The sequence below is a fragment of the Morus notabilis genome, unplaced genomic scaffold (genome assembly GCF_000414095.1).
Source record: "Morus notabilis unplaced genomic scaffold, ASM41409v2 Scaffold96, whole genome shotgun sequence".
NCBI lineage: Eukaryota > Viridiplantae > Streptophyta > Magnoliopsida > Rosales > Moraceae > Morus > Morus notabilis.
The window spans coordinates 412,761-473,760 of record NW_010367009.1 but is presented as its reverse complement, the minus strand read 5'-3'; the positions used below and the strand labels follow the sequence as shown (position 1 = coordinate 473,760).

The window sequence follows — 61,000 nt, the reverse complement described above, 5'->3', positions numbered from 1 at the left end:
TGAGCTTAAAGGTCATCTGTTTGGAGTTGGATGCATTGCATTCTCACCTTATGGTTAGCTTAAGCCTTGAATCAATCATCAATATTTAATATTCAGCCTTATTATTCTGCTTCCATAGTCTCTTTCGGATTTCTTCATTTTTGCTGTTTATAATCATATTAGGAAGACATTTGGTGTCTGTTGGAGGATACATCCATCTGTGGGAGTGGCGGATTGGTATGCTGGTTACAAAGCTTAAAGCAAGTGCATCTTGTTCTGCTATTTCATCAATTAGCTTCTCATTAGATGCGAAATTCGTTATAACTGCTGGGAAGAAACACTTAATGTTCTGGACTTTTAGATCATCCCCAAAGACTCGTATAAGTAAAGGGAATGTATCAATGACAATGCATGGAAAGGCTGTCAATCTTGGTCTTCAGAAGGGAAGGTCATTTATATCTGTAACATCCTCCCTAAGAACTGATAAAACTACTATGTGTGGCCAGGCTGGTGAATTTTTCCCCTTATACGCATTAACTGATGCAGGTTGAGGCTAATTTCCCATCAATGTAAGCTATAGTGCATTTAAGATTGTAAAGTTTGACCTCACAAGTCCCATTCCGTTGTTTACAGGTGTTTTGTGCCTTATACATTCTGGTTTGTCAGTAAGGAAGTCTGTGGATTTAAAGGTTCGTTTTATGTTCCCCATATGGTTCTTGGTGGATTTCAAAAGATCCAATTAGTATTTAAGGAAACTGGAATATTTTTGGAGGCCCATATAGCTACCCGAACAGTGAGTGTAGTCGAGTACTGGTCCAATTTATGTAATAATTGCCTTATAGTTTCCTTACTCCAATTCCAATTATATGTTTTGTAGCATTCCTGGTTTTTCTTTGACTTTTTAGTACAATCCAATGCCATGTTTGGGTCCTTAAACATACTCATGGTCTTTAGTATTATAATGGCTTAGTTTGGTATTGCTGCGGATTTTAAAAAAATTACTTTTAGCTGTGCTGAAAGAAGAAGCAGCTGTTATAAGAAGCAGCGGAGTGAAGCTAGTTGATGCTTGTCACAATTTGATCCGCAGCGGAGTGAAGCTGCGGATTTTAAAAAAATTACAGAGTCATTAAAAGAATTAAGTCGTGTTCATTAAACTTGTCACAATTTGATCTCGTACTTCAACCATTTCTTATGATAGTGAAGCTTCGTCTTCTTCTACATTGTCCTCTAAAGTTGAAAATCTGTTTCCACATCTTTATTAGGGAAAAAAATGTCATTATTCCCAATCCCACCACCTTTTTTATCCTTTGAATATGACAAAAAAATGTCATTATTCCCAATCCCACCACCTTTTTTATCCTTTGAATATGACAGACTTCCAGCATATTCAAGGGTCTCAATGGTGAAGAGTCGCACTATTCTACTACTACAAGCACAAACAATTAGCTTCTTGCTTGCTTTCTTCTATGCATATAATACATCAAGGTTTGAAACATTATAATACTAAAGACCATGAGTATGTTTAAGGACCCAAACATGGCATTGGATTGTACTAAAAAGTCAAAGAAAAACCAGGAATGCTACAAAACATATAATTGGAATTGGAGTAAGGAAACTATAAGGCAATTATTACATAAATTGGACCAGTACTCGACTACACTCACTGTTCGGGTAGCTATATGGGCCTCCAAAAATATTCCAGTTTCCTTAAATACTAATTGGATCTTTTGAAATCCACCAAGAACCATATGGGGAACATAAAACGAACCTTTAAATCCATAGACTTCCTTACTGACAAACCAGAATGTATAAGGCACAAAACACCTGTAAACAACGGAATGGGACTTGTGAGGTCAAACTTTACAATCTTAAATGCACTATAGCTTACATTGATGGGAAATTAGCCTCAACCTGCATCAGTTAATGCGTATAAGGGGAAAAATTCACCAGCCTGGCCACACATAGTAGTTTTATCAGTTCTTAGGGAGGATGTTACAGATATAAATGACCTTCCCTTCTGAAGACCAAGATTGACAGCCTTTCCATGCATTGTCATTGATACATTCCCTTTACTTATACGAGTCTTTGGGGATGATCTAAAAGTCCAGAACATTAAGTGTTTCTTCCCAGCAGTTATAACGAATTTCGCATCTAATGAGAAGCTAACTGATGAAATAGCAGAACAAGATGCACTTGCTTTAAGCTTTGTAACCAGCATACCAATCCGCCACTCCCACAGATGGATGTATCCTCCAACAGACACCAAATGTCTTCCTAATATGATTATAAACAGCAAAAATGAAGAAATCCGAAAGAGACTATGGAAGCAGAATAATAAGGCTGAATATTAAATATTGATGATTGATTCAAGGCTTAAGCTAACCATAAGGTGAGAATGCAATGCATCCAACTCCAAACAGATGACCTTTAAGCTCAGACACCAAGGCTAGTGTCTCAACGTCCCACACTAACACTGCAGGTTTGAGTTCCTGACTGCAAAAAATTATTAGAAGCACATAAAAAACTTGTAAATACACACACACACATGTATGTTTGCCTTTATCTATACAATCTATACAATTATAAAAATGGAGAAGAAAAATCTAATGACAACAAATTCGTGCAGGAAATAGTTATTTAAAATTATGGTTGAGGATATTCTTATTTCCATCAAATTCAAGCTCCTGCGTTATGGCCTTGTACATATTTTAAACTATAAAGAAACGCTAACATTGACACAAGAGAAATACAAATGGTTTATCAGAAGAAATTGATTTTCTACCTCTCTAGCTGCTATGAGGGAGACGGGGACGCAGCTCAACGATTTCGGCATTCGATGAGAAACCATGAGGTGCGATTGGGCGCCGGAATCCACATCGTAAACCACCAGGACGCACCCGGCGACATAGGCACATCTCGATGACGAAACGCTCGAAGCCAATCCATTGGAATTCGTCGTCGAAAGACATACCAGCAGGAAAATGCAAAGAGATCAAGAGAACCAGCAATTAGAAAAACAAGTCAAAAATTAACTAAAAATTCATTCCGTTTCTGTTCTTGTTTTCGAATTTTCTCGGGAACCAAACGGAGGTTAGGGTTTTAATTTTGGGGGAAGAGGAGGCATTACCTTGGAAGAATTGTCTGGTTTCTTGACCTTGCGAATCGTCCTTTTCATCCTGACAAATCAAAGAGTAGAGAATGGAGAGATACGAGTGGAGGAGAGTAGAGAGATCTGAAATGAAAATGGGTGGTAAATTTGAGATTTCAGTGAGGGTAAAATTGGAAATAAAAAATTTCATTAAACACTAAACTCATTCCCGCATAAGCTGAAATCAGAATCAGCGTAAGGCTGATTCTGCTTTTAGCTTTAAATTGGGTGAAAATTATTTAAAAATCTGTTTTACCAAACATATTTTTAGATTTTAAATCTCTCAATAAGTGCTTTTTTTCTCTTAAAAGCAATACCAAACTCACCCTAAGTGCAACACAAAATTAACACTTGATGTGAACTTAGAAATTACATGAAAATGAGTTTTTTATACATTGGATTAGATTTAGATAGAAGTAACTTAAATTCATAACATGTTAAAATATAATAACATCGATTAAAATTAAATAAATAATAATATAAAATTTTACTAAGAGGGTGTTTTGTTTCTCTAAGAGGTTGTTTGGTATATACATTTAAACTTAAACCATAATTTCCTGTAAGGTTTTTTCTTCACAAAGAATTTGAGTTAAAAAAATTCTCGTCAATAATTCTCTCACAAATAATTTAAATGAAAACAAAATCATAATTCAAATATACTATCCAATTGGGTCTTTAAGTATCTCTTCTCCTTTCAATACTCCTTTTACTAACAAAACAAATGCAAAAATATTTTATTTGTAAAGTGCTTCTCTAAGACCGTCTTCTTCAGATAACAATGACAATTTATGTTGCAAATAAGTAATAGAAAGGGTCTACCATGCAAAATTAAGGAGACGTGGTGAGGGTTTCGGATAACTACTCTATTTATTAGAAAAATATATCATATGAGTATGCTCTGATATTACTTATTTGGATAGCAAAAACTAGTGTTTGAACTTCGGACAGATCGTCTTTGACCGCTCAAAAAAACTGATTTTGACCTCGACGCCCGACCCGACAAGTCTGAATTTTTTGGGCCGCCTACCCGAGCCTGAGAAGGCATGTGGACGGGCCGCGGGCCTGGTTTTGGATGCTCGAGCCTAGTCGGGCAACTTGAGCCCGCCCGAAAAAAAATATATTTTTTTATTATAATATTGTATATATATATTTTTTTTATATAATATACTATTATTTAGTAATTGTATTTGTATATAAATACTAAAATAGCTTTGAACTCCTTGCATTCTAGTTACAAAATATAGGTCACATTATTATGGTTTAAAAGTAAATGTGTGTACAGATCTCCTTGCATTCATTTTTTTTTTTGAAAACCCATTTTCCATTTTGTGAGGAATGTGCTGAGCTATAAGTAGTGCTGAAACTTTAGATGGGCCGCCCGCGACTGCTCAAAAAATTTAATTTTGAGCCCAACGCTTGAGCCTGCCCGCCCAAGCCTGAGCTTGAGAAGGCCCACGGACGGGCCGCGGGCCTAGTTTTGGCTACCGGAGCCCAGTCGGGCAACCCGAGCCCACCCGAATGGCCCGAAAAATATATATTTTTATTATATTTTTTAATTTTTATAATATTGTATATATATTATATATAATATACTATTATTTAGTAATTGTATTTGTATATAAATAATTATTAAGTTATTTTGTGTTAAAATTATATAAAAACTAAAATCAATATTCAACACACATTATTAAGACAATTTAATAAATTAATTTTGTATACAAATATGTGTGGGGGATGGAGGGTATTTATAGATAAATTTTTGGGTTAAAAAATTGATTTTTTTTCTCCCAAATTCGGATCCAACAGCCATTTTTTTGTCTCGGCAGGTCGGGTTTGGGTGGGTTCGGGCCGAAAATCGGGCAACGGAAAAAAAATCATTGGAGTTAGGCAACTAGGTCGGCGGGTCGGGTTGGGCGCCAATGGTAAAAAATATAGCCATTGGTCGGGCTTCAAACGAGTAAGGCTGGAGTGAAAAAATTCAAAAAACTTCCGGCGATCGGCGTTGACGACAATCTCTCGACGGCAAGCTCCGGCGATTCGTCCATTTTTGGACAGCCTGAGCCTGAGCCTAAAAATGGACATTGGACTGGCCATTTTTTGGGCTTGCCTGCCGAGCTCGAAAAATTCAGGCTTCAGGCAGGCCCGCCGGCCCAAAGTTCCAACACTAGCAAAAACAAAGGACAAAAAGACAAAAAAAATTGAGTGTTTGCATCGATATAAAAATGAACTAAAGAGATTCGCAAGAAGCTCAGATGTAGAAACTTCTAGTGAAATACAAAATAAATAAATAAATAATTCTCTGAATAGTATGTATCAATTTCCCATTGTCACTTCACTTTTTTTACCAAAACGGCCACATTTTCGACTGTTTTGCTCGAAAAAGTGACTTTTTTCAGTCATTCTTTTTTTTGTTTTTCACCAAAAAATTTATTATTTTATTATTTTAGTCCTTTTTTAACCCTTTTTTATTTTTGTACTAAAGTTTTATTCTTTTTCGTTTTCATTATTTATTTTAAAATTTATTTATTTTTTCTTTTTTCCTTTTACTCTCTAACTTTATTTTTTTTATTCGGATTCTTTTACCTAAAACTCATTTATTTCTTCATTTTATTTTTTTTTTACTTTTTTTATTTTTTCTTAAAATCTCATTTTTTTCTTTTTATTTTTCTCCATTTTTGCCCTAAAACTTATTTATTTTTTCATCTTAGTTCTTTTTCGATCATTTTTTTTTATTTTTGTTCTGAAATTTTATTTTACTTTTTGTCTTAGCTCCTGTTGTCCTAATACTTATTTATTTCTTCATTTTGGTCTCTTCTTGACCTTTTTTTTTTTATTATTTTTGCTTTTGGTTCCAGTTCTTCATACGCTAAAACTCATTTATTTCTTCATTTTAATCCTTCTTTGACCCTTTTTTTTGTCTTGAAATTGTATTTCTCCTAAATTTTGTTTTGTTTTTGTGTCTTTTCCCTAGAAATTAATTATTTCTTCATTTTGATCGTTTTACTCTTTTTTTATTTTTGTCTTGAAACTTTAGTTTATTTGTTTTTGTCCCTTTTACACTAAACTTATTTATTTATTAATTTTGATTTATTAAAATTTTTTGGCTTCTTGCCTAAAACTCGATAAAGCCGTGATTAAAACATAACACACAGATTATAGCCCTCGTGCATCACACGTGGAGATTATTGAGAATATTATCCTAGAAGCATGAAATGTAATAGGATATTTATTATTTATTTAATAAAAGAGTTTATTCATTATTTTATGTGTATATATTTATGAATATTTTAGGAATATCAATGAAAATTTCATAATTATTTATATGATCTTAAACATTGTATATAAGTGTTATATACAAGAGGATAATGTTTAAGGATAATAATCAAAAAATGATGTTCGTAATAAATTTAATTAAAGTTCAGAATCTTTAATTAGAACATTACTAATACAAGTCATTCTCATTTAGAATGGAACGGTGCTATCCGCATTGTTAATATGGTGACACAAACACAATATGAATTTTTAATAATTTCCGTTAAGTATAGAAATTCTAATTGAGTCTACCGATGGTCATATATAGAATTATCTTAGCCCTGAGTTCTTAACAAACTCCTATTTATGGATTTGTGTCTTTTGATTTACTCGGTACGGATTCTGAGACCCTGAATCCTATTCCTTGTATTTTAGGGACATGATGAAGTAAGTAGCTGGGAATGTTATTATATGAGATGGAATCCATTCCTTTTTAAGAAAGAAGCAGATACATAATTCTCTTGAGTGTTGATTCGGTACTTGAATTAATAAGAGCGTTCTGGTTCATGAATGTGTTATATAAATCACTATCCATTAAAAAAATTTAACAATATCACCATTATTATCTCATAAAAATAATTGGAATCTTAATGCAAAATTTAAATTCTAACAATAACATACTAAATTTTTAAAATTAAATCGAAACTCAATCTATGTAAGAGTATATATAATTAGGATTGGAATGTGGCCCTACTCCCACCTCGCCTCTAAATCAGGGGCTTAAAAAAAATAAAAACTCTAAAAACATAAAATAGAGAATATAAATGTGTAAATATCCCTTCATTATTTTTTTTTTTTAACGACATCTTTTTAGTTTTACTAATTTGTTGTTATTGAGATAATGTTGAATAGACTAGTTTGTTTATTGATTAAGTTTTTTAATTACAATTTTTGATAAACTTTGTGATGGTTAAATTTGAACAAAAACAGCTAACAAAATTTTCCTTATTATTATTTTTTTTTTTTACAGTTTTACTTATCATTAATCAATTACAATAAATTTATAAATACACACATTATACATACTACTAAAGGAGGTACCCGGGCTACTGTTCTTATAACAGTGTCCGGTCCTTCTTCTCCCTCTTCTTTGGAAAACTTCTGGTTGTGTTCTAAATTTATATTTTTACCGTTTTATCCTTAGTTGCTTATTTTTGTTTTGATTTTTGTTTGGGTATTTTTGTCTTATCTTTCGGAATACAGCCTCACTGAAGCTGATTGTTTGGTTCTCTTTCGTATTATTTTCCTCTCAATCTTCTCTATGTGCTTCTGTATTTTTTTTCTTTGATATTTTCGCTTTCGGTTTTAGTTCTTCTTTTGAGCACGCAAATGATAGCTGTTGGCATCCAATGTCTATATATGTATTCATACAGATAGATCTCATTGTCGTATGGCCAACAACTCACATGGATATTTAATTCGAATAAGAAAAAACACATTATTATATTAGGGCCCGTTCACTTCGCTGATTTGAGTTTGTAATTCGAGTTGAGATGTGATTTTGTGTGAGAGCTTTTTACTGTAGTAAAAAAGTTAGATGTGACTGTTTCTGAGAGATTTTTACTGTAGCAAAACTCGAATCAGCGAAATGAATGAGACCTTAGACATTTGGGATTCATTTTTTCCTAATGAATTTTTTCTTGTTGATCAATCGTATCAATATCATAGTCCCATAAATATTGCACAAACCTTTAAAAAAAACAATAAATTCTATAGGTGTCTTTGCAGGGGACTTAAAAAAAAAAAAAAAATTGCTGGCGCAAAACGACGTAGACCTAATAAGCTAATCCTTTTTCAAATCTCGGACTTAATTAGACTTACAGTTTTGTTTATATAACAAGTGGCTTGACCATGAGTAAAACTGCAAAATAATAATATATATATATATATATATATATACACACACACACTTTAAGCAATCAAGTGAACCGAGACAACAACCTTCTAGATCATATCCCCATCAAACATTCTATTAACGTATATACATTTCATGTCTCATCTGCGTTCCACTAATTTTCTCCATCACGTGGAAGTGTCCGACACGTTCTTGAATTTTGCGGACGTAAATTACTAAGAGCATATTCTTTTATTTAAAAAATTTAAAAAAAAATTGCTCAAGTTTTAATTTTATTCAAGTTCATGTTCTTTTAAGTTTTAACTTTATTCAATTTTACTTAAAATTCTAACTTCAACTCAAGTTATAACTTAAATTCAACTCAAAAACTACACTCAAATTACACTAAAAAAAACAACCTCTAGATGTCAATTTTCCAACCCACTCTGACAATTTTCTTCCAATTTGCCAGTTTTACCCGCAATCTAGAGATGTGAAACTATGGATTTAGAATTATGATTCATAACTATTCTCATTTTACGTATATTTTTTGTGAGAGAAAATATTGTAACGAGTCACGAATTATAATTTGAACTATGACATGAATCTCCCTTCCCAACGCATTAGTAATGATTTAACCCTCAATTATTTGCTTTCCCTCTCTCCCTAAATCTTGCACCACGTACATATGTTTGTGTACATATAACACATAAATAGATATGTATTATATATATATTAGAGACGGAATCAGCAGAAAGATAAATCATATATAATTAAGACGGGGCCGGTGTATACTAAAAAAGTTTTATAAGATTTCATTTAAAAGAGGTGAGAGATTTCACTTATTATATGGTGAAACCGTTAATATATAATTTCAGAACAATAAACTTCAAATTTTATCAAATCACAAATATATAATTAAAAGTTTTGTTTTTAAAAAAAAATCTTGATAGCACAGTTGCTTTTGCTTGGCTGTATGTGACTCTGTCCCACTACATTTATATATTATAATATATACATATATGTATATACACACACCATAATCTTGAGCAAATATATATACATACACCTATATATGTAGTCTATATATATAGTTCTCAAGCGGGTTCTCCTTGAACATAAATCTTTGAAGTGGTATAGTAAAATGGATCAATCTCAAATACCTCACATGGCCATTCTACCAGGTCCAGGTCCAGGGATGGGTCATCTCATCCCACTTCTTGAGTTTGCAAAACGACTCATTTCCCACCACCGTTTTCACGTCACTTGCATCATTCCCACAATTGGCCCACCCTCCGCCACCCTAAAACAAGTCCTCAACGATGACTACACCAACCCAAATGACAGCAAACTCAACGCCGTTTATCTCCCTCCTGTCAACTTCCACGGCCTCACCGCCGTCAAGGTCGAAACCCAGATTTTCCTCGCCATAACACGCTCTCTCTCTCCTCTACGCGAAGTTCTGAAGTCTCTAAAAGCTAATTATTCTGAGAATCTTGTCGGTTTGGTCGTTGACAGTTTTGGAACTGACGCGTTCGACATTGCCGAGGAATTAAATCTTTCCTCGTATATTTTCATTACGTCTTCTGCCATGATTTTGTCGTTTAGCTTGAAATTGCCTCAACTGGATGAGAGGGTCACGGGAGAGTACAGAGCCATGGGTGAACCGGTGCGGCTTCCCAGTTGCGTGCCAGTTCACAGTGGAGATCTGTTGGACCCGGTTCAAGACCGGTCCGACTTGGCCTACAAGTTGATGGTTTACCACACGAACCGGTTTCGCTTGGCTGATGGTATTATTCTCAACAGCTTTATAAAGTTGGAAGAAAAAGGCTATACAAGCTTTGTTGAAAGAAGAAGGTCATGCTAGTAAACCGCTAATCTATCCGGTCGGACCACTCATCAGAACCGGTTCAAGTGGACCGGTTCTTGAAGATCAATCCGAGTGTTTGAAGTGGTTGGATGGCCAACCAAGTGGGTCGGTTTTGTTTGTGTCGTTTGGCAGTGGAGGAACATTATCGTTTCGTCAAATGAATGAGCTAGCTTTGGGCTTAGAAATGAGCGGGCAAAGATTCTTATGGGTCGTGCGAAGCCCAAACGACAAAGTATCAAACGGTTCATTCTTCAGCCTCCGAAACGACAACGATCCCTTTGCGTTTTTGCCAAATGGGTTTCTTGAGACAACCAAAGCGCGTGGCTTAGTGGTGACGTCTTGGGCACCACAGGCCCAAGTTTTGGCCCATATTTCAACTGGTGGGTTCTTAACCCATTGTGGGTGGAACTCGACCCTTGAGAGTGTCGTCCATGGCGTGCCTCTAATCGCTTGGCCACTCTACGCAGAGCAGAAGATGAATGCCGTTTTGCTAACAGAATCCGCCCAAATAGCACTTAGGCCCAACGTCAACGATGAAAATGGGCTGGTGGGCCGTGGGGAAATTGCACAAATTGTCAAGAGTCTAATGGAAGGAGAAGAAGGGAAGAGACTTAGGGAACGTGTGGAAGAGGTTAAGAATGCTGTTCAGAGAGTGGTTGGAGAACATGGTTCATCCACAAAAGCACTCGCTGACTTGGCACTCAAGTTGAAGAAACGAACATGCATATATATATGTAGATTCATATGGAAATTTGTTTAAGCTTTTTCTTTCTTCAAATATTTGACTATGATAATGTATGGTAATAATGGTAGCCCTTTTGTAGTTGGAGCCATCTTTTCTCTATTCCAACCATCTTTTCAATATACAACAAAACAAATTTCCAGAACTTTTCCTTTTTTCAAACCCATGATCAACTACTCGTGTAAATGTCATTTCAAACTGTAATTTTAAATGCATTTTTCAGACTTTTCATTTCAACTAAAAAAAATAAACCACCACTTTTTCAATTAGTTTATGAAACTAAGCCATATAGTTTTCAAAGGGTTTTGATAGTATTTAAAAAAAAAAAAAAAAAGGAGGAAGAAAATCTTGCATATAATTAACGTAACTCTTTTGTAAAATTTTAAGTTATTATGTATTTTTGTTATGTTATAAAAATTATCAATTTTAGTGTCAGAGACTATAGCTGTTAAAAAAAGAATGTTTAAAGACTAATATGTTAAAATTAAAATTGAAGACTCATTATGTCACTATGCACTATGCACTATGCAATTAATATTAATATGTCACTATGCAATTAAGAATGTTATGTTATAAAATTAATATGTCACTATGCAAATTTCAAGGCCTAACTTATCAATTATTCTTCATTATGATTATTAAAAAAAAAAAAAAATCCTTCGTTCGTTATGAATCTACTACTGAAGATGTATTGATTGGACATATTTTGTAATGATTTCCTTCAACCTTTGCATGAAATTAACCGCGTACATGAAATGATATTAATTTCATCAATCAATTTTACCCTTAAAAAAACGAAAACAAAAATATCGTCAATCAATTCATGCCGTTGTTAGAAATGGCTTGAATGTCATCAGCACTCCGATTGCTTCAACGACGATAAGGACGAAGAAAACCATCTGGACACCTGCATTAATTATCCACGCATTTAATTAATTAGACGAGTAAAAAAAAAGTATTGAAGCAAGTATTTACCAAAAAAAAAAAAAGAGTAAAAAAAGAATTAATTAATTAAAAGGCTATTAAAAATATAGAAACACACCTGGGAGGATGAGGGCATCAAGTCGTTTTTCTGCCCAAGAGAACCTGTTGAGACAAACGGCGTCGTTGAGTATTATGGACTAATAAATTTACTGTCATGTAGAATTGGACTGGAAAATGAAAAACAAAATTATCCGCGGTATGTGGATCAGGAACTTTCCCCATCCCATTGACGAAGTTGGAAAATATTTTTTGCGTAGATACTATGGTTTTTTTTTTATTTTACCGATTTAAGTTTTTAATTTCAGTTTTACTATAGTTAAAAACTCTCATAAAAAATCACATTTAAATTTTTCTACTACAGTTAAAAACTCTCACATAAAGTTACATTTAAATTCGAATTAAAAATTCGAATCGGCGAACTGAATGAGGCCTATAAAATTTGAACAAAAATAGCTAACAAAATTTTCCTTATTTTTTTTTTACAGTTTTACTTATTATTAATCAATTACAATAAATTTATAAATACACATTATACATACTACTAAAGGAGACATCTGGGTTACTGTTCTTATAACAGTGCCCAGTCCTTCTTCTCCCTCTTCTTTAAAAAAATTATGGTTATGTCCCAAATTTATATTTTTACCGTTTTATTCTTAGTTACTTATTTTTGTTTTGATTTTTGTTTGGGTATTTTTGTCTTATCTTTCGAAATACAGCTTCACTGAAGCTGATTGTTTGGTTCTCTTTCGTATTATTTTCCTCTCAATCTTCTCTATGTGCTTCTGTATTTTTTTTTCTTTTTTTCGCTTTCGGTTTTAATTCTTCTTTTGACATGTAGGTTAATCCAAGCACGCAAATGATAGCTGTTGGCATCCAATGTCTATATATGTATTCATATAGATAGATCTAATAAGAAAAAACACATTATTATATTAGACATTTGGGATTCATTTTTTCCTAATGAATTTTTTCTTGTTGATCAATCGTATCAATATCATAGTCCCATAAATATTGCACAAACCTTTAAAAAAAAACAATAAATTCTATAGGTGTCTTTGCAGGTGACTTAAAAAAAAAAAAAAAATTGCTGGCGCAAAACGACGTAGACCTAATAAGCTAATCCTTTTTCAAATCTCGGACTTAATTAGACTTACAGTTTTGTTTATATAACAAGTGGCTTGACCATGAGTAAAACTGCAAAATAATAATATATATATATATATATATATATATATACACACACTTTAAGCAATCAAGTGAACCGAGACAAAAACCTTCTAGATCATATCCCCATCAAACATTCTATTAACGTATATACATTTCATGTCTCATCTGGAGACAATACGTTCCACTAATTTTCTCCATCACGTGGAAGTGTCCGACACGTTCTTGAATTTTGCGGACGTAAATTAGATGTCAATTTTCCAACCCACTCTGACAATTTTCTTCCAATTTGTCAGTTTTACCCGCAATCTAAAGATGCAAAATTATAAATTTAAAATTATAATTTAAAATTATTCTCATTTTACGTGTATTTTTTTTAAAAAGAATACTGTAACGAGTCACGAACTATAATTTAAATTATAACATGAATCTCCCTTTTAAACACATTAGTAATGATTTAACCCTCAATTATTTGATTTCCCTCTCTCCCTAAATCTTGTACCAGACATATGTTTGTGTACATATAACACATAAATAGATATGTATTATATATATATATATATATTAGAGACGGAATCAGCAGAAAGATAAATCATATATAATTAAGACGGGGCCGGTGTATACTAAAAAAGTTTTATAAGATTTCATTTGAAAGAGGTGAGAGATTTCACTTATTATATGGTGAAACCGTTAATATATAATTTCAGAACAATAAACTTCAAATTTTATCAAATCACAAATATATAATTAAAAGTTTTGTTTTTAAAAAAAAATCTTGATAGCACAGTTGCTTTTGCTTGGCTGTATGTGACTCTATCCCACTACATTTATATATTATAATATATACATATATGTATATACACACACCATAATCTTGAGCAAATATATATACATACACCTATATATGTAGTCTATATATATAGTTCTCAAGCGGGTTCTCCTTGAACATAAATCTTTGAAGTGGTATAGTAAAATGGATCAATCTCAAATACCTCACATGGCCATTCTACCAGGTCCAGGTCCAGGGATGGGTCATCTCATCTCACTTCTTGAGTTCGCAAAACGACTCATTTCCCACCACCGTTTCCACGTCACTTGCATCATTCCCACAATTGGCCCACCCTCCGCCACCCTAAAACAAGTCCTCAACGACGACTACACCAACCCAAATGACAGCAAACTCAACGTCGTTTATCTCCCTCCGGTCAACTTCCACGGCCTCACCGCCGTCAAGGCCGAAACTCAGATTTTCCTCGCCATAACACGCTCTCTCTCTCCTCTACGCGAAGTTCTGAAGTCTCTAAAAGCTATCGTTGACGGTTTTGGAACTGACGCGTTCGACATTGCCGAGGAATTTCGACATTGCCGAGGAATTAAATCTTTCCTCGTATATTTTCATTACGTCTTCTGCCATGATTTTGTCGTTTAGCTTGGAATTGCCTCAACTGGATGAGAGGGTCACGGGAGAGTACAGAGCCATGGGTGAACCGGTGCGGCTTCACGGTTGCATGCCAGTTCACAGTGGAGATCTGTTGGACCCGGTTCAAGACCGGTCCGACTTGGCCTACAAGTTGATGGTTTACCACACGAACCGGTTTCGCTTGGCTGATGGTATTATTCTCAACAGCTTTATAAAGTTGGAAGAAAAAGGCTATACAAGCTTTGTTGAAAGAAGAAGGTCATGCTAGTAAACCGCTAATCTATCCGGTCGGACCACTCATCAGAACCGGTTCAAGTGGACCGGTTCTTGAAGATCAATCCGAGTGTTTGAAGTGGTTGGATGGCCAACCAAGTGGGTCGGTTTTGTTTGTGTCGTTTGGCAGTGGAGGAACATTATCGTTTCGTCAAATGAATGAGCTAGCTTTGGGCTTAGAAATGAGCGGGCAAAGATTCTTATGGGTCGTGCGAAGCCCAAACGACAAAGTATCAAACGGTTCATTCTTCAGCCTCCGAAACGACAACGATCCCTTTGCGTTTTTGCCAAATGGGTTTCTTGAGACAACCAAAGCGCGTGGCTTAGTGGTGACGTCTTGGGCACCACAGGCCCAAGTTTTGGCCCATATTTCAACTGGTGGGCTCTTAACCCATTGTGGGTGGAACTCGACCCTTGAGAGTGTCGTCCATGGCGTGCCTCTAATCGCTTGGCCACTCTACGCAGAGCAGAAGATGAATGCCGTTTTGCTAACGGAATCCGCCCAAATAGCACTTAGGCCCAACGTCAACGATGAAAATGGGCTGGTGGGCCGTGGGGAAATTGCACAAATTGTCAAGAGTCTAATGGAAGGAGAAGAAGGGAACATTCCTTTAAGATTCTCAACTATCATTTTGCTATATATGAAATTGTGTACAAAATGGTTACAACAAACACCAAAGGCTGAACATTTCTTGATGTGAAATGTGTTTTAATGCACATCCACATCAAGAAAATAAATGTAGGAAACGGAATTACGAGAACTGTAGCTTTACCATAAGAACAACATCCTTCCCAAATGCCCTCAACACACTCAAAACAAATAGAGGGTTGCAAGAGTCAATACTGCATACATTGCTCATACAGTAGACCGGTACTCGAAAGTGAAGCCTTCTGACCTGCATATACTCAAGACCATCAGTCAAGCGCAAAACGGCCCAATTTGGACTCGCGTTCTTCAATGAGTAACTACCTTTCAGAACCCCGTTCCGAGGATAAAGAAAGCCGCAGCTCAATGGCTTGTTATGAGAAAATAGCTGAGGAAACATTCCCCAAGTCGAATACCAGTTCTTTGATATATCCCCCAAGATGTGTCATTCTTAACACATGGACCTTACTGGTGAAACATGGAAAGCGAAAAGAAAGCTCATGAACTGACGAGGCAGTGAGGCAAAGGAAGGAAGCACTATAATTTCATTCTCTAACAGAAGCTTTACACGACATGTTCTAAACAATCCTATATTGGCAATGCCGTCACTCAATTAACACCTACAAAAATTTGAGCACATTGGAGAAGAGTCTTTAGCAGTGATAAAGAATTTCTTTTAATTTTCAGTTACCAAATTACAGCTATGACTCCTGATCACTCAAAGGATGATCCGAGACAGTTCCTTCGGAAGATATTTCCTCTAGACTGGGTTCATTGGGCTGTTCGGTTCTGGAAGGATCTGAATGAGTTTTGCTGGAATCCCCACTTTCAGGATCATCTACTTTATCTTCTGGAATTGAAGTCCGTACCTGAAGAGATGAATCCTGCTTATCTTCCTTTTCTCCAAATAAGTTTTGTGAGTCTGAACAACCCACTCGGTCATCGGGTTTTGGTAATGTGAGCTTGGTGTCAAGGAAGCTTGAGCTTGTTCTGCCAGAAACTGATGGAAGATGTGGACCTGGAGCAACACAAGATGCTACTAACTGAAGCACTTCAGGGGAAGGGGACAAGCCAGTGCTCCCTTTCTTATGCTGTTTTACATGTGCTGATGAGGATGACGGAATCATCATATCTAAATGGAGTGGAGGCAAGTTGAGGTCAGATTCAACTCTTGACGCTGCTGCTTGTGGAAGCAGTGAAAATGGTGGGGCCAAGGGAATAGAGCTTGAAGCATTGTCCCCGTGCAGGAAATCCTGGCTACTTCCAGCAATATCTGGATTAACCCGCATTAACAGATGTTGCTTCCGTTTCCTTTTCTTCTTTAAACTCCGCCTTGGATCCTTTGGCAAAATAGGAGGAGGGCCAGGGATCACAAATGGAGGAATTGTCGGTTTGTCTTCGCCATATAGTAACCGAACTGATTGTGCAATTGCTGATACAGTGGGTGGCAGCTCAGGATCCGGTCGCTTTGCTGGAGCACTTACAGCTTCCCGTAGCCAATGAGGCAGCCTGTCCTTTGAAGAGCTAGTTCCAGCTACATCTTCCCCCTTCCGATGCGAGAACCCTCTCCTAGGGTCAGGCGGGAATGCCGTACTAGTGGATTCACCACTGCCTAAGTTACTGGTGGAATCACGCAAAAGTTTTAGCGATTTATCTAGAAGACTAGGCAATTTTCCGTACTTACTCCCAACCTGTTCATCTGACTTTCCCTTAACATCATGGCTGACAGAGGAATCCAGACCACTCGAACCCAAGCAACTAGTACCATAAGAATTGAGTAGAAAAGGCTTCTCAACAGGTATATTTGAAGAAGTTCCTGGTCTATCCGTAGGCCCAGCAGCAGAATCACCAGAGATATTTGCACGATACTTGTCATGAAACCAAGTTGGAACAGGGGGCAATGGCTCATTTTGCAAACCCAATCTATCTGATGCTTCAAAATGTGGCAGATTTGGTCCAAGATCACCAAAACCCAATTTCATGTCTGTCAAGTGGGTTTGAAACTTTGGTGGCATAACAAATCTACTTCCTTGTAGTGCCCTTGTCATCATTCCATCAGAAATGCCAGGAAATGATGAAGATTTGGTAGACTTCGTTGACTTGGTTGATTTCGGCACCGGATAAACTGAGCCATCTAGGATCTTGAGCTGTTCCTCCTCCCACCTGGCCGACAAGTCATCTGAAGTTTTGTACTTCGAAAACTTTAACCTGGGGTCTCTGAGCATTGCTTCCCAATTACCTCTCCCATGCCTACGAACCCCGATCCACAAGAAATCAAGTTCATCTTCTGACCATCTGTCTGCTTTCGATTTCTTTTGAAATGGGTTGCTTGAACCAGAACCGGTCCTCATCATTATGTTTTCAAGCACCTTCCTATGGTTTTCAGGAAATGATGAAAACATAGTCGGCATATGTCCCAAACCCAAGGTAGGAGGCGCCTCTCTCTCTTGCTGATTATATCTTGGTGCATCTTGCGACAGCAATTTTATATTGGGCAACAATGGCATTGTTGGAAGATCTTGCAAAGAGCCATTTCCAGATTCTTCTCTGCTACCCAAAGACAAGCTAGGTAAGAAGTCCAGATGTGAACTAGGCATACTCTTAGATGAAAGTGGGAATCTTGGTAGCAATTTCTCATCAAATGGTAAGTTCGGCAGGCAAATCTTATCCTGAAAATCAGAAAAAGTAGCAGCACAACATTCTAAACTATCAGAAGCCATTCCTTGGACAGATGTAGGATACTGGGAACAAATAAAGGCTCTCAATCATGCCTATAAATAACACACTATATTATAAAACTCGAATATAGAGCAAGAGATTACCAGGCTAAGAGGGAGACGGCCATCTAGGATGCCACTCTTAAGATGCTGTTGTGAAAAATCTGGCAAAGCGTCTGATAATTTCATTCTGCTGGTAACGGTCTCGACGTTTATGTCTGTCTCAGTCAAAGTGCCAGGCTGAGGAGCCAGACTAAATGGAAACTCTGGTCCAGCTCCTGGTCGACTTTGTCTGCCATTTGATCTTGAGAACTTCTTATGTGATGATTCTATTTGATTAGCATTGGGAGCACAAAGCCCGAGAACTGGTAATAAATTGCTGGTGAATGAGTTACAATAATTTGTTCCTGCGAGCTGGTGGCTTGGAAGGAATATGTCAGGAGAAGGATGGTCAAGAGGGTTAACAGAACAATCAAGATGACCGCTGATTTTGTTTTTTGATAGCCTCCCAAGCCTTAACGGAGATCCACTCATCCTCTTGGGAGCATCATATTGTTTATCCTCTAAGTCAATTATTAAAGACTTCTCTGTGGCTGATTGAACCAGTCCAGATGCTTGCTCGCTGCAATCTTCAGCATTGGTGGAAGGACAATGAGGGGATGGCTCAAGTGGCAATTTTTCAGTAGGACGCGATTCTTCAACTGCATTCCTATGAGCAAGACGCTCTTTTTGCCTGGCGCGGAGCCTAGCACTGCTCAATGGAAACAAGACGCTAAACATCAAATCATATTTTTATTTCCTATTGTATTCAAGTGTTCACCAAAGAGTTTGTGGCACTTTTCTCAATCAAAGGAATCAATACATTTGTTGAATCTGTACTTACAACTTTGCTTTCAGTGCTCTGCCTGCAGGTGTGTATTCCCGCTCGGGCTCGGGTTCTGGCTCACGATCCTCGCCACCACTCTGTTGTAAGAACAAACAATTAAAACCAACACCAACACATAGGAAGAATAATAAATAACTAGAATTACAACTACAAGATTATGAGCATATAATTCAATTAGGACTCTCCCCACACAGTTCACATGTCAAGGGCAAAATTTCTTTAGAACTCATAACTATTCATCATAGTCTCTCTCTCTCTCTCTCTCTCTCTCTCTCTCTCTCTCTCTCTTCAAATGGAAAATTTTTCCAAAAGTCCTTAGCTAATCCTTTTCGACTCTCTTCCAGATTTTTTATTCAAATGTCTTACTCATGAAAAGACTGCAATTCAGAAATACAGTATGCATTTTGCTAAATCAGTAAATTGTTATCTGAAAAATGCCAAAGTTTTTCTTTATTATAATTATTTTAGTATAAGAAACAATAATTTTATCAAAATAAAATGTTACAAGAGGAAACAAAAAGTTCTCATCACTTGCAGCAAAGGGGAAAAAAATAAAAATACGAAAGAGACATAAAACAGACTTTTTCGATCTATTAAAACAAAGAAAAGGGAACATCATTACAGGTAGATATCAATAACGAGAACGCAATCCTTAACTGGCCCAAACGATTCACATTTTTTTATTGTGTTTCTTGAATGTTAAATTCTGCATCTTAGTATTTATGCAGATGGCATCTGGATTGCAAGGACAATGCTTCTCTTGATATGCTCCATAGTTATTATCTCTCTACCCAATGTGGATTTCAGAATTAGCCCCTTTTGTGTGTGTGTGTGTGTTTTCAAAGAGCAATGAACTTCCTAGTTTAATGCAATAATTTTCATGCAGAGAGAGCAAGATTACTGAACAAAGTATGTCCCTAACGCTCCTGATTGCAAATCAGATGGAATAATATATTAGGCTGGAATCCGTCATAAAATAATCCAAAGTATCCAAAACAGCTTCGGGGTTTATAAAAACCTAATTGAAGAAAATTTCCTTCAGTTTTTGAAATATCTAGGCATTTTCTAGTCTTTCATATTTTAAGACCTTCATTAAACATTTTATTTACAAGGATATGAGATATTCTGTCTTTTCTAGCTTTACCATCTTAACATAATTCTTTGCCCAAAATTTATGTACAAGGATATCTAACAAACTCATTGGGTAAAACTCACCCTTGCAAAACCAGCTTGCAAGGGGAGGGGACCCAACGGCTTATAAACCCACTAATCATCTTATAATTATTCCATGTGGGACTTTTGGTATATAACAGGATATGCAAAATTCAATATCCTAGAATGCATGCTCACTAACCAGAAACCTGAAATACTAGAAGACAGCAGCCGCTAACTAACAAGCTTAATTATCCACAATCAAGAATCACTTGCACAGTGGTTTAGTTGTATTTATTTAGTCAACGAGATGTACTGGTAAAGGACCTTCAAAATGACATCTGTAATACGAAGGATCAGATCCAAAAGACGAGTTAAACAAAAGCAAATCATGTCCTTTCAGACAGAAACCAAATATGATTACCTCACTCAATGTTTCACTAGGGTGTGGAGCATATGCTTCCCTATAAGAAACAGCTTTTCGTTGACGCTTCCCACGACCAAGAACTGCTTCCTCTTCACTTTGATATTTCTCCCACCTACAAAATCCAGTGATGTTAGCGGAGAATCGGAGATAATAATGGTGCATAACACATAAACACTCTGCCAATCGAAGAACACAAGAGAAGTTCATACCTCACACGCAATAGTCTGTCCCACTCATTTTCTTCAGTAACAGTGTTGTCCTCCTTTTTATCAGAACTTAGTGCAGACATATCATCAGTCATACCAGGAGGAGATTCAGCTCCTCCTTGTTCTTCAGTTGGTTCGTCATTCCACTCAAGAGACTGATTAAAACATGAATTGGAAAAGTTAGCCCAAGAGATGTGCGAACTTTTCTAAGTTTTAGTTTCTGTTAAGTATATTGCAGACTATTTGTTTCTTTTTGATAATTCTAGCATTCCGCAAAGTAAGTTTAACTGACTACTAGTTCTATTACATTAAGAAATAAAATCATAACATCCTATTCTTCAAGTGGCATTTTGTATATGAGTCGTGAATTTTTTACCTTTACTGAACCAAGCATATCATTCTCCATGTCCCCCTCAGCAATATCAGTTGATCCAGACTGCAGATTCGACCGATCAAGTAACTTCATAATCGCATTTTCATCCCACACAATCTTATTGTTGCCATCCGTACACTTATCCTGATAAACATCCCCCAAACCACCACCCCTCTTCCTATGCTTATGTTCAACATCTACCACTGCCTCATCTTTGGTACTATTTTCACCTGTATCTCTTCCATCAGTGCTAAGAGAATCATTGAAAAGCTCTTCTGTCCCCCATCTTAGAATATCCTCCACTTCCTTTTGGGATCCAGACTTGTTAACGAAAAGCTGATCAAGCATAAGTTTCTTCTTCGCAAGCTGCAAGATGCGTTCTTCAACACTCGCACGAACTACAAGCCGGTACACCAAAAGTCTATTTGACTGTCCAATTCGATGTGCTCGATTCATGGCTTGGATATCAGCATGTGGGTTGAAGTCAGAATCATAGATAATGACTGTGTCAGCAGTTGCCAAATTGATCCCAAGACCACATGAGCGTGTTGATAACAAAAAAACAAATCGACTTTTATCTTGGTTGAACCGGGCAATTGCTGTTTGACGATCAGCAACACCAACAGAACCGTCCACTCTCTCAAATGTTTTAGGCCCAAATTCTATATTTAAGTAATCCTCAAGGATATCAAGCAGTTTTGTCATCTGGGAAAAGATAAGGACTCTGTGACCTTCTTTGTATAAAATCTTAAGCATAGAATGCAACAAAGTCAATTTGGCTGAAGCTTTTATCCGCATTTCATGAAGGAATTCAACTGAACCAGAATCAGGCTCTGTGCCAGGAATGAGATATGGATGATTGCAGACCTTTCTTAATTGCATCACAATGTTGAGCATCGATTGTTGTGCAACCCCTTTCCCTATATTTCGCAAAATCTGATAATTCTTCGTCAACATAGCACGGTAGTATTCAGCTTGGATGGATGAAAGCTCGACAGGAACCATTCTTTCAGTCTTGGGGGGAATGTTTTGCATGGCATCCCTTTTAAGCCTACGAAGCATATGTGGAGAAACAAGTTTTTTCAATTCATCCACTTTTTCGGCTGTTGTAAGATCATTAAACTTCTCCTCAAATGAAGATAGGGAAGGGAATGATGCTGGCTGCAAGAAATTAAGCAAGTTATACATCTCACCAATATTGTTCTGAAGAGGAGTACCAGTCAAAAGCACACGGTGCTGGAAAGAGAATGTATTGAGTAAGCTGAAAAGCTTACTCCCAGAATTCTTCAGACGATGCCCCTCATCAACTACAAGAACTTCCCAAGGAACTCCACGTAGATGCGAGGAATCAGCAAGGACCATCTCATATGTAGTTAAGAGGACATTAAATTTATAAGCAGCCGTTTTCTTATTTGTGTCATTTGGATCACTAGCGTGCCATTCATACTGACGAATAATGGCTCTTGCTTTAGCACAGCCATGATACTCTACAACATTTAAATGTGGAGCCCATAATGAAAACTCAGCAAGCCAATTAGGCATTGTGGATAATGGAACCAAGACCAAACAAGGAAGAGTAGCTTTGAACTCACAATATAATGATGAAATGAAGGCACAAGCAGATACTGTCTTCCCGAGGCCCATCTCATCAGCTAGTATTACATTTTTGGATTTATGCCAGCACCTACGCAACCAATTCAGTGCTTCCAGCTGATGCGGAAATAATGAACCTCCTTTTAGCTCCATAGGCTGCTCCACAAGAGTAGCTATTTCCTTTTGCTGAGAATCAGCCTTCCCCCTTGGCAATTCATCCTTAGAAACATCTTTTTCTAATGTTTGACGCTCAAATTGATTAAACAAATCAACCAAGTGTGGAGATATTTTAACAACAGGCTCATCCAAACTCTCCCAAGTGCATTCATCATAAGGCAGTCCGGTCCATTTCACAAAAGCCTCACCACCACCATTATTGGATGAATGAAGAGCTATGATCTTCTGCGGTTGCTTCCATTTTTCCTCGCAGATGTTTATAATGGATGTTCCATACTTAGCCTTGTAGTTCTCCAGTTTCCTCTTAGCCAGGACTTTCAGCTGGGACTCAGGGACCCAACTATTATGGATGTGAGACTTTCCCACCCATTTAACTAAAAATTCATACAGAACCGTCTCTCCGTCAACATATGCACTTTCAGCAACAGTGGGCTCCTGAATTTTGTTTTCAGCACCATCACCACTTTTTACTTCTTTATCCACAACTTTTTCCTCCTTGCTTTCATTAGAGCCATTTGTTTCATAGATTTGGGGAGCCTCAGTATCATCATGACCTGTCAAGCTACAATTCATAGCCTCGTCTGCCACCAATTTTTCATGTGTTTTTCCTGACTCCTCTGTAGGCACAGCAGATTCATCTTGATCTTTAACAATCACAGTAGTAAATCCTGCATTTTTACAATTTTTCTGCATCAAATCTATTCCATTCCCTTTTTTACCTTCTTTGTTCACACATCTTTTGTATACATGTAGTTTATCTACTCTAAAATCATTTTTTATGCATTCTTCCGCATCAACACTTGTTACATCATTTACTGTACTTTCAGTAAGAATTTCAGCAGCTCCCACATCTAACTCATGATCAGAGGCATAATTCTCCTCAGATGCTTTTTCTGAAATTAGTAATTCATCAGAACGGTCATTGGCATCTGTCACCGATAAGTGATGTGAAGAGTCATTGTTATTGCCCAGAACTCGACATCCCAAAATACGATCAACCTGTGGTTTTGATACGTAAGAAACACAATTTCGGTCAGATCAATAATAATTAACTCAGACAAAAGCACATTTCGAAAGTGTTGATAAAAGCAACATAATCAATTTTCATTGTTAATAGTATACTCACACAAAAGCACATTTCGAAACTGTTGATAAAAGCAACTTAACCAATTTTCATTGCTTATTTTACCTGCAGGGATTCAGCTACAGCACTTTCACATATAGGTGTGTCAACCACCTGCTTCCCTTCTTTATCCATATCGCATGGTGGGTTTTTTGCATCCTCAAGAAGCTTCTGCAAAAAACTAATTAATTTAACTATGTACTAGTGCACACAAAAATAACATTATCCAACATTACCAACAGCAATGATAATACAAGCAATTCGTGGTACAATGAAAACAGTAACAAATAAAAGAAGCACATAAAGACGATGCCAGCAGGATGAGGGTATATAGATTAAAAAAAAGGAACTTTAAGCATTTGATTGAAAAGGTAGTTCAAACATGTAAAGAATGAAAGTGAATTAAATTACGCAAAAAGATAAAGAACAGGCAGATACACACATCCACACACAGAGACGAGACAGGGAAATTGTGAGACATGTAGTTATCAGAAAAATAAGTAAATAAAATCTTGCTTAACACGCAAATCTGAATCAGAGATTAATAAGGTATTTGGGACGGGGTACCCCCCATCACATCTTAGTATGCAAATTGCTTACATTAGTTTGATGTGAACTTTTTAAGCATTCTTTAGTCAGAACAAGAGATTTGGGAAAAATAAATAAATAAATAAATAAAATAAAATAAAATAAGAAGAACACGAAGAAGAAATAATTATCATTCTAACCACCCAGGTATTAGTACGTACAGTTAAAAAAATTCTAGTCTACCATATGCATTTGTTGATGCACCACCTATTATAAGCTATTTGCTTCTCAATTATCCAGACCTTGTAAGATTGAGAGCTAATCCAAACTTACATATAGTTGAAACTGAATGCTATCCTAAGGCACTCAAGGTTCCCCGATATTACAATATATGCAACGGAATTCCAAAACATCTGGAAAAACCATTGCTTAAAGGATTGTATTAATAAGAAGGTGGTGCTAGGTCCCAAAGTATTATTTCCTGTGTTAATAAGCATTTATTCTGGCACCACTTCTATTATGAGTTCTGACTGCCTTAAGTTCAACAGATAAATTTCAATATAGTATAATTACAATGATAGCCACAAATTTAAGGATAATAACAGATAATAAAACTAATAAATACCTCGTCTTTTCCCTCGACGTCAGAATTCTTTATTCCAATGTCTTCCTTTGACAACGATACCGAAACATGAGAATTAAGAGATCTATGCTTCCTTCGCGATTTACTGCTTCCAGGTTTTGCAGTATTTACTCCAGATCCGCGTTGTTTAGAAATACTAACGACACCTTTTCCCTTGTCATTCCTAGACTTCTTTTGACTTTTCTCATCGTTGGCTTTATGTTTTCTTTTTCTTGTCTCCTCAGCTTTTGCACTAATTGCAAGTACAACAGTATTTCCTTCAGAAGCATTGTTACAAGACAAACTGGGCTTCACCTCAAGAGAAGAATACCCTGCAGAAGCTTCATCAGTTGGTTCTGATACTGGAACTTTAGAAGGAGATGAAGCTTCCTTCAGAGGAGAGGTTGAACTCTTATCCCCAGATTCCACTGGGGACTTCTCAGATTTTCTTTCATCTTCAACATTTAATGATGATGAAATACCTGCTAAAGGAGCATCATCAAGTAAATTTCCTGACTTGACACTGGAAGACTTATCTACTTGGGAGGAGACAAGTTTCTTTTCAGGGGATTTTACACCATGACTTAAAATAGACTTTCCTTTGCTCGAGGACCTTTTCTTTGCAATTATAGTATTTCCAAATATTCGGGATATTTTTTCTCTTTCAGGTGACTTGATTCCAGAACCGGATTTTGTGGTAACAATCTTTGTCCTTGCTCGTTTTGAAATTGTATCCAAATTACTTGTGGGCTCTAGCAAAACGCCTTTCTGACAATTTGGACATTGCCACTTTCCCATTGGGATACGCTTCAGATGATACATTTACCAATCCACAAAGTCTCAAAAATTAGTACATCAAACCAGAGGAAAATTCTTTTTTGAATAAATCAGGCAGCAAGAAGTAGGAAAACGGAACATACCTTAAGAGGTGGATTAAGGCACTGAAGATGATAAGTGCGTGGACAGCTATCGCAACACAACAAGTTACCACCAAGGTCACAGACCACACACTCATAAAAATACTGGATCAGAGAATGGACCAACAAAAAAATGAAGTTAGGGAATGCTTAAAAATGCGTAAAAGGAAAGAATTATGAAGCAAAAGCAATCCATAACAAGGGACGTTTCACATTGTATCTCAAAGAAATGATCTCCACCAAAATAGATGTTACAATTAGCAACTACAAATGATATAGAATATATGATATAATGTCTGTATTTAACTCTAACGAGATGGAACTTTGCATTAAGTGCTCAGATTGAAACAAGACTCTGCAAATTCCTGCAATTTCAATGCCAATTGAAGATCCCAACAATAGATGCTGTGAAAACAAACGACAAGTTTTTCCACTCAACAAACCCGTAAGACTTAACAACTGAAATGCTAAATTAGTGAGGGAAACATTGAACACTAAACAGTAACAATACAACGAAAAAAGAAAAAACAACATATGTAAGAATGGAAATTTTAGTCATAAATAGAATGAGAGATCCACGGTTAGAAAAGAGGGACAAAACCAACAACTACCATATAAGTAAAACAACAAATATAACTGACTCAAAAGGAAGAACAAAGTAAAAAACAACTCACCCCGTCATTTCCTTTCTTTTTGGATGAAAATCGCTCATTAATTATCTCAGTCTTCACTTTGCGTTTAGCTGAAGAAGTATTTCTAGCAGATCCAGATGCAGCTGCATTGTCTTCTTTGACATTAGCTACATCAGGTCCATAAGGAAGTTTTCTACGTTTGCGCTTCAAAACCCAGTTCCGGTTAATCATTTTACTGTTAGTGTTAGATGAACTGTTCTCTTTCATCTCTCAGCCTTCAGTCTTGCATAGATCATTAGCAATAACAATAAGCATGTTATGACTCATTAATCGCTAAAAAAGCGAGGCATCCACAGCATTTCTCGTACAGCAACGCCCAACAAAATCATTCCTGCACTTTAAATGCTTACATTAGCAAACCGAAAAACAAATAAAACCAAGAACTGCACCCTTCACTAATGTACTCCTGGCCATGAAACCTTTTTTTTCTGGGTCAGTCATCCTAGCAATTGCAAGTTTTTCACCTTATGACGATATAACAACATCAAAGATCAATAAGAACCCAAATATGTAGCAATTTCCATGGTTAAATACGACCGTAGGTGTAAAAACACGGCAGTAGGAGCTGACATAGTAAAAAGAAGCTCTTCATTTCAATTGACTAATTGAACATTGGTGACAACCGACACCAATAGAAAACAGGTATTTGAACTCAAGAAGACAAAGTTACACCTCTTTGCAAGCTCTATAACTCTACCTTGGTGTGTTAGAAGTAGAAACAGAAAACTAATTCAAACGACACCATAACTAAAACATCAATAGCCACTCTAATGCTAGGCGATAGATTCCTGGTACCAGCATAATGAAACTAAACACAAAAATCATCAAATAGGTATGCAAACATGCACGTGCAATTCACTCCATATAGCATGAGAATGGCACATTCCCATATACCCCAATTCGAACTACATGCAATATATATATATATATATATATATATATATATATCACACACACAAAGAATATCCCAAATATCCAAACTAGAGTAAAACGCCATTGCAAAAACCAATATCTCATAAGCCAAACAACTGTATATACCGAACCCCACATTTTCCAATCTCTACGTCACCAAATGTCAAATGCACTTCACAAGGAAATTGATGAAATTTTACAATCAATCCACAAAGAATGTTAGCATGCAAACACATTTGGCTCAAGCTAACTCAAAACCCCCATTTTATAAGCCACTTATCATCCAAAATACTTCAAAACTAAAAATATCAAACTCCAAAGATGTTAACTTTATCAACACCAATCAAAGCTAAAGACTCAAAATTTCAACAATAAACCAACATCCACATCAAAATGAGCAAAAAACAACAAATGGGTCAGCTCGAAATTTCAACAAAAATCCATAATACACCACAATAAATTTCAACCGAAAAATGACTAAAATAGAAGAGAAATAAAACGCACCCAAATGAATCAAGAAGCTCGCCAATCCGAATAAGGGATCAAATCAAGAACCCAATAGGCAGAGCAGCCTCGGCGACTGAGCAATTGAGAGAGAAACAGAAAGAGAGAGAGGGTTAGGGCATGGAAGCTTGGGGAGCGAGATATAGGAGAGAGTACGAGAAAGGAAGAAAGATAGAGACAGACAAGAGAGAGAAACAAAATAAGTAGAGAGAGAAAGAGAGTTTTTAAAGAGTTTTGTAGAGAGAGAGAGAGAGAAGCATACAAATACGGATTCGCCATAGGACGGGGTTTGCACTCTGACATGGCATGAGAGAGAAAGAGAGGCGAGACTCGAGAGAGAGAGAGAGAGAGTGGGGTACTGTTGTTGGTGTTGTTGGTGTTGTTGGTGATGTCGTTGTTATTGTTTGCTGAAGCTCGATATGCACGTCCACTGGGATCTCGCCACGTGGCATCACCACGTCTCTTGCACTGCCCAAATTTTCCTTCTCTTTCTTTTTTCTTTTTTTTTTCCCTCTTTTTTCTTTTCCTCTGAGTCTCAATTAGCAATGGAAAGCACATTCTTCTCTTTTTCTCTGCTTTTCTCTCTCCATGAATGAAGAAGAAAAAAGTGGAGGAGAGAGATAAAAAGAGAGAGGAGATGTTTCTATTCCCACAACAAACAATGGAGTATTTAGCCATCAATTGCTTTGCCTGCCTGGTTTTGTATGGAGTGCTCTGTTTTTTTTTTTTTTTTTTGTTTATAATTTTTCTCTGTTTCTCAACTTTTCTTCTTTTGCTTTTTCTTTTTCACTTGAGAGCCTTGTTCTATTCATGATTTTCTTTTTTGTTTCTTACTTAGTGCTGCTTGCATGTGTAAATCTTGATGGTAGCTAATGATAATAGTTATGTGATTGATATAAACAATCTATTTACTACCATAACTAACCTTACTTTTTTAGCTAGATCATTTTCACGTTTTTTTTTTTTTTGTTTTGACTTAAAATCTATCTTAGATCACTCTTTTTTTTTTTATTTTGTTCAACTCGATACAAATCTACTAAATATCTTTTTTAAGTACGGTTAGCTAATGATAATAGTTGTGTGATAGATATAAAGAATCTACTATAATTAACTTTGCCTTTTTTAGACATATTTTTCAGGCATTTTTTGTTTGGCTTAAAATCTGTCTTGGATCGCTCTTTTTTTTCGCTCAACTCGATTCAAATCTACTAAAATATATTTTTTCCAGTACGGTTAGCTAATGATAGTAGTTATGTGATAGATATAAATAATTTATTATAATTAATCTTGTCTTCTCTGGACATAAATCTTTTTTCGCGCGTTTTTTATTTTTAACTGAAAATCTGTCTTAAATTGCTCTTTTATTTATTTCGCTCAACTCAATTCAAATTTACTTTAAAGTATGGTTTCACATTTCGATTAAACTCTCTATCTTTAATCGCTCTTTTCTTTTTCAGTTAAACTCCATTTATAATAATTTTGAAGTATCTCTAACTAAATATTTGAAAAAATGAGTCAGTTTACGGAACCCTACTTGGATACTTTTTAGTCCAATTACATTGAGGAGGTAGAAGTGGAATGAGAACGTATGGATCACGTCTTTTGCCCTTTAAATAAACCAAAGGATGAATGAAGAAATCAAGGCTTTGTAGCATTTCTTCTCCTAATAGCAAAGGGTTGTCCTTGCCACGTTTAACAGATAAGGATGCATTTCACCGATTTGAATTTTGAGTTTTAAGTTTTTACAGTTAAAAGCTCTAAAAAAATATCACATCTAACTTTTTCTGTTACAGTAAACAGCTCTCAGAAAAAATCACATATTAGCTCGAATTAAAAACTCAAATCCGCGAAGTGAACGAAGCCTAATTATTTAAGTTTGCAAGCATGTATTTTCAGGTATGCTACAACGATGATGAGTTAGTTATTCAATTGATGATCTTGTTAGTTTTGATGCTATTACCATTGATATCACGTTATTGGTACTTCGTTGATGAAATTAGTTCAATTTAGATGAGCCTAAGTAGAGAAGAGTACCATTTCCTATTGTGTGGTAACTCTTGTGCTTCTAAAAAATAATTTTATATTAAATGACGGGTAATTCAAATGGGGATAATAAATCCGTTACTTTCTAACGTGTATATAGTTACCATAAATGCGATTCATTTATTAATTGTAATTCTAAATTTAAATACGACTTACATATCCGCAAAAAATGAAAATTATATGTTCTCATGCATCATTAATGTAGCTTACAAAGTAAATAGTAAAAAACTCATTCTGAACTCGCTAATATAATTAGGTAACTTTTGTTTATTTGATTTCATGTCTAATTCAAGTAAGTAGGGTAATCAACTGGCTATTTTCATAACAAGTAAACATTTATCATAAACACGAGTAGTAAATCCCCGCTTATTACAATTATTCGAGTTTAGAATTTAAATTTTATTACAGTAAAAAATTTTAAAAAACAGTCACATTTAATTTTTTTATTACAGTAAAAAATTCTCACATAAAATCACGTTTTAATTTTTAAATCAATGAATTAACGTGCATTTATTAACTCAAGCTCGTGATTCAAATTTGACTTGCGTATCTACAAGTAGGCTCCACCAATTTGTGTCAGATGAAGCAGCAGCTCGATGCGGCTTGTCAACATTGCTCTATCTTCCAATAGAACACCATTAATGAGCTTACACAATAATTGGGCCAATTTTGGACTCATTAGTAAGTGTGCACCTTTATTAACTTGTTGTACATTAAGCTAATAGCCTCTTAAAAAGGCTAGGCATACTAGTTATTTTACCAACTTTAATATCCATTGACATGATAAGTGAATTCTCACTTTTCTATTATCAAAATAAAATATTATTTCTCTTCTTTTTTTTTTTTTTTTTAACATTTTCCATTCTTGCATTTTAAAGTTATTGAAAAATTATACATTTGAAAGAGGAAAATAGGTCAAGACTTGAGATGAATTAAAATTAATAGGCCAATAGTTTACATAAGTTAATAAATAGGTCAAATTACTGTTTTCGTCCATAACTTGTCTGGTTATGAACCATAACTTGACAAATTATTGTCTATAATTATCCATAATTTATCTGACTATGAACCATAACTTGATAAATTTATCCATAACTTATCTGATTATAAACCATAACTTAATAAATTATGACCTATTAATTTCTATAACTAAAAATTAATTTGTATATTTTTTAAACTTTTCATATTTACTTATTTTCTACTATTTTCCTTATTTTAATAGAAATGCTAAACGCCTCCGTGCCGCAGCTCTCCAGACACATGAGGTGGGCCCATGTCTCTTTGGGGCCTACATGACCCATCCCAGAGGAGCTGAACAAAAGAAAAACATAAAAAAAAAAAAGTAAATCTTAATTTGTTAAATTAGGATAACAACCCTATGTGTTTAAGGACCTACAAGTAATGTTAATATTTTTTAATTTGTTTATAAAATGTATTCAATTTCATTTTAATTTAAATATGTCTCAATCATATGTGTAATAACACTACTCATCAGTTCCGTTCAAATATTTTAACATATGTTATTTATTTAATTTATTTTTAAAAATATACTATTTACTATAATTATTGTTTATCTATCATAATAATAGACACAATTACACCAAATTCTTTTCAGCAAACCAGACCAAAAAAAAAAAAAAAAAACCTTTATCACATCCATTTGTGGCAGTTCACGTGAATCGAGTTTCAAGTGTCTCCGGATATTGTGTAAAACTCTTCATTACTCGTTTCACATTTCAACAAATTTACATGGCAATGACATGCATATAAGTTAATTATAAGGGTGTAATAGCAATGTAGGAACTAACAATGCAAATACTAATATATCATTTTCATATCAGTTTATAAATTAGCAGTGAAAGTTGTGTTTTACCAAACATACTCATCATAGGTAGTGTTATTTTTTTATAATCTACTAATTTAGCTACTTTTTATCAGCGCCATTTAAACTCCGCACATCTGTCTTATTCTTCGAAAGATATGAAAGATATTTAAGTACTTGTTATGGTTTTGCATAGCATCTGTATAGTATTGACAGCCATAAAACTTATTTCAAATTTTCAATAGAGCATAATACGAGAAAAAAAATTATAATTTTTTTTTGGAATGATATCATAGTTATAAATTTTAATTATTACACAGGGCACAGTTTTAATTTTTTCATGAAATAGAGGAACAAAAATTTTAAAGAAATTTTATGGTTTGGATGGACTCCAATAGTGGCTACAAGGGAAAGAAGGATGGGAAATAATTAGTAGGAAACAATTATAAAAGTATGGTCATTTGGTAAACCACCACCGATTGCAATTTTTCAACAACTTGATTCAAGGGAAACAATGTAGAGGAGCTGTAACATTTTGGAATATCAAAACATAATAAATGCAATTCAATCGATATATTAAAACCGAAGGCCAAGACGTTTGGTTCATAAATTCAGAATTATGATTCATAATCATTTTCAGTTTACGTGTGTTTTTTATGAGATAAAATACTATAGCGAACTACGAATTATGATTCGAATCATGGCACGAATCCACTAACAAAATGCATTGTAAATTTTGCAACAACGTCATCAGATTGATGTCAATTGTCAAAATTTGAATAGAAACGCCTTCGCCTACGCCATACATTATCTGAACTAAATTTTTATAACAAAAAGACTAAACTGCCCTCAAAAAAATGAAAATAAAAAGTAAACACCTTTCATTAAAAAAAAAAAAAAGTTTGAAAAATGCAAAATAAAAATCGTTTGTCCAAACTAATCAAAAGGAACAAACCTACCCATGCTTATAATTTGTCTCTACAGAAAGCATAACAAGAAAGTAAAATCAGAAAGTCTCCCAGGGTGCAACGAGTTTCAACGGCAACAAGATTGTGTGCGATGATTATCAAGTCAATGAGCGGAGGCCATCTGGCATTTGGTGGAGCAAGTATTGCGCTTGCCACCACCCTCAAAACCTAAAGAGATAATAATTTAAAAACTCGAATTAACGAACTAAACGGGTCTTAATTTTTCTATAACGAAACTATAACAAAGATCAAGGAACCTCGAATGAACTTATATCTATTTTTTATTTTTATAATTATGAGTTCGTGATACATCAGTTCTACCCCACGAAAGCGAGAAGAAGACACCCAACCAAGGTAGTACAACAAACAATCTTCTTCTTTTTTTTTTTTTTTCGCTGAAACAAACAATCCAATTTTAGTGAAGTCATGGCAATTTGTTTTTTTTTTTTTTTTTTTTTTTTTTGAAGGTATGGCAATCTCTCTTCTACTTCTGTGTCTTCTGATGTTGCTCGATTGGGGCAGGGGGTACCTACCTGTCATTAGTGTATAGTTGGGGTTGCGCCTTTTTTTTTTCTTGGTCCTTTGTTTCTGTGTAGTTAGGTCGCTTAACTTTGACCTTGATGTAAGGGCTGCCAATTTTCCTTTTTGTTTCACATAGTTTTTTTTTAAAATTTAAATTATTATTTTTTCATGATCAGTTGGGCGAGGTTGTTTGGTTGAGAGATTCGTACCCCGATTCGAATCATGATTCATGGTTCGCTACAATATTTTCTCTCACAAAAAATACACGTAAATCAAAAATGGTTCTAATCTTATGATTCTAATCTATGAACCAAACGTCAAGCTCCAACCAATGACAACTCCCCCACCCCTAACCACATATTTGATTTTTTTTAATAGGTGTTTAGATTTGTGTTAATTCTTGTTCGGGAGAATGAGTGAAATAATATAATTAGTAGAGTAATTAGTAAATTATAGTATATTTTATAAAAATAGTAAAGTATAGTATAATTTGATACTTTAAGTTTTAAACATTATTAAAAACTAAAAAATACCCATAAACTTCATTTTTTATCTAACTCATTCCTCTAAATATTTATTTTTTAAAAAATAGTAAATTATAGCATATTTTTTAAAATATGCATATTATAGTCAAGTCCACCATAGTCGGGATTGGCGATCAGCTCCAATGAATGGCAACCGTTTTTCGGTGACCTGTGACCGCTTTATGGCGGTTGTTTCCGGCGACCGTTTAACATTATATTTACCGGTAAATACCGTATTTACTAGTCTATATCATATTTATCCGAAAAGTCAGCTACCGACTCCGACGACCGTTTAACGCTACATTTACATGTAAGTAGCGTATTTACTAATGAATACCATTTTTACTAATAAATATCATATTCTAGTTAAACTTTAGTTTATGATCGTTAAATTTAGTTAAAATCACATTAAATTAATAAAAAATTTACAGAACAAACAATTTCTGATTCAGATCAGACAGTTATTGAAAGCATTAAACTATTGATAATTTATTTTTTTGGCATCTACTGAAAAAACTACCAATTATTAAGGGTTCGTTTGGTAGATCGATCCAGGATCATGATTTTGAATCTTGGTTCAAAATCAGTATTTATTTACAGTGATTCTGAATCATAATTCAGCATCAGTGTTTGGTTTGGATGATTCTAAATTATGATTCATAATTTAATGTGATGTTTTGACCCAGAATCACTCGTGATTCTAAAATTACTCCCTCTTGATTAAAAGTGATTTAAATCTCTGATTTTGAATCATGATTTGAACCTAAAATTGTGAATCATAATTTTATTTATAGAATTATGATTAAAATCACTCTAATTTAAATCATGATTAAAATTACTATAATTTAAATCATGATTAGAATCAACCTAATTCGGCCCCGATAAAAAAAAAAAAAACATTTTCAAAATTTGAGAGGCTCGATTGATCGTTAAGGGGTACTTATGTAATTAAGGGGAACAGATATTAGAATCTTTGAAAGTGACGTCATCTGGTTCAGTTTTCTCTTATGTCCAAAGTCCACACCAAACTCATGTAGCCCATTATTTTATGAGATTCGCATCACATGTTTGAAGCCATTAATTTACATTTCCAGATGATTTTATCAACCACGTTAGTTTCTGACCCGCATGCATAAAAAAAAAAAGCGAAAAGTGGAAGAACTAAAGATCCCTAAAGAGCCGAACGAGTAAGGGAATGTCTTTTTAAGGATCGGGGTTTTGGATTATTTCTCTTCATTTTGCTTCTTTCCTGGGTAAGGAAAAAAAAAAATCTTTTCCTGGGCTTTCACTTTTTTTTTTCCTTTTTCATTTCTGGGTTTCTTGATCTTTTCTTTGCTGTGACGAGTTTCAACACCATTTCAGACAAAACCCATTTGAGGGATTGTACTGTTATTGATTTTGGAGCATTTGATTTTTCTTTTTTTTTCTCAGTGAAAATAAGATTCTGGTGCTCTTAAAGTTGTTACTGCTACATTTTGTTTCTTGAGCTGTTTGGCTTCATGTAATTTCTGGTTTCTTGTCCGTAATTGGTATTGCAAACTGTACTGTGATTGATCAGGAAGATTTGATCTTTTAATTTATTGGAAGTCATAATTTTGGTGCTCTTGAGCTGGTTTTGCTTCATTTTAATTCTGGTTATAGTTTCGTAATTGGTGCTGCAGTTTTTACCATTTGATCTGGTTTTGTTCGCTAAGGTTTGGTTGAAAACATGTACTTGAACAAGCTTTAATATTTGGAATTGATGAACTTTTGGGTGGAAAAGCTGTTTGGCTAACCTTTAAGAGCTGAGATCTTTTTCGTATTTTCCTTGCCGGTGCATTTTGTTTCTTGATACAATTTCGTCATAAATTCCAAATGAAAATTGTGATGACACATTCTTTTGGCACTTATCAGTTCCAGAGTTGATTTTGCTGCGGATTAATGGTAGGCAGGTTTTGTTGAGAACTTATCAAAAGATTTCTTTTGCTCTTGCAAGATGCCTGCTGTGGTATGAAATGTGTATTTCAGGTTGCATATTACTTTCTGATATGTGTAAGAAATGGAAAATTAATGGTGTTCAGAATAGTCAGTAATTTAAGTTCTGTATGGTTCACACGTTCAAGTTAGTGATTTTGATTCATTGGCAGGAACTGTGTGAGAGAAGAAATGTTTGAATTCAAACTCTTTGTGAGATGAAAATGCTATAGCGGAATCAGAATCATGGGTTTAAGTATAGGAACCAAACGGGGCCTTAGTACAATTGGTGTAGATATAGGATTTTATTAGAAGAGGTTTGGGGGTATCGTGGAGGGAAGTTGTTCGACACAGAAAGTAGCTTTTGATTTCCTCTAGAAGTAGAACCGATTTATGTTCTGTTAATTTTACCTACATCTCTGTGCTGAACAAGTAAGAGCTACATTGTGAAAGTTATTATCTGAAAACTAGTTATTCAAACATACTCTGATTCTTTCTCTTATTTGCAGATTTGTCTTTTAATTTCGTTGTAATAATCTTTAGGTGGGGTAAATGAACTACGTTTTATGGCTTTTGATACAGATAGAAACGTGACGATATGGTTAATTGATTGATGACAGAATAGCAGAGAGGTGAATCAGTGGAACACCAAAGAAAAAGTTGAGCAATTAAGTTTCAAATGGCTACGAGCAGTACAAATGATGAAGACGCTGGTGAAGATGGTAATGTGTGGACTTTAAATCAGAAGATTGATCAGCCCATGGACGAAGAGGCTAGAAGGCTTAGAAATATGTACAAGGAAAAGGTATGATGTATCTGGGCTTTCTAAATATTTTAGGCTATAGATAGTATAAGTTTTATGTTTCTTATCCGAAGAAAATATTGCTTTTATTCATATGATCTGCTTTTTTATTGATGTAGAGGAAAATAATTGTAGGAAGGTTAAAGGTACAAAAACCATGGAAAGGAATATGTCAATTTAGTTGTACTCAGAAATTTACTGTTGGTTCTAAATCCTAATACTTGTTACTCAAAATAATAAATTAAAAATCCAAATATTTGGAAATTATGTTTATTCTATCACGGGTTATGTTATGAAGACGGCCAATCTATATCCTGCATTAGAATAGAAAATTTAAAGAAATTGAGCACATGATGGTACACTCAGTGGTCCTAATTTTCTTCCTTTGCTGAATTGGTTTTCTTTGGTTCAGAAATTTTCAGCAGTAATGATTCTGCAACTCGCATTCCAGAGCCTTGGTGTGGTCTATGGTGATTTAGGCACATCGCCGTTGTATGTTTTCTACAACACTTTTCCTGATGGAATTGAGGACTCGGAAGATATAATTGGAGCTTTATCCTTGATAATATATTCGCTTACTCTTATTCCACTCCTTAAGTATGTGCTAATTGTGTGTAGAGCAAATGATAATGGTCAAGGTAAATTGTTCTCAACCTATGAAGTTGCTTTCTCGTGCTTTTACTTCATATGCACTCGTTAACATTTTGAAAAAGAAAAAAGGAATTACATAGATCAGAAAGTTGCAATAATCACACTGGTGTATAATGAACAATAGATTGGTTATTTTGAAATTGGGATGGTCTTTTGGCTATTTCTTTTATATTTTTAGTTCCACTTTTCCCTCTGTTTCCATTCATTTAGAAGCTGATTTAGGTATATATTTGTCTCATCTTTGCTTATGAAATTGACTGATGAGACAACTTTCTTGACAGCAAACAGAAATTCTTGGGGAAGGAGTTTTCTCCCTATATTTAGAGGACATTGAGTCCTTCCTTTCATGCAATTATTATAAGTCATAAATAATATTTCATGTCTAAAAGCCATCTTGGATGTATGAATTTATAATCACCCTTTCTATTAAGTGAAAAGTCAGAATACGTTGTGGTCAATTTATGAAGTAAGAGAAAAGAAATGGTGGAAAAATGTTGATTTGTGAAAGTAACGGCACTAGAAGAAATTACATATGAAGGGTTCTTTGATGATTGCCCAGAAGACTACAAAAAATCAGATGAGTTCTGCAATAAATATCTTCAAGTATTCAGATTGTAATTAAATTAAATATCAATTTAAAGATTGTGCCACAGCATGTGCAAGCTGGAAATCTGATAAAGATTTTTGGGATATCAAGAACATCTACCTAAGCAAAAGTGCTGAAGTTTAAGACTATTCTCAGTTTGATCATGTCTGTGAAACTTCAAGCGACTTGATGGTGTTTCCTTTTTCATGGTTTGCTGCATAAAAATTGCTACAATATTTCTATATCAATCTTTGCTTTGTTGTGTTAGCAACTTATAGCTCTTTTGAAGGTGGGACATTCGCTATTTATTCATTACTCTGTCGACATGCAAAATTGAGGACTATTCCTAACCAAGACCGGACTGATGAGGAGCTAACAACGTATAGTCGTTCTATTTTTTCTGAAAAATCATTCGCTGCGAGAACCAAGAGATGGTTGGAGAGACATGCATTCATGAAGAATACAATGCTTATTCTTGTCCTTGTTGGCTCTTGTATGGTAATCGGGGATGGGATTCTTACTCCAGCCATATCAGGTAATTTATCAATATTCATGCCTTATTTCCGAAGCATCACAATAACCACTTGGTAGATTTTCTTCATTATCATAAATTTCAAAAAGTCAGAATACATCAATATCATTCGAGATCACGCAATCTTCCTGAACCCTTAACTTTTTGTTAATCGACGATCTCCCTGATACTCTTCAAGGGAGATTCTTTTCTCGTTTGGCTACAAAGACACTTTCTTCTAAACAGCTTGATTACAGTATATGTATATTCCAAAATTTTGCAGTTTTGTCAGCCGTTGGTGGGATTAATGTTGGCCGGTCTAGGATAAGTAACGGTATCACCCGAGCTTCTGAATTTAAATATTGTCTTCTGTTTGCGTTCTGTAGTCTGCAACTCTTTCTATGTTGCTATGTAGTTTATTGTCTAAATGAGTTTCTCTGTTTCTGTGACACAGACATAGTTGTACTTGTTGCTGTTCTTATACTAGCACTTTTGTTTAGCATTCAACACCATGGTATAGATAAAGTTGGCTCGCTTTTTGCACCAATTGTGCTCCTTTGGTTCCTCTTAATTGGTGGAATTGGCATATTCAACATTTGGAAATATGATAGCGGTGTTTTGAGAGCTTTTTCTCCTGTGTATATATACCGGTATTTTAGAAGGGGAAAGAGAGATGGTTGGACATCCCTCGGAGGCATTATGCTTAGCATAACGGGTAAAAGCTCTGGCAATAGATGCATTTCTGTTTCCCAAACCTTAATTTGGTTCATTGAGTTAAATCAGAAAAACTTATGACAATTTCTTGTGAACAATTACAGGAACAGAGGCACTTTTCGCTGACCTATCCCATTTCCCGGTTTTATCCATACAAATTGCTTTCACAGTAGTTGTATTTCCTTGTCTTCTTTTAGCCTATTCTGGACAGGCTGCATACCTCATGAAGCACTCAGACAATGTAGTTGGTGCCTTTTATCATTCTATTCCAGGTTTGTCTAATCCAATCTGTAAAACTTAAAATAAGTATGGCTATGCTTGGGGTTTTTTTAATTTTAGCAAACTTAAGTGGAAAATTTAGTTTCTCTCATACGTGTGTGTGTGTGTGTGTTATATAAAAGAAACAGAGCAATGCTTATTAATGAATAAGAAAATTCCATTCTTCATCTGGAAGATGACTCGGTTGATGTTAAGTGGCAGAAAAATCTCAGATATAGGAGATCTTGATGTTTCAGGTTAGGATGATGGTAACTAAAACATCCTCAACTTTCATAGAGTGGAGTAACTTAAAAGAGAATAAAAATGTTTTTTAGAACGAGTTTTGGATTGATGCTTCTTTCTTAATTACTTTCAGATTGCATATATTGGCCAGTTTTTATTATTGCAACTGCAGCCGCCGTTGTTGCGAGTCAGGCTACCATATCTGCAACTTTTTCATTGATCAAGCAAGCTCTTGCACTTGGCTGTTTTCCCAGAGTCAAAGTTGTACATACATCAAAGAAGTTCCTTAACCAGATTTATATTCCGGATGTTAATTGGATCCTAATGATTCTTTGCATTGCAGTAACAGCTGGCTTCAAAAATCAAAACCAAATTGGAAATGCCTCTGGTACGTATATTCTCTTATGAATATTGTGAAATTCTTTAATCTATTTTCACCCGTTTTTATGCTCACATTTAGATCCATGTGTAGCCGATTGTTTATATAGTCCTGTATTCAGGTATGCATATATGCATAACATAATCATTTTCAGTAGAATCCGTATCATTTAGAAGAACTAATTCTATGGAAATCTTTTGACAGTAGCAATCTCCTTTTATTTGTTTGCTTGTATATTCTTGATAGTGACCTGCTTACGTTACACGACATCTATATTAATGACGTGATTGTGCATTATACGCTTCATGTTGACATTTTGTATTGTCACTCAAATAAGTTTTTTGTTCGTGAAAAAAAAGCTTCTTTCTCTCATCATACCGTCTCCGTCCTATTATTAAGTTGTGTGGTTTGTCATATTTCATCCATTTCTACTGACTTCTTACCTTGCTAATTTTTACACGTTTGTACTGATTAATTATCTACTTTTTTAGTGGAATTTTGGGGTCAGTATTTAGGACAGCTGACTCGAGATTCATTATTTGGGTCCAAATCACATTTGCTTTTGTCCTTTGCGACCTCTTTGTTATTTTCTTCTTTACGTCGTTGACTGATATGAAATAGAATCTACTCCCCTTAACTGTATTCAATGATTATATATGACCTGAGTGATCAGGGACAATTTTGTTGAAAAATCCGATTCCAACACACACATTTTAGTTGTCTTGAAGTCGTGATAACATTTGAATACCCTTGAAAAGAATAAGGGCTAACTTATGTGGTATAAACTCTACATGTTACTACAGGAACAGCAGTTGTGATAGTTATGTTGGTGACCACACTGCTCATGATTTTAGTGATGATACTAGTATGGCGTTGCCATTGGATTCTTGTCTTCCTCTTCACTGTCTTATCACTGGTGGTGGAGTGCACATACTTCTCTGCTGTAGTCCTCAAGGTTAATCAAGGTGGGTGGGTCCCTCTAGTGATCTCTGCAGTATTCTTTGCCATCATGTATACTTGGCATTACAGTACGGTGAAACGCTATGAGATTGAAATGCACAGTAAGGTTTCAATGGCATGGATTCTTGGACTCGGACCCAGTTTAGGGCTAGTACGTGTACCCGGGGTAGGACTTGTGTACACTGAGCTAGCTAATGGGGTGCCTCGAATTTTCTCTCACTTCATCACGAACCTGCCTGCCATCCACAATGTTGTCGTTTTTGTCTGTGTCAAATACCTGCCCGTTTACACAGTCCCGGAGGATGAGAGATTCCTTATAAAGCGAATCGGGCCCAATGAATTCCACATCTTCCGTTGTGTTGCAAGGTATGGTTATAAAGACCTTCATAAGAAAGATTATGATTTTGAGGAGAAGCTCTTTGACACCCTTAGTACGTTTGTCCGACTTGATTCCTTAATGGAGTGTTCCGACTCTGATGACTATAGCTTGCCCGACCAACAAGACGAGCAAGCAAGTGACAACCATTTTAATACCAATGCCAACGCATCCTTGTCCAAAGTGGATTCTTCAATATCATCCGTAGATTCGATCATTCAAGTCAGTTCTCCGCCACAGCCAAGCAGCCATATAGAGATTGATGAGTTGCAATTCTTGAATGACTGTAGAGATGCAGGAGTGGTTCACATTCTGGGGAACACAGTAATCAGAGCCAGGAGGGACTCGAACTTTTGCAAGAAGATAGCTGTTGATTATATATATGCATTTCTAAAGAAAATATGCAGGGAGAACAGTTCCATGTTAAATGTGCCTCATGAGAGTCTCCTGAATGTTGGACAAGTTTTTTATGTTTAACTCTTTGCTATGAATGATAATAAGAGTGAATGAAGCTTCTCTCTCATCCCCCCCACAAAAAAAAAAAAAAAAAAACCCTTCATATTTTGAATTTGCACTCTAAAAAAGGCGAACATAATCAAGTTGAAGTGGTGGGTTTCTTCGGTTTGATTAGGTCCTGTTTATTTCGCTGATTCGAGTTTAGAATTCGAGTTTTCTATAGTAAAAAGTTCTCACAAACAATCACATTTTACTTTTTTGCTACACTAAAAAGTTCTCACATAAAGTCACATCTTAACTCGAATTAAAAACTCGAATCAACGAACTAAACGGGCCTTTTCGATAAAAAGCTTTATCTCGTAAACAGGATTTAAGTCTCTACATCCCAATGAAAAACTCGAGGAAAAATATACATTCTCGTGATTTATATTCCAAAGTCAATTTTTTTTGATAGAATTTATGTTTGGTCGACGCCTCCTAATAAATAATTTCGTAATGGGTATCTTTTTTATTTTATTTTGTTCATTCAATTCCAATATTATATAAAGAATAAAGTTAAAGACACCAATTGAAATATCATAATAGTTGTAAGCTAAGTGTCTTTTTCAAAGAAATATATAATAATATGAACGCTTTAAATGGGTTTGATGCTCGAATCATAAAAATCTAATTTCTGAAGAGCCCTTGGGGACTAGATTTCTTTTTTTTTTTTTTTTTATTTTAAAAATTTTGACCTTTCAATATCATAAAGGGAATTACTGGGCTATTTCACTTGAAGAGAATGATTTGGAGTTTTTTCAGAGTAGTATCATGCAGTACGATACACGAGATATGTCTTCCAAAAACAAGACTTTTTTTCCCAATAAGTCAATCCATTTGGGGCCTCATTCTTTATCAAGACGTTGCCTACTATCACTTTTGAAGAAGGATAATAAGAGATGAACCACGAAATGCAAAATGGAGTAAACAAATTGGTTCCAGATTAGACTTCTAAACTTATTAAGGACTCGTTTAGTTCGTTGATTTGAGTTTTTAATTCGAATTGAGATGCGATTTTATGTGAGTTTTTTACTGTAGTAAAAAAATTAAATGTAACTGTCTGAAAACTTTTTACTGTAATAAAATTTAAATTTTAAACTCGAATCAGTGAAATAAACGGAGCATAAATTAAACCTCACAGTGTTACTTGATTCTGAATCCTAATCTAGGGTTATGCTGAGCAGTAGGCATTATACTTCATAGAAGAAGATAATACAAAGTTGCCGCTTTTAAATTAAGCTTTGGAAGTACATCTGGAAAAGAGAATTTGATCAGGATGTTCCTTTTTTGTTTTGACAAATGTTATCATCCTATCTTCTCAATAGGTGATTTTTTTTTTCTTTTTGAGAAAAAAAAAAATCAAATAGAATCATGCATATTCGCGGTCCAGCACTTTCATAGTACACAGAGCACATCAAGACTATTTCACCTTTTATTTTTCCTAGCATTCACATCCATTTTCTTCTTATTTAATTTTTTTTAAGCTTTTTACGATAGACTCATTATGTATTTTCTAAATGCTAAATTTAGTTAAAACCACATTAAATAAAAAATATGTAAAATTAATGGAATGTGATATATATTTAGATCTCGTTCATTTCACTTATTTGAGTTTTTAGTTTTAAATTTTTACAATTAAAATTTTTTAAAAAATATCACATCTAACTTTTTATGTTACAGTTAAAAATTTTCAAAAAATGTCACATCTTAACTCGAATTAAAAACTAAAATCTGCAAAATAAACGAAACCCTAATAGTTCAAACAAAGCCCCATCAGCAGTATCTTTTCCTTTCTTCCTCCCTCTCTCTCTCTCTCTCTCTCTAAGATTTAACTCTAAACACGCACACCAAGAGTTAATGTAGATTCATGCCAAGTTCTCTTTCACAGTACATACCCACAAGTTGTAAGTAAACGCAACGAAAAAATAAGACTTTGGTGTTGGCTCATCGGGATAGAGGTAGGCAAAAAAGAGACTTTTATCGCTTTCAAATATTTATTGTTTCAGAGAAAAAAATGAACAATTTTGTTTATTTTAAAGATTAGCCCATTCCATATTCGCAGTTGAGTTTGTAAAGTGCCATCACTAGAAAGGGAGAGATAATTTTGGAGGAGAAATTAGTTAATTTTCCACTATGTAATCCACAAATTAATCTCTTCAAAAAAAAAAAAAAAAAGCATCTGCAGAAGAATTTAATAATAATAATTAGAAAAAATCTGCAACATATTATGTTAATTAACACATCTTGTTTAGTGACATTCTTCTGTTCTGCTTGTTCCATATAATATAATGTCATTGCCAGCTAAGAGTGAACTTGCAACTTTACACAATTAATAACAACAACAACAACAACAAATAATAATAATAATAATAACCTTATTGCATATTTGCCCTTGCTCGTGAGAGATAAAACTTTATACAATTTCATCCAAAGTTTCTGCATGAAGAATTCTAATGTCCATAGTCCTGAAGGTAAGCGTGTATTCTTATCAGCATTCTGCCAATAATCTACCATAACTCTATGCTAGCAACACAAAAAGAAATTGGCATTTACAGTATGATTACAAGGAATGAGGTATAAGAAATATAGACGATAATACAAAAAGAAGTTAGACAAAGAAAATTTGCCCAACATTCAATAGACTCTCATGAGGAACATTGAATATCACACTATTCTCTCTGCATATCTTCCTAAGGAAAGCATATATATAATCAACAGCTATCTTCTTATAGAACCTTGAATCCCTCCTTGCTCTCACCACTGTATTTCCCAATATGTGCACCACTCCGGCATCTCTACAACTATTCAAAAATTCTAGCTCATCGACCTCAGTTTGGTAGCTCACCTGCCCTGACGACCCGACTGTACTGCTGTTCATGTGTACCGGAGATTTACTGGGCACAATTGAATCTACTGACGAGATGGTAAGGTTGGGGGAAGTTGTGTTGCAGTCGTTGTTCAAGAGGCCCTCTCGTGACTGCTCCGTTTGCTGGCCATAAACACTGTACTCATCCGAGTCTGAGCAGCCTTCCATCATGGCCTCGAGCCTTACGAATATAAAAAGGCTATCGAAAAGCTTCTTCTCAAAATCGTCATCTTTCTTGTGGAGGTCTCTGTAGCCATATCTTGCAACACAACGGAACATGTGGAAGTTCTTAGGTCCGATTCTCTTAACGAGGAATCTCTCTTCCTCTGGGACAGTGTAAACAGGAAGGTACTTCACACAGACGAAGACAACAACAGAGTGGATGGCTGGTAGGTTGGTGATGAAGTGGGAGAATATGTGAGGAACCCCACTAGCAAGTTCAGTATACACAAGTCCTATACCAGGGACCCGAACTAGCCCTAAACTCGGGCCAAGTCCAAGAATCCATGCCATTGAGACCTTACTATGCATTTCAAACTCATAACGTTTTACCGTGCCATAATGCCAAACATACATAATGAGAAGAAAGGCTGCAGCGATCACAAGCGGAACCCACCCACCTTGGTCGACCTTGAAAAGTACCGCAGAAAAGTAAGTGCCCTCCACAAGCAGTGATAAACCAGTGAAGATCACGACTATTAGCCAATGGCACCGCCAGACCAAAATCATGATTAGTGTCATAAGAAATGTGGTGACAAGCATGACTACCACGACAGCCGTCCCTGTTGTGACATAAAAATATCATGCAATCAGTTCAGGCATGATGTAAGATGAGAAGTGCTCAAATTGGAAGACAACTTATTTAAAAAAGAAAAAAAAAAAACCTTATTGAGATTGCATCAGCATCAGCATTTGCAATTAAAACACAATACAAAAACTGAAAGAAAGCCCCTCAATCCCTAATCAACAGAGAAATCATGTAATCTTTAACTGTTTCTAGCTGAATTTTGTTTTGGTCGTAGTGAGAAAGTAATGGATTAGGTTTTTTTCAAGAGGATCCAAAGATGATATCTATTATCCTAAATTCTTAAAGACGCTCCATAACTCCGCATTACACAAACAATCTCTTCAACAGCACTCATAGCATTTTTTTTTTTTATAAGAAACGAAAATACAAAGACTAAAACTAACGACAACACCAGGACTCCCAACACCCCATAACATCTTTCCAGTAAAGAACAATCAAAGACAAAGGAAAATCCTTAAAAGCTTTAACCGTCAAAACCCACAAAAAAGCTGAAAAGTTAATCCTCTCCAACTAGTCCTTCACTTCCATTACCTTTTCTTCAAAAATCCTGGCATTCCTTTTCATCCAAATCATCCAAATCATCCAAACTATACAAGTATTTTGAAGACATGCCTGTGCATATACCATTATTTTCTGTTTCCCCAGCTCAAATATGCCTTTAATGCTATCAGATATTGCATCTTTTGGAGTTCAGAAGTGTTCGATATTGTACTTTCTATAAGTTATCCAAAACACTACAACAGTAATTAGGCTAAATGGTCTAAGAGACTAATCTTAAAAGAATCTAGCTTCTTAGGTTTAAGACAGATACATGTTGCGTCAGTGAGCCCATTAACAATGCCATTATTATAAAACTCTGACCAAGATCATCTACAAGAACCTCAAAGCATTTCTTAAAAATATCCAAAGTCATGAAGGCACGGCAATTTATCTGCAAAAATCAAGCACCACCCGCCACACAATGTCGGTCATCATCAACCATCTTCCAGCTCTCTGCGTAATTCTTCTCTTTCTCATTTTTCTACGCTCTCTCTATTTTTCTCTCTACAATTCATTCTTTCTTGGTCCTGCTCCTGCCTCAGGTTACTTTTAAGCTTTTAGTGAGTTTGAAAACTAATATTTTGAGAAAACTACATTCTGACAGTAAGTCTAGTCGCTTCAGCCCTTTGTAAATGTCAAGCGAAGTGTGGCATGAGAGGACTTGTACTTCAACAGGGAAAGGTTGGTGACAATGGTTAAGAAATTTAGGTGTCGGGCTCTCCCAAAAGGCCTCTCATTGTGTAAGTTAACCACAATATTACACACACATATTTTACACGACTTATAATAATAACATGACCTTGCACGCAGAACTACGTATACGTGAACAAATATATGAATTGGAAATTCTTTAAAATATAGCTGAGGACAAGCTTACCATAAGCATTTGCTATTTGGTTTTGGTTTTTGAATCCAGCAGTCACAGCAATACATAGAATCATAAGGATCCAGTTGATATCTGGCACATATATCTGGCCAAGAAAGTTCTTTGAAGTATGTACAACTTTAACTCTCGGAAAACAGCCATGTGCAAGAGCCTGCTTAATTATTGAAAAAGTCGCAGATATTGTCGCCTGGCTTGCAACAATAGCTGCTGCAGTTGCAACAAGCAACACAGGCCAATATATAGTTCCTGCCGTGTAAGAAACATAAACATCCGTCAGACATGATGTACTTAACTACGAGATATTCCATTTTTCCATTATATCCTATATTTCTCCCAGTAATATTGACAGTTCAGAGAAACAAGAGAACCCAAACTTGGTAGGCTTAAAAAAGTGAATGATTAAATATCTCCTCATGTCATTACCATATATATCTTTTTGGTTTGGAGGTCTAAATTTAAAAAGTATGCTTCATTCTACTTTCCACATGAAATCAGGATCGGGCGGCATGAGTAAATTAAAGCTCAGACAGTTTTGGGTGAACACAAGGAAAACCTTGAGTTTTCATACTAGTTACAAATAAGGAAGTTGAAAATCATCACTTAATTGACCGTGTTTCGTAACTTCCTTTTCTACCCAAAAATCTTCAATAAAGTTATAAGACGATTTGGTGGAATTTATCAAATAACATGATAACAATCACGCTACAAGTTGAAACAAAGATTACCACAAACCTGGAATAGAATAGTAAAATGCATCAACTACATGTTCATGATTTTGCATAAGGTACGCAGCTTGTCCAGAATAGGCTAGGAGGAGGCACGGGAACACGACTGCAATGAAAGCAATCTGAACAGCTAAAACCGGAAAATGGGCTAGGTCAGCAAAAAGTGCCTCTGTCCCTGTAATAATTCACAGCATGTCATCAGAATAAAAATTAGAACGTTTTTTTTATGCTTTTACCACAGAATGCAAGTAACAGAAAAAATAAAATATCAAAAACGGGATCCAGAAACTTTACCTGTTATGCTAAGCATTATACCTCCAAGGGAGGTCCATTTATTTTTCCCATTCTTTTTAAAATACCGATATATATATACGGGTGAGAAAGCCTTGAGAACGCTGCTGTCATATTTCCAGATGTTATACATGCCAATACCTCCAATCAAGAGAAACCACAGCAGCACGATTGGAGCAAAGAGCCAACCAACTCTATCTGTACCATAGTGTTGCATGCTAAACAGGCCTACTAATATAATGGCCGCAACAAGTATAACGATATCTGTTCCACAATAGCCAAAGGCAACCACTAAGAACATATCAAAAAAACATAATATATATATATATATATGATGTATATATATTTATATGAAGAAGATAATAGAGTTACAGAAGAAGATAATAGAGTTACAGAAGCAGAATACCAAGCATAAGAAATTGATTAGTTACAGGAGTATGGCAATACCAGGGTTCATACTGGGGCCTTTTACTTTGATCCCACCAACAGCAGACAAAACTGCACAAGAATAGCACAGTTAACCATTCACTACAAAAGGAGAAAATGGCAGTAATACAAATTTAAGAAATACAACAAGTAAGCTTTTGACGGGCTGAGTCATTTTATTTCAATTTAAATACCTTTCCTGGCTCCCAAGAAAAGAAAAAAAAAATTTGAAACCAAATTTTTTGGTTAAAACTTTAGATCAATCAAGTTTAGTAGTATTAACAACTATGGTTACAGAAAATTAAAAAAAAAAAAGTAAATAAAAAACTAGGGTCCTTTACATATATGGAATGATAACATATATGAAACATGAGGAAAACACTACAAGATAGAGGTTTCGTAGGAGGAGTTTAACTTGATGAATGGTTGTTGAATCTCAAAAACTAAGCCTTGCCCGCTAATTGCTAAAATTATACTTTAACTGTTTGTTTATAGGACAGTGAAACTTATGAACTTAAAAATTCAAATTGAGAGAGAGAGAAATGGAAGAAAAATAAAACAAGAATGCACCATGGTCGCAGCCTTTATAACTTATCTTCAACAACTGATAGACCTATTCCAGAGAATGAGATAGAATATTTTTACTCAACGGCAAGCACTGAAGTTCTTTTTTTTTTTTTGATACAAAACGGGATTGAACCCGCAATTCTCCAATTACACTGCGGTATCAAGACTTAAGTAGTCTTTCTTCAGTAAGTAAATACCAAATTTACAAGGTGCAAACACTGCTCAAAAAGACGCCACTCGTGGTCCATGCAAAAAGGCAGGTATTTGGTAAGAGGGGTTTCATTTAGAAACTAATTGTTGCGTCCTATTCGCTAATGATGCTTCTCTTAATCCTATAGCATTCATAGTCTTTTTTGTTTCCAGAGGAATCCTTTTCCTCTGAAGTTCACTGTTCCTATTTAAAAAAGGAATAAATAATGCTGCTCTTAGTTCTTGCATAGGGCAGTGAAACTTGCAAACACATGAAAATTGAATCACGGCATTTATCGCTTATCTTCAACATCATAGATATCTGTTCCTAGAAGCAAGATAGAACATTTTGACATGCAACGCAAAGAATGAACTTATCCAGCTACTGCATCTGATATGAGGATTTCAAGTATCCTCCTTAACAGTTTACATCTCTCCTAGCCAACCAGGTAACTTTTCCATCAAAATTGAATTTCTTTGACCTATATAGGCCCTATTATGTGTGTCCAGGTAGAGTAAAAACATAAAAACCAAAGTCTCCGATCCTTAAAGATTGATGTTCATGGTAAGTCCAAATGGGTGGTACCTCAATAAACTAACTTGAACAGTCTAGGCTCCTCTTGTTGCTGGTTCTCCGGCAGGTGACATGACTCTGGTGAAACCCAATTAGGGATGCAACCAAAAGAAGAAGAAAAAAATCACAAATTTCCATTGCACTACTGGGCCTTTCTTGATTCCTCTCCTATGTTTACTTCTTTTCTCAACTAGGTAGAATCAATGGCCTGTGATCCCAACAACTCCTTTTCGTCAAATATTACTCGACTATCTGTGATCCACAAACTCTTTTTCGTTGAATATTACTCGACTTTATATCATCTAAATTGCATGCGTGGTGTGCCCTGGTCTTGATTGCTTGGTTGTAAGTTATTTTTCATGGAAATTGAGTTGAATTTCAAGCATCACTCTTCACCTTCACCGTATGTTAACTATAAAGACCTATCATGATCTTGCTTTGTTCTTGTTATTTAAAAATATGTGATCATATCTGCTAATTAAAGAAAATTTGATTCCACAATTTTGTTCCAATTATCATAAGTGCTTCTAGGATGCTATCAAATCGTTTGTTTGTGCAGACATGCCTATAAGCATGCTAACTTGAGTGAAGTAGACTACCTTAAATAACAAATTTTCAGAAGAATATATTGCTCTACAGGAAAGATCATTTCAACAGATGAATATCTAAAACTTCAGGATTAAGAATAAATACCAGATATAGCTGGAGTCAAAATTCCATCCCCAACCACCATGCAAGTGCCCAAAAGGACAAGAAGAAGAAGTGCAGTTTTCCTGGACGTATGTCCTTCCAACCATCTCTTGGTTTTTGCAGCATAAGACTGTTCACGAAAAGTAGAACGACTATATGTAGTTAGCTCTTCATCGGTCCTGTGTTGATTGGGAATAATTTTAACTTTTGCATGACGACATAGCAAGGAATAGAGAGCAAATGTTCCACCTGCACAGCATTAACCATAAGTTTTGCATTCCTGAAGACAACAAAAAGGATAAAACTGCAAATACATTCAGTTAAGACAACTGATTAAATAGGATCTATGATACTATGTCAAGAAAGATCTATTTTTTCAGAAGTACCCATAAATTTATACTTTTCATTTCCTATTCCAAGTCATACATGTGCATGTTTGTGTGCTATTGAACAGATCGCCCCCAACCCCCCCCCCCCAAAAAAAAAAAAGTGAAAGGGAAAAAGGTAAAATCGATCCTGCAAGGTGCCGAAGGAACTAGTAAGAAGTAGCATAACTTATTGCAGGTACAGATCAATCAAAACCTCATACATCCTAAATGTACGATCCATCCAGCTAAGAAATTGAAAATAATAATTGATAATGATGCTCTATACCTTTCATAGGTCAATGATATCACACTACAAAATAGATGAAAAGGCAGAGGAGCATATTTCTTGCTTATACCAAGTAGACAGAAGTAGACAGCAATCCCAGCTAGTGGTTAAAAAAAGAGGCAACAAATTCCTTCTATTCAACATACAATTCAATGAAGATTCAGAAAATTCTGCAAAGCAAATCAACATGGAGAGCTCAGTTTACCTTGACCATTGTCATTCGCCTTACAGACAACAACGACATACTTAAGCAGCGGTATGAGAGTAAGAGAGTATATAATCAATGAGAGAGCACCAATCACATCCTCTGGATCTTCTACTTTGCCAGGAAACGTATTGTTAAAGACATACAAAGGAGAAGTGCCCAAATCTCCAAAAACCACTCCAAGACTTTGGAACGCAAACCGCAGAAGCAATAACACAGAAAATTTCTGAACGAATCACAACCGTATTAGCAAAGAAGACAAGACTACCAACTACAAAATAACAATTCCTTCATTCATCACACAGCATACTACTACAACACTCATAAGTAAATCCAGCATAATAAAGCCACCAACAATCACACTTAATACACAACTATCTCTTATATCCCAAGCTACAATAACCTTGAGTAAAGCACAGTGTAATTCATAAAGAGATTAACCTTCTTTAAATTTCATAAAATTAAATCTGAAGATTGTTAATTGTGTGTGTTTCAGAGATAGAAAGAAAGAGTGAGAAAGTTGAAATATAACCTTTTCTCTGTACATATTTCTGAGCCTCCCAGCCTCCTCATCCATTGGCTGATCAAGCTTCTGATCCAAAACCCACATACTCCCTTTATTCTCAGTTTCTTGATCATCTTCCACTCTTGAATCCATCTACTTAAAACTTAATTCAATTGATTCAAAACCTTCCCCAAAAACCAAAAACAAAAAACAAAATCTTTCCCCTACTAATACCCTCAATAAATTACAAATACAGTGTCTAATCCAGATCTTCAAATATTGCACTTCACTTAAAATCCATGCTCAATTGATCCCACAAATCAAAACTCACTCAAATTCAATAAAGAAAACGCAAAAAAAAAAAAAAAAGTCTCAATATTATCACATGACGCTAAATCTCCAATAAACAGTTTTTTCATCAACTGAAAAGTTTCAGAGAAGAATAACAAAAAACCAAAAACAGAGCCTGATAATACCTGAACCTCAATTATGTTCCAACAAACAAACCCATATACCAAAACTGAGCAGGAAAAGAAAAAACACGCCAAAAAGAGAGGGAGAGACCCACTTAAGGATAATAACAGCTCAAGAACACCTCATCCGTTCAATGAATTATGTGAAAACAGACAAAAAAATTTAAAAAACTAGTATTTATTAACTTATCGATGAAATTCCTCAAGTGGGGTCAGAAGGGTACGAGCCAAAAGGGATCAAAATTCAATCTTAATTAAACTCATCAAAAATCAAAGGCGACCCAGATGGCCGAAACGGAAAAGATGAAGGAAAATGGCAGAGGAAAAACAGGGTAAGTCGGTTTTCCAGAGATAACAAAAGGCGAACCAGAAATGAAGTACTCTTTCTTTGCAGGTTTTACCAGGCTGCTTTTGGCAGTTTATTCATTCATATACATAATTAACCAAAAAACAGAGCTTTTGAGGTTTTTTTTTTTGTTTTTCGAAGGTGTTAAAGCCAGACGAATCATCCTCCGCAAATTACACGAGAGAGACGTAAGAGAGAGAGAGAGATTGTTATACCCGGAAGTATTATTATTTTCTGCAGGCCACGTTAGAGTAGCGGGGCGGCTCCAGAAGTGGGGTTCAATAAATTAGAAAATTAAAAATAAATAAAATAAAATTCGTGACACTTGATTTTTTTTTTTTTTTTTAAAAAAGAGTTATTTTCAAAGGTAAGATTACATATGGAAATAATAAAATTCTTGGCTATTCATTTATGATTATAAGAACTGTATAGAGGCCATTATGATTATGGTAATGGCAGTTAATGAAGAAAAAAATGCATTAAATTGCAATTTTATATGGGAAAACTGAAAATAGGATTCATACATACATACATTGCGATTATAATTTATTTCGTAATTAATGTTTATTACCTCGGAGCTCAAAAAAAAAAAAAAAGAAAGAAAGAAAGCACTTGTGATTATAGGATGTTTGGTAGAGGGATTTATTTTCTGATTCGAATCATGATTCGTGGTTCGCTACAGTATTTTCTCTAATAAAAAATACACATAAATTGAAAATAGTTCAAATCACATGGTTTGAATCATCCAACCAAACATCCTCTAAAAGTGTCATGATTTCAATATATGTCTTGTCGGAAAAACAATCATATGAGAATTATGTTGTGTTCCCTTTTTTTTCTTCCTATTTTGTAGTTTAGTATTTCTGTAATAAATTCATTTTAATCCCATTTTAGAGTGATAATAATTGGTCTCTTTCATTTCACCGTTTCGAGTTTTGAGTTTTAAATTTTTACAATAAAAAATTTTCAAAAACTATCATATCTAACTTTTTCTGTTACAGTTAAAACTCTCAAAAAATGTCATTCTAATTAACGTGCAAACTTTAAGCAACTACTAATAAAAAGAATGGCAACTCAATTTTGATATTAAAGTTGGGATTAGAGTTGATATAAATAATATTATTTTAATAGTTGTTTGTCATATCTGTTATTTTTAAAATATTTATAATTTTGTAGGTTAAGAATTTTCTGGTAGTTCCTGTAAAAATGAATTATTGATAATTTTTTATTTTTAATCGTCAGATTTATATTAAAATCTGTCTGTTCTGCATATTTTTTTAATTCGTGTGATTTTAATTAGATCTAATGATTAAAAATTGAGACTGCTAAAAAAACTCTCAAAATCTAAAATGTATTGAACAAAATATAGACCTTTATTAAAAAAAAAACAGAGAAAAATCTGATCAAACGAATAAAAAATCATAAAAGTACGACGATTGAAAAATTCAACGCTATTAGAGTATTATTTACTGTGCTCTTCCTCGTTGCTAAATGGGCAGAAGGATACACTCCATTAATGAAGAACAAATAATTAAATGCTAATTGCTAAGATTAAGATATAAAAGCATTAAAAAATGTTGATGATTATAGGGATGGCTGTTGGCGATTTAATTTTAAGAATTTTTTATTGATAATTATTGTTGGTGATGACTGGGCACATAAACTGATTGGGGTGTGTCTGACCCTTATTTTTTTATTTTTTTTAATGTAATGTTTTTATTATATCTTTTTTCTTTTACGTGAAAAATTCAATAGCGATTGATAATTCTCCAGGTTCTATAACCATATCCTCTTTGTAGAATTTTTATGAGCTAACAAAGATGAACCTTGCAAAAGAGAACAAAAGGAGGTTTTTTGTACTTGGCATCTCTTTCCTTTTTTGGTTCCCCTTTCTTCTGCTGTTTCGCTCGCTCGAATTAAAAATTTGAGTTAAAAAATTAATTCATGCAAGAGATAATGTTATAATAAAAAAAATCAAATTTAAATTTTTGTAAAAGAAAATATTACAATAAAAATTTAAACTATGATTCGAACTAAAAATATTAGGTTGTTTGTTTACATTGATATTGATGATGATTGTAAGGATGAGGGTTTTTTTTTTTTTAAGTAAATTGATGAATGTGTATAAAGAAAATGATTTGATGAAATATTTAAAGAAATTATTTTTTTTTTACAAATATATGAAGAAATTGTTGTTTAAGAAAAAAATAATTTTAAGCTATTTGAAGCTCTTCGCATTCTTTGTTTGTGGTGTTATATGTTTGCTACTTGTCTTTGGTTTCTATGAAGTTCACTTTTAGCAAAAAGAATGATAATATTATTAATTTTAAGTTAAAGCGACTTTTAAAATGATGATGTGTTTATTTGAGGGATAAATGAGATTAGATAAGGATCCATTTCTATTTTTTTGATTAGCAACGCACGTTTATAATCGTTAAATTTAATCAAAATTCTTTCAAAAAAAAATATCAAAACTTATACGTGGCATATGTATGCTAACAAGTTCAAAACAGAACTGTAACAACAAAATATATTTTTTTCATAACCTACCATAAAATTAGCATAGCGTGAAGTATCATTAGCAGCAACGATAAAATAGGCATAGGTAAATCTGACAAATTCATATTTCTAAAATTTTTTTATATTAATTATGTGGTCAAAGTTTAAAATACTTCAATATAAAACGTGCCTAACACAATATAAGTTACAACTTACAAAGTCAAAATAATGTTGAAAGTGAGGTATTTTATTTTATTTTATTCTTTTTTTTTTGTTTGAAAGGGTGAAAGTGAGGCTCTTTTATAATAGCTGATAATTATTATTATTTTTTTAAAAGATGTGAAAGTTCAACGACTATATAAATACGAAATGGTATAGTTTTAATGAATTATTCTAACATTTATTTTTTGATGGGTATCGTTGTTTTCTCACACACATTCTTAAATTGTCATTCATTCTACTTGTTACACCTCTATTAAGATTTTAAAAAAGTCCTCACAACTAAATCATCCACATTCTACTTTTCACACACGCATTTTTAAACGACATTCAATTCAAGTTCAGAGTTTAATTATTATACTTGTTACACCCCTCTTATTATTCTTAAAATATCCGCACAACTAAATTGTTATTTTTATCTTTTTTTTCACTCACTAACTAATAGGCAATCTTATTTTTTTCAAAACAATCTCTTTTTTTTTTTTTTTTTTCTTTATGGGGTTTGTTTTCTCCTACGTTTCCTATTCTTCTGAAAAATCCGGTGTTTATTACAATAATTTTTTTTTGAGAAATTTCTTACAACAAATTTAAACATTTAACTTAATGAGTAAGAACACTCATTGAATATTTCACGTAATTTTCTTTCGATGTCCAAAGCTTCCTCACAACAAAGTGAAATAAAACGTTTTCTCATGATGAAGCAAATATATGTAACATTTGTTTTCTCCTGCATCTATTAAGATTATATAAATATATATACAGATATATTGTGAAATCGTATTTTTTTATAATTTTTTTTCATTATATATGTTTTTTTAGAAGGCAACATATTTTTTTAATGGGGATGTATAATGAGTATTCTTTTAAAATACTAGTGTCTTCAGGAGTAATTTTATTAACGAGCAATGTTAAAAAAGACCGTGTAAAAAATATAAAAAAAAAGGAGTGTCACAGACACACCTATATTATATATGGAATATATATATGTTCACTGTGGTACCAACCACAATGCCAAAAAAAAAAAAGGAAAATTAAAAAAAATAAAAATAAAAATGATTTTTTGATTCATTGTAAAATAAGAAAGAAATAAAAAATAGTCGTTTTTCATTTTTTATTTTCGTTTTCTCTTTTCTCAAACAGAGAGAGACATTAATGAGTTTTTTTATATTGAAAACAATCTCTTGATAAAACTACCAAACACAATTTCAAAAATGATTTCTGTCTGAGATTGAAAACGTTTTCATTTCCATTTTCATATAAAAAAATAAAATCGTTTTGAAACGAGTTTCAAACGCACTTTTAAATTTCCAATCACAATTTTTCTCAAAAGACTGATCAAGACGGAATTGCTTGAATATTGTTCCGATCCTTATTATTGATCAGAACATTATTCTCAACAGTTAATAATGCAAAAATCATCGTATTACTGTTCTAACGGGTAGTTTTCAACGGTCAAAACGCTATTCATAACGGCTAAGGATAAAAACGACCGTGTAAAAAATAAAAAATAAAAAGTGACACGCCTATATTATATATGAAATATATATATGTTCAATGTGGTACCAACCATAATGCCAAAAAAACAAAAACAAAAAAAGAGGAAAATTATAGATATTACCTCAGCCTAGTTAACAATAATTGTTGTCCGCAACCTTCCTTACAAAAATGGGTCGATTATTGTGAGCTGGAAGTACGACCAATTATGATAGACACGCATCTATCAATTTCCAATCCCTTTTTTCTTTTTTCTTTTTTTTGTTATTTTGGAAATTATGTGGTCCGTACTGCTCAGGATTTTAAGGATGATATTTGAGGGCCTCAGGTCTCAAACTGGTGATCAATCATATATAACTTCCTAGCTGTAGTGATCAAAATTCCATTTTTGAGAAAACTTGTGCTTGTTTGATTGATGGGAAATTAACGGAGAGAAAATGCTGAAGGGATCGACCAAAACAAAAGCCAATATATATATAGATACATACCAAGTCGTTTTCTTATATTAATTCAAGATGGAAAAATAAAGAAGTCGTTTTCTTGTTCCTCTGTGATGAGTGCTGAATATAACAGCACTAGACATGTTCTGTTTTTTTTCTTCCCCTTTAATCTTGAGCTTCTTTTGTAAGCGGCGGATCAATACGTTTGGAATTCGTTAAAAAGTGATTTTATTTATAAGTATCACCCAATAAAAATGGGTTAATGTGATGTACAAACCCATTATTCTTTCACAACGAGATTTCCAAAATAATAATAATTAAAAAAAACTAGATTTGACCATATATATTACGAAAACAGAAAACAGAGAGGAACAGAAAGAGAGGAAAAATTGATTTCTCATTCAATCTTTCTCATTACATTATACATACATATATATATATATATATATTCCAGCTAGCAAATTAACAGAATAATTACAACTAAGCAAAGTTAAATGACAACTGTAACAGTGTAACTGAAATAACAAACTCTAAATATATAAGTTACGATACCAATGTATGATTTACCAAGGCTTACTTTTTTCTTTTCTATTTCCTTTTTTTTTTTTTACTTTTTTTAGGGCGCTAATAAAATAATTTAAAAGATATCACTAATTGTGATTATTTTCTTTTATATATTGATTTATGGCTTATAAGACAATATTGGAACTTAAGGCCCGTTCATTTTGTCGATTCGAGTTTTGTTACAGTAAAAAACTCTCAAAAATAGTCACATTTAACTTTTTTGTTATAGTAAAAAGCTCACATAAAGTCACATATTAACTCAAATTAAAAACTTGAATCAACGAGCTAAACGAACTCTTAATTTATCTTAAAATAGGCGGTTTTGGCCTCCTTATATGACATGACCATGTTTTGATGCTCTGGCTCATGAGACAACCAACTTTAGCATTTTTTTCCCTCCCTTTTACGTTCTTATTTTGGTTGAATTGTTACTTTTTTTTTTCTTTTTTTAATGTTTAATCCCCCACCTCAACCCAATTTTAATCGGATGAATTGATTTTAAATTTTGAGTTGATTAGTACATGGGTTAAAACAAACCACCCGAACTTAATTGAGTCGATCAAAAAACCTCATAAACTTATCCAAACTCATCCGATGTTCCTCCCTACAAACCAAATTCAACATGCGGATAAGAAGCATATTTGAAACCGAACAGTGTCAGTTATTAAAATAACTCGATCCAAAGGCATAATTCATTTGGCACTCACTTGTGGCCCCATTTATTTCGCTGATTTGAGTTTAGAATTCGAGTTTTACTACAGTAAAAAGCTCTCAGAAACAGTCACATCTAACTTTTTACTACAGTAAAAAGCTCTCACACAACATCACATCTCAACTCGAATTAAAAACTCAAATTAGCGAACCGAACGGGCCCTTAGTGCGTGAATTTGAACAGTAAAAGTTGTTTTGATCACTCAGATGCATATTCGAATATGCCATACACATACACGTATATATATGGATTGACATAACCATATATATAGAAATTGTCTCCGGTCAGGCACTTAAAAAGTACCTGACTGAAACGGCAGTTGTATAATTCTATATAAATTGTGTATATTTATATATAAAGTCGTATATATTTACATGTAAAGTCGTGTATATTTAACATGAAATACAACAAATCAGTCAATATACATATTTTCATGCTATGTGTTCACTAATTGTTTAAAAAATACATATTTCGAGGATTAATATATATTATCGTTTCTTATAACTTAACATATATATCTTTACATGTAAATGTACATGATTTTATGTAAATATACACGACTTTTTTTCTTAATAGACATTGGTGTTCTGTTACACGACTTTATATATAAATGTACACGACTTTACATGTAAATATACCAGATCTATTTATTTATTTCTTTCTTTCTTTCTTTTGTTCTCCCCTAAATATAACAGTTTTGATCACTGATAATTCTCAATCCTTCTTAAACATCACACGACATTGAAGGGAATAACTTGAATGACTTGACATTGAGACCAAATATGCAGGCCAACTCCTCTTCAATAATAAGCTTTGTTAACGCTGTTTAGCCCTCATCAAATACTTTTTTGGCAGGGGATGGATTAAATTATGAAATCCCCATACAATAAGGCTTATAGTGAGTTTAGGAATAAGTGACTTGGAGGAGTTGTTTGCCTTTCTTTCTTTGTTTACTTTGATCTACGAAAATGATATTCAGCTCTTTTTTTTTCCCGACTCCGTAAGACTCCGCATGTGTCAGGTCTGCTAGCCATTTAAAACTGATGCTATCAGAAAAGAGATCACCCGCTCTCTATGCGTTTACTTCTCCTTTTCCTTTCTATTTATCTTTTTCTTTGGTGAGAAAGGCTTAGTTAAGAGATATTTTAAATTTTAAGTGACATGGCGCAATTTGATTATCTAAACACTAATTAAAACACTAAAAATTTAGATGAGTCGAGATTTAAATTCATCATAAGTCTACCGGTGAGGGCGATGGTTATTCATAAGGATCCTAGCTAGTAGGGATATATTATGTATCTAGACCGATGTACACGGCTGACGTGGCTAAGTTCTATCAGTTAATACATAATATTTATGATGGATTTAGATCCATCGAGGAATTATTCAGTACACCGGGTGTACTACGTCATATTGCTTATGTGGTACACCCGTCCAATGAGATTGTACCATTTAGACATTTTGTCTATGTCAGTTTTTCACTTTTATTTTTCTCTTTCTTAATAGATATTTGTATTGATTATTGAGTCAAATTAGCACTTATTATTCTACCTAATTTCTTTATTTTAATGACTTAACTTTAAAATTAAGCACAACTAAAAATAAAAGTAAAAAGTTGATATAGACAAAATGTCTAAATAATACAATCTCATTAGACGAGTGTACCACATAAATAATATGACGTAGTACACTCGGTGTACTGAATAATTCGTCGATGGATTTACATACCTTCCGGAAAGTTAGCTACACATGACCAAAGTTGCGTGATTGAAAAATTAGGTCAAATATGCACTCAACCACTGGTGGGGGTATGCTGATTGTAACTAGCATAATGCGGATATGCCCAAGCCTACATGAAAAATTCCAATTTGTCAACTTGGAAAATAAAAAGTATAGGGAGAAAAGAGGAAAGAGAAATAAAAGGCACTAATATTTCAAACTTTTTATTGATTATCCTCTTAAACTAAGTTATGTTTTGTTCCTTTCTTTGCATTTATTTCATCATTAAGATTTTGCTTGCGCAAAAGAAGACAAGGGAAAAAAAAAAAACTAGAGAATATTATGCATGGAATTAGAAGGATTATAATTAGTTTATAGGAATTTCAATTCTGTTACAATGTTATATTAAAAAACTAAACTACATATCCATATAAACATTGAAAGCGTAAACTACATAGTATCAAATGCAAATGCGCCCTAACTTAATATATTAAAAACAAAAAAACCATAGCAAATGCTTCAACTATACAGTACCCACAAATTAAGAATATCCAATATTTGTGAAATTTTAGAGTTCTAAATGCTATATTTAGAAGTTTT

The 61,000-nt window shown here is 34.4% G+C and overlaps 4 protein-coding genes and 2 pseudogenes across 6 annotated transcripts; 3 read left to right on the top strand and 3 right to left on the bottom strand.

Moving 5' to 3' along the window:
* Nucleotides 1-1,206: 1,206 nt before the first annotated feature.
* Nucleotides 1,207-2,925, bottom strand: LOC21401488 (mitogen-activated protein kinase-binding protein 1). The gene is made up of 5 exons (XM_024174372.1): nt 2,825-2,925; nt 2,363-2,472; nt 1,891-2,253; nt 1,748-1,803; nt 1,207-1,443 (listed from the first exon to the last, which is right to left on the bottom strand). Exons 1-5 carry the CDS (start codon nt 2,923-2,925, stop codon nt 1,207-1,209), a joined length of 867 nt encoding a protein of 288 aa, XP_024030140.1.
* Nucleotides 2,926-9,410: 6,485 nt separating this feature from the next.
* LOC21401487 lies at nt 9,411-10,903 on the top strand (annotated as a pseudogene).
* Nucleotides 10,904-14,006: 3,103 nt separating this feature from the next.
* LOC21401485 lies at nt 14,007-15,764 on the top strand (annotated as a pseudogene).
* A 2-nt stretch (nt 15,765-15,766) lies between these two features.
* On the bottom strand, nt 15,767-28,274 carry LOC21401483 (protein CHROMATIN REMODELING 4). 2 transcript variants are annotated; one of them, XM_024174385.1, is made up of 12 exons: nt 28,202-28,274; nt 26,768-27,116; nt 26,097-26,198; nt 25,659-25,983; nt 25,180-25,508; nt 24,093-24,197; nt 21,137-23,902; nt 20,764-20,915; nt 20,552-20,666; nt 18,973-19,052; nt 18,195-18,840; nt 15,767-18,041 (listed from the first exon to the last, which is right to left on the bottom strand). In XM_024174385.1, exons 2-12 carry the CDS (start codon nt 26,990-26,992, stop codon nt 16,074-16,076), a joined length of 6,813 nt encoding a protein of 2,270 aa, XP_024030153.1. In that variant the 5' UTR covers nt 26,993-27,116; nt 28,202-28,274; the 3' UTR covers nt 15,767-16,073. The 2 variants fall into 2 exon arrangements, with proteins under 2 accessions (XP_024030153.1, XP_010109857.1); XM_010111555.2 differs by having other exon boundaries at nt 25,180-25,983.
* A 6,888-nt stretch (nt 28,275-35,162) lies between these two features.
* Nucleotides 35,163-42,036, top strand: LOC21401482 (potassium transporter 11). Of its 2 annotated transcripts, none has more exons than XM_024174358.1 (9): nt 35,163-35,333; nt 36,654-36,838; nt 37,248-37,473; nt 38,362-38,607; nt 38,867-38,917; nt 39,038-39,298; nt 39,402-39,569; nt 39,932-40,186; nt 40,981-42,036. In XM_024174358.1, exons 2-9 carry the CDS (start codon nt 36,713-36,715, stop codon nt 41,988-41,990), a joined length of 2,343 nt encoding a protein of 780 aa, XP_024030126.1. In that variant the 5' UTR covers nt 35,163-35,333; nt 36,654-36,712; the 3' UTR covers nt 41,991-42,036. The 2 variants fall into 2 exon arrangements, with proteins under 2 accessions (XP_024030126.1, XP_024030127.1); XM_024174359.1 differs by having other exon boundaries at nt 36,616-36,838.
* A 2,327-nt stretch (nt 42,037-44,363) lies between these two features.
* LOC21401481 (potassium transporter 11) lies at nt 44,364-52,934 on the bottom strand. The gene is made up of 8 exons (XM_024174360.1): nt 51,962-52,934; nt 51,430-51,655; nt 50,574-50,819; nt 48,572-48,622; nt 48,128-48,388; nt 47,841-48,008; nt 47,100-47,354; nt 44,364-45,656 (listed from the first exon to the last, which is right to left on the bottom strand). The coding sequence occupies exons 1-8, from the start codon at nt 52,085-52,087 to the stop codon at nt 44,617-44,619; spliced, it is 2,373 nt and encodes a 790-aa protein (XP_024030128.1). The 5' UTR covers nt 52,088-52,934; the 3' UTR covers nt 44,364-44,616.
* Between the last annotated feature and the right edge of the window lie 8,066 nt (nt 52,935-61,000).

Bases quoted from the DNA above. Each gene is read 5' to 3' on its own strand.
- LOC21401481 (XM_024174360.1), bottom strand. From the start codon at position 52,087: ATGGATTCAAGAGTGGAAGATGATCAAGAAACTGAGAATAAAGGGAGT. The intron at 48,623-50,573 runs GTATTTATTCTT...ATTCTTGTGCAG, and splicing joins TTTGACTCCAGCTATATCTG to TTTTGTCTGCTGTTGGTGGG. The intron at 48,009-48,127 runs GTAAAGTTTCTG...GAATTATTACAG, and splicing joins TATAATGCTTAGCATAACAG to GGACAGAGGCACTTTTTGCT.
- LOC21401482 (XM_024174358.1), top strand. From the start codon at position 36,713: ATGGCTACGAGCAGTACAAATGATGAAGACGCTGGTGAAGATGGTAAT. The intron at 36,839-37,247 runs GTATGATGTATC...TCTTTGGTTCAG, and splicing joins GAAATATGTACAAGGAAAAG to AAATTTTCAGCAGTAATGAT. The intron at 40,187-40,980 runs GTACGTATATTC...ATGTTACTACAG, and splicing joins CCAAATTGGAAATGCCTCTG to GAACAGCAGTTGTGATAGTT.
- LOC21401483 (XM_010111555.2), bottom strand. From the start codon at position 26,992: ATGAAAGAGAACAGTTCATCTAACACTAACAGTAAAATGATTAACCGG. The intron at 25,984-26,096 runs GTATGTTCCGTT...TATCATCTGAAG, and splicing joins GCCTTAATCCACCTCTTAAG to CGTATCCCAATGGGAAAGTG. The intron at 20,667-20,763 runs GTATGAACTTCT...TGGATTTTGTAG, and splicing joins GACAGACTATTGCGTGTGAG to GTGGGAGAAATATCAAAGTG.
- LOC21401488 (XM_024174372.1), bottom strand. From the start codon at position 2,925: ATGGATTGGCTTCGAGCGTTTCGTCATCGAGATGTGCCTATGTCGCCG. The intron at 2,473-2,824 runs GTTTCTCATCGA...AATTTTTTGCAG, and splicing joins GCGCCCAATCGCACCTCATG to TCAGGAACTCAAACCTGCAG. The intron at 2,254-2,362 runs GTTAGCTTAAGC...TAATCATATTAG, and splicing joins CATTGCATTCTCACCTTATG to GAAGACATTTGGTGTCTGTT.